Here is a 72089-nt window from a genome sequence, read left to right as displayed (position 1 = left end):
TGTACGAGAATCGCATGGATCTTCTAAGAGCAGTAATCGTAGGCGCCGCGGGTACTCCATACCACAATGGACTCTACTTCTTCGACTTCTATTTCCCACCAAATTACCCGACCCGACCGCCCCATGTTTACTACCACTCTCGCGGGTTAAAACTTAACCCGAATCTGTACTCTGATGGAAGAGTCTGTTTGTCACTGCTTAACACGTGGCCTGGAAAGAAGTTCGAGGTGTGGAACCCAAATAAGTCCACCGTGTTACAAATCTTGGTCTCGATCCAAGCTTTGGTTCTAAACGAAAAACCGTATTTTAACGAACCGAGTCATGGGATATTTGGTCGGGCTATATGGGAAAACAGGTCGAAAGCTTATAACGAGGATGTTTTTTTGTTGTCGTGTAAGACAGTGTTGCTTTTGCTTCGAAGGCCACCGAAGAATTTCGAGGTTTTTGTGAGAAACCATTTTCGAGATCGAGCTGATTCGATATTGAGAGCTTGTATTGCTTACATGGATGGGTCTGTGCGAGTTGGGTACCATGGGAATAACAATGAGAATGATGGGTCATCATCATCATCATCATCGAGTGTGGAAGTGTCTGAGAAATTTAAAGCGTCGATGGAGAAGTTATATTTGGAGCTTTTGGTTGCGTTTCAGAAGAGTGGAGCTTCAGTGGGGAATTTCGTCGAACGGTTGAAGGTCGAGAAGAAAACGACGCCGTCAAGGTTTCAAGTGGTCGTGAAAAAGAACAACAAGCCTGGGATTTCGAAGAAAGTCTTTTCGAAATTAAAGAAGGTTTTGACCTTTTTGGGATTCGGAAAAGGCAAAGCGGATGTGAGATCAAATGGGATAGAGGGGACTTAATTGAGATTTAATTTTCTTTGTTGTGTGTGTGTACATATATCTATATAGGACTTTTTTTTTTTTTTTTTTTTTTTTTTTTTTTGAGAATCAAGATCGTGGAATTATTAAGATACTAAGGTCCGAAACTACAAACGGATATACGTCTGGTGAAACATGCTCCATCCAAACTAATAAAGGAAAAGAAAATCTTGCTCTCTTGGCCAAAGCATGAGCTACACAGTTTCTCTGCCGCCTAATGTGAGAGAAAGAAAAGGTTCGAAGCGAACCAGCAATAGACATAATGTCTTTTACAAACTGTCCAATTGAAGACTGACCCACATCTCCTGCTTTCAAAGCCTTATACACTATCTCTGAATCCCCCTCAAAGATTGTCTGAGTTATTCCCAGTTCCAAAATAAATTGTACTGCCCTACGTGCAGCTAGGACCTCCACCAAAACCACCGAGCCTGGATAAGGTATTTTCTCGGATAAAGCAACTAACACTTCTCCCTTATTATTACACATAATGACTCCAATTCCAGCCTCTTCCGAATCTGCAAATATGGCCCTATCATAATTGGTTTTGTACATCTCGTCCAAGGGAGGGCTCCATTTTGCTCTGACCGAAGGAATATTACTCTCCTTTGCTGGGAATTTCAGCTGGTAATCCAAGAGGTAACGCCTTGCTACACTGAAAATCTTGTCTCGATCCAAACTCCACTCCTTAAGCCATAGTTGATTTCTTCGATTCCACACGAACCACGCCACAACCGCGAACAACTCCAATCTCTGTTTCTGCATCTCGATCAGATTAATTAATTCTTGGGTCTCTGTAATGTTCGAGTACTCTGTTTTAACCCAGCTGAAACAGGGGAACAACCAGATTTGCTCTAATTCTTCGCAACTCCAGATTGCATGGAAGGTGGTTTCGTGTGCTAAGAGGCAGATACAGCACCGATTGTCTTCAAGAACTTTCCTCTTCTTTAAGTTGACTTTTGTAGGTAATGCTTTCGAGCAGACCCGCCAAAGGAAAGTTTTAACTTATATGGAATCTGGATCTTCCAAATGCGCTTCCAAAAGGATTGTTGGAGCGAGCCATCAGACGCCGAAGCCGTAGCTCTGTTTTCATCTTCACACAACAGTTTGCAACCTGTTTTGACCGTGTATTCTCCATTTGGGCAGTGTGGCCATATTAAAACATCCCTCTGTTGTGTCATACACAGTGGGATTGCCATAATTCTTTGCGCTTCAAAATGAATGAAATGTTGTCGTAAAATATTCTGGTCCCAAGTACCTGTATCCGCAGATATGAGGGTCGAGACTTTTGCCCCCTCTATTTCTGGTGCCCGTGGAGATATAATTTTTGGAGTCCCTTCACCCGGTAACCAATTATCATCGTATATATTAATGCTCTTCCCATCTCCGATCCTCCATTTCATTCCCTTAAGAATCACCTTCCTTGCTTTCAAAATACTGTGCCATGCAAAAGACCCAGATGCTCTTGAAGCTTCCATCACCGAACCCCTTGGAAAGTACTTAGCTTTGAAAACCCGGAAGAAGAGAGAATTATGATCCCTTAGCAGCCTCCACACCTGTTTGGCCAACACCACATCATTGAATTTCTCTAAATCTATATAGAACTTTTACTTGACACTTTCATTAATGGTTTTTCTTTAGGTTTTGGATGATGATTATGCAACATAATTTACTGACAAGAACAAAATTTGATGCATTAATAAAGGATTAAAACACTTTATTATATTTGGATTACATTTAACTCAGTTAGTAAAATCTCTAATGGTTAAATAAAAAATCTAGGGTTCAATTTCCATTTACATCAAAAACTAATTGATGTAAGAGTTATTAATAGGCGCAAATGTTATAGGTTAAAACTATTTCAAGAAATAAATAAATAAACACTTTATTATATGGATGGTACAATGTTTCTTTCTCTCCCCTTTTTTTTTTTTTTTTTGGTTTGAGTATGATAAATATGTGCTTATGTTAATGTTTTACTTGAAAGTTTTTTCATCATTACTCTAGAATCTCTATGTATAAATTTCGATTGTTTTTTTCACTTTGAAAAATGTTGAGTTTTATAAACTCAAATTTTTAATGAAATATTAGCATTATAAGTAATTGATAAGTGATAAGACGTAAATAATATAATAAATAAAATTTTGAATTGTTTTTTGTTTTATATTTAAAAGTTGGCATATCATTTTAAAAAGTTTATATAGTAAAATTTGTGGTATCATTGTTTTTCTTTTGACTTCATTGGATGATTTCATACATTTTTACTTGAGATAATTACAATAAATCCATTTGTGGTTAGACAATATTCACTTTGCCTACCTATAATTTAAAAATGTCGCTATACTCACTGAAGTTTAGTTCCGTTTGTATCTCGTGATTTATCTCTGTTCAAAATATAAATAAATATGTATTTTTGCTCTTTTTTTGAGTCTCTTTCCTCCTAAAAAAATACATAATTATAAATATATAAAAAAAAAAAACAAAAAAAAAACAAAACAAGAGAGCACAAGATCAAAAGTTCTACGGGTAAAATAATTTATGCAAATCTTATAACGTGACTCAAAGAACTTCAATGAAACACAAGAACAGAAGATTCAAACCCAGGAAAATACTGACCCAAATCCCTTGACTCAAAGTCAAAAAACCACATACATAACCAAAAGCCCTCTCATTTTTCAAACTCAAACCGTAATCAACAAGTATTAGAACCCAATTACAGATCAAACAGAAAATAGAAACAAACCAAAGAGAGGAACTTTCAATCACAAGCATGGGTGATTGCATATGTGTACCAGAAAGAAAAAAAATTTAAACCTCACTGAATAATTATATAGAGCCCAAACTTCTCTTTGCATGTGTACCACACCCGGGAGCATTTGATTTAATGTTGTGGTCTCGGTTCCTATTTGATTTAGAAAATGGGTGCTCATTGGCAAGTAGCATTGGCCCTTAATTTGTTCTAAGTTATTTATTTGACTTTTTCATTTTTGTTTTCGGTGCCTAGTGTTATAAGAATATTTTTTGAAATGGTCATTCACTTCTTTTTTTTAACATAAATAATCATTTACTTGTGAATTAATTGGAGTATACTTGCCTTTCCATACATTATAGTATAATATTTAAGTAGCTTTGTACAACTATTTTTGACTATATAAAAAATCCTTCATATTTGTAAATAATTAGCCTCCCTTGTATCTTCTATCTATATTATCTCAAAAAAAAAAAAAAAAAAAAAAAAAAATTGTCAATGAACGGATAAAAGAATGTGACATAACTTTTTCTTTAGTAGTATCTTCAGTTTTTTTTTTTTTTTTTTTTTAATAGCTTTTTTCTCTTTTTTTTTTTTTTATCATGATTAGTAACCATAAAATATTTAATAAGAATTAAAATTTTTCATGGACTAGGCAAAGGGTGTGATGATTCAGATCCAAATCATAAGCTTTTGTATGTAAATCCATTCTAAAAATTTTCTAAGTGTTAAGAGGTAGTCCAACTGCTTCCCTAATGGATGACCTTCATACCCACGAATGGTCTCCCAACGGTCGATGACCTTCCTATGTTAGGTTAACCTTCTTGGCCCTGGACGACTCTATGGACGAACTGGAGATGGTCCGACTTTTAGTTCACCATCAAAAGTTATTTATAACATTTTGTGAATTATTAAAAAGAATATAAATTTTGGAAATTATTCTTTTAGTTTTAAACAAACTCTCTCAAAACTTATTTTTTCTGCCCTACAATCCAAAACACCAAAAAACGTAACTAAAAAAATTAATTAAACTTAACAATGATTAATTGGACCAATTAGAAAAATAATTTGTTGTTGATAATCTATTAAGATTATTTTCTTTGCAAAAATTGTAATTTCATCCACCCAAAACATATGATCAAATAAATAATTATTTGCAAAATCTAAGAATTAAATTTCTATCTATGCATTGTTATAAAATAATAATTAAAATAAAATTGCAAAAACTAAAATTTGTCACCCATCCGATTTTTCGTTTGGCTAACCTTTGTTTTTTCTAAATAAATGGCATTATAGAGTACTTCTAATACAACTATTAAGAGTACTTTATCCACCACAAAGGTTTAAAAAATAAAAAATTAGTAAAGTCTCATAGTTTAACATCTAAATTGATCACTATAAAAAATCATGCTATGTAATAGAATAAATACCAAATTATACAAATCATGCTATGTAATAGAATAATATTATATGCTATATTTAATTTTTTATAACGCAATAAGATAACATTTAACAATTAAAGAGAACAAAAAAATAATAATAATAACAACAACAATTTAAAAAACAAAACTAAATTGGATTAACCCAAAGTAGAGTTCTAAAGAACATAAAAAATAATCAACCTAAAGCAGAGATGCAAGAAAAATAAAAAATCCACCAAAAAATTGAGAGTGAGAGAGAGAGAGAGAGAACCTTTTTTGTGAAGGAAAAATATTCATAGAATGGAAGATATAGTGACAAATTTATAATAAGAGGGTGTGAATAAGAAGAGACAAAAATAAAGGTAGAATGATATTAATGTAGAGGGTAGTAGAGAGATGAAAATGTAAGGAAAGGAGAAAAGTTGGAGTAGTGAAAAGTAAGGGAGGAGGAAGCCAAAAATAAAGGAGAAGATGGAGAGAGAAAACGCTCTCACTCTCTCTAGCGAAGAAAAAAATGAACTCATCCGTAGCAATAAGAAAGTTAAAGATAACCATCACAATATCCCTGAGCGGATCGGCATCGAGACCCAGGCTATTGATAATAGCTTAATTTTACATATTTATATCATTATTAGAAAGTATTATCATACTTATTTTGAGTTAACTCATGCATTTTATAGTTGGTTTTGGAATAATGCTAAATAATCAATTTTGTGCTTAATTGAATTTTAATGCATGAATTTGTCTTTTGTAGGATAATGAAATTAAATAAGTGAATTTATGCAAAGAAGAAAGCTAATGGACTTTAATTTTACAATGGGTATGATGAAGTCAAAGAAGGCCAACCCAATTAAATTCAAGTCCAATTGGAGCAAGGAATCAAAGGAAATTTGCACCTAATCCAAGTCCAATTCGAATTAGGATTCCAGCCTGTGCACCAGTTAGTATTTGGAGCATAACTTTTGGCTCCGATGTCCAATCGAGATGATTCAAGTTGGGCAGGAAATATAACTCAAAGGACTATAACTTTGTAGTTTACAAAAAGTCCAAATTCTAAAGTTAAATGGGCCAAAAACGTCGGTTAATTGAAGCCTAAAAACATGGGATTTTCTCCAAATAGGAATTCAACTTGTAATAGGATTCCTTGACCTATTTACAAGCTCTTTAGGGCAAAATTCAGGGAGGAGCTGCTGTAGAACATAATTTAGGTTTTCTTAAAGTTTCTTTACAGTTTTTAGAGGTTTATTTGTGTTATGTCTTGCTAGAAGCCTTGCTAAGGTAAAGGGTGAAACCCAACCGTTTATTGGTATGTTCTTAACAATTATTTATTGGTTTTAATGCTTATGTTTTTATGTTTTTGATTGTTTTACTCATCTAGAAAAGTGTTTAGTTCTGTATAATTATTTGATTTATCATAGACTTAGGGCACCTTAAATTCCCTGCAAACTAATTCACTAGTTTTGTTTTGCCAAAAATCATTCAATTGCATGAAACTACCTTAGACAATTAATTCTTGAGTTTTTATTGTTAAATCATCCAACTAAAATCGTCCTTCATATGAATTTTAGTTGAGTTATAAAATAAATATTGTTAAGACTACTAATAGACGTGTTGTGTGTGGATCCCTAAACCTTAGCACCTTAATATATTGTTATTTTCACTCAATTTAAATTACCTTTACCAAACTACCAAAAATCTCTTTAGTTAAACTTTATTATTTTAGTTTTATTCTCTTGTAGTTTGCTAATCAATTCTCTTTTCCTTGTGGATTCGACTTCGGACTTTCTGAGTTATTACTTCACGACAATCCTGCACTTGGGAGCATTATTTAAGTCACAGTAAGTTTTTGGCACTGTTGCCGAGGACTTAAATAATGCTCCCAAGTACAGGATTGTCACGAAGTAATAACTGGGAAAGTCCAAGGTCAAATCCACAAGGAAAAGGGAATTGATTAGCAAACCACGAGAGAATAAAACTAAAATAATAAAGTTAAACTAAAGAGATTTTTGGTAGTTTGGTAAAGGTAATTTAAATTGAGTGAAAATAACAATATATTAAGGTGCTAAGGTTTAGGGATCCACACACAACACATCTATTAGTAGTCTTAACAATATTTATTTTATAACTCAACTAAAATTCATATGAATGATGATTTTAGTCGGATGATTTAACAATAAAAACTCAAGAATTAATTGTCTAAGGTAGTTTTATGCAATTGATTGATTTTTGGCAAAACAAAACTAGTGAATTAGTTCGCAGGGAATACTAAGCATTTAACATGCCCAGAGTTTACGATAAATCAAATAATTATATAGAACTAAACCTTTTCTAGATGAGTAAAATAATCAAAAACATAAGCATTAAAACTAATAAATAATTGTTAAAAACATACTAATAAACGGTTGGGTTTCACCCCTTGCCTTAGCAAGGCTTCCAACAAGCCATAACACAAATAAAACTCTAAAAACTGTAAAGAAACTTCAAGAAAACCTAAATTATGTTCTACAGCAGTTCCTCCCTGAATTTTGCCCTAAAGAGCCTATAAATAGGTCAAGGAATCCTATTACAAGTTGAATTCCCATTTGGAGGAAATCCCAGGTTTTTAGGCTTCACTTAACCGATGTTTTTGGCCCATTTAACTTCAAAATTCGGACTTTTCGTAAACTATAAAGTCGTAGTCTTTTAAGTTATATTTCCATCCAACTTGAATCATCTTGATTGGACATCGGAGTTGAAAGTTATGCTCCAAATACTAACTGGTGCATAGGCTAGAATCCTAATCCGAATTGGACTTGGATTAGATGCAAATTTCCTTTGATTCCTTGCTCCAATTGGACTTGAATTTAATTGGATTGGCTTTCTTTGACTTCATCATAGCCCTTGTAAAATTAAAGTTCATTAGCTTTCTTCTTTGCACAAATCCACTTATTTAATTTCATTATCCTACAAAAGATAAATTCACTCATTAAAATTCAATTAAGCAAAAAATTGATTATTTGGCATTATTCCAAAACTAACTATAAATTGCATGAATTAACTCAAAATAAGTATGATAATGCTTTCTAATAATGATATAAATGTACAAAATTAAACTATTATCACACTCTCTAACCAGCTCATTGCTAGTCCCTAGCAATTTAAGCGACTCGAGACAAAGACACAAAATAACAAAAAAATTATTACTTTAGTAGAAACAGTTAATCAAAGGTCAAAACACTAACAATCACCAAAGATATTCCACATGCCATCAATACTTAGTGTGTGAATAGTTTAGCCAACACAAACACAACCTTAGTCTTAAGATAAAATATGGCTTGAATTTCTATCCAAAGTTATGCTTCAACTCAAATCTCATAGTTGTTAACACTTAACAAATAAAATCATTTCGAAAAGGGTGTAACACTCTCAAACATATGTGAGCAAAATAATATAAAACAAAGACTAATATCTCACATATAAATAAGATGAAGTACGGCGAAGAAAAATAAAGGATATTTATAGTCTCATGAAAGGATGCCAAACACTAAGAATATTACACCACACACATTGATTAGTCAAGTCAAGATCCAAACCATACCTTCCTTAAGATCAAATAGGGCTTTCATTGGTACATAATGTAGGGTAAAGAGGAGGAATTTAGAACAAAAGGTATAGGTAAAAATAAAAAGTGTTCCCAAGAATAATTGGAGAGACAACTTCTTTTGAATATATGACAATTAATTTATTCTCTCAAGTTTCTTGAATATTGCACTTTCACTTTTTTTTTTCTTTTTTTCTTCAAAATTTCATCAACAAACTCATTCTCTATTTCTACCTCTTTTACATTCCCTTTTTTTTCAACATTTTTCCTTTTCTGTTTATGACTCTTTTATTTTTTATTTTTTGAGTGATCCTCCTTTTCTTCCAACTTTTTCACCACAAATTTATCGTAATCAAACAATTTGATTGCATTCATTCTTAGAACACCTTAGGAAAGCGTTTGAGAAAGAACGGCTAAAATAATAGGCTCAAATGGGTGACTAACGGTAATGTATTAAGAAAGAAAATAATAAAGGCTCAAAATTAACAAAGATGGCCTAAAATCATCTCTTAAGGATTGGGATAGTTCTTCCAAATCCATGACTTTAACATATATAGGTGTTGCATAAAATTTGATGAATTCTTAGCATTCAACCAAATCAAAGAATAATGAGACTATGCAACAACAAAGTTATGTGCTTCCAAATGAAAAATAAGGTCAAAAGAAAATAACCCTCTAAAAAAATGAATGGCTCAAGAACTCACTTGGGTTATAGTCTTTACATTTTATTTTCAAGATTTTCAAAGTCATCTCTATCTCTCAACCAAGAAACATGTTCATACTAGTTGAGCATGAAAAACAGTGGAATTGTTTAGATAGAAGTAGCATAAAGAACTTTGACTTAAAACTCTTGCTAAAATGGCTATTACTGATTTCGTGAACTTGAAGTTGTCTTTCAAGGATAAACTTATAGGTGAGATTCTAGGAGCTTTCACACAAGTTTTTGATCTGAGGGATAAAAAGGAGACTGAAATGGCACCAAGTTCCATCAAAACGGACAATGAAAGCGATGAGGTAAGGGAACTCAAGGAAGGTCTTGTTGCAGCAAAAATTTCCCAGGGTTTAAAGCAACGTATTTGTGCACCATGGTCCAAGGCTCTGATTGTGAAGGTATATTGGAGAACGGTGGGTTACAACTTTATTCATGGAAAAATCCTATCCTTATGGAATCCAGTAGGAAGGACAGACTGCACTGATCTAGGGAAAGATTTCTTTCTCGTCCGTTTCTCAGTCAAGGAGGATCCTGATGCTTGCTCAAGAACAGGCCTTGGTTCATAGGAGAAAACTTCCTATCTATAAGACCTTGGGAGCCAAACTTCAAGCCAGCTACAATGATGGTATCTTCAATAGCCGTATGGGTTAGACTTAACGAACTTCCTATCGAGTATTATGATTCTGAGGCCCTCCTCATCATTGGTCAAGCCATTGGGAATGTCCTGAGAATAGACACCCATACTGTAATCAGAACAAGGGGTAGATACGCCAAGCTTTGCATCCAGGTGGATATTGAGAAACCCCTTGCAAATGATGTGCTAGTTAATAACCTTGAACAACCTATCACCTATGAAGGGCTGCATAGGTTCTGCTTTTCTTGCGAACATATCGGTCACTGGAGAGAGGAATGTAACTTTACGATAAAGAAACCTTCACCAGAAACGCGATCTGCGCTGAAAGGATGAGAAATCTTTACCATGAAGGATAACAATGCTAAGGAACTCAGGCCACACGCAACGCATGAAATGGACCCAAAGGATGATACCTATGGTCCTTGGATGGTAGTGAGCCGCAAGAAGTCCAGCAATAGGAAGGACAAAAGGCACGATTCTGCAGCCACTGACCCTATGCATACAACATGGCATGAAGGACCTGATAAGCGAGTAGGCCTAGGAGAAGCGACTAAGCTGACACCTGGCATGATTTTAAAAATTAACGAAGGGAAAAGAAGAGCAAATGGTGAGCTAGCGGTGTTTGGAGAGTCACCTAAAGAACTATCAAGCTTTAAAGGAAAACGTATAAGCTTGGATAGCCCAAATAAATTGGGCCTTCCTAACCAAGGAACAATCAAAGCGCACGAAGGCCCATCATCCATTAAGGGTAAAAAAGTCTTGGCAAGACTTAGGGCAACTCCAGCAAACGCTAGAAGCACCGGTTTTAGAGAAGGAAATAGATCAAGCAAGATTCCTAAGACAATTTGGACTCCCACCAACGACTCCTCTCAACTAGACAACGATGGAAAATTTCAGTTACTCAGCAAATCAAGAAATGACTTGGGCGATATACGTGAAGGGAAAGATAGTGTAAATTCCAACAATAGTGATCGACGAGATCAGCGCGAATCCCACCCACAAAATAGGGCGGTTCAACCCCGATCCGAAAAGAGGCATTAAGATGGATTTTTCCATTAACACCTCTGAGTGCAAAGTTGGGCAAGCTTCTGCTCTCAAACCCAGCATGGGGAGCGATGAAGAATCCATGGTGGTCCATATAACCAATGTGCCAAAGACAAAGGAGGAGAGAAAATTGGTTTGGGAAAGCATCCCTCAAATATCCCCAACTCTGATACTGTTTGTTGCAAAACTGGGGATGAGTCTCTCGGCAAGAAGAATGTTGGAGGATCAGCCTATTGCAACCAGCTTCATGGGCAATCAGTATGCCGTGAAGATCATTCAAGTGTTTCAGCCAACCACAATCTTCAACTTGCATGTTGTCATGACCCAAATCCATGGAACATGAATTTAGATACATAACTAACTTGCTGAACTTATATAGCTTACTAAACATAATTAATCCAAAATAAATTAAAACTCCAAATAAACAATACTCTTAAAAACCTCTTACAAAAATCCAAACTCCACAAATTTAGAATAATCTCTAAAATACAGTGAAATCTAAAGTGGAATAAAAAAAATAACTAATAATCTTTTAAGACTTCAAGTATTGTTGACTTCGCCTAAAACTCCCACACTCTATCTTGCATCTTACGAAGCAATCCAAAGGTTTTGTTCCCCAACTAAACTTTAATCTGAAAATTGTAATTGATGGGATGAGCCACACATCCAGTAAGTAATTATATAGAATATACAACGGAATAAAGTCAAGCAAAGCATGAGTATGTTGATTTTTCACAAACTCATTCAATGATATCAAAAATAATTATTCCAAAACATATAATGAATCACTTAGTACATATGTAATCGCATCTTAAAGTCATTTGAAATCACATACATAAAATTGATCAGAGCACAGTGTCACATATACACATCACATATTCTCACATACAATCCTGTGAGCGGATTTACACATATATTTGATCAATTCTAAAAACACTTATTTTGAGTCACATATCACAAAACAAAGTTTATACAAAATATAATAATTTACTTGATATTAACAATTTCTTTTCAAATAAAGAGGCATATCAAAGATCACAATATCAAATAGAACATAAATCAAAGGATGCTTGACTCTCTTAGGGAATAAATAAGAACTGAAGAGTTTATATAACTATATTACAATTCTTGAGTAAATCTGAAAATTCAATTTGCTAAAAGAAAAATTTTAAAAACCATTTGGAGAGTAGGAATATGACTTTGAAATCACTTGGTTTAACAAATTTAAAGAACTAAAACCTTTTAGAAAATTTACATTGAAACTCAATTATTTTCAGAAAATAGTTTAGTTTAGAAATCATCTTTTAAATGAGATTTGGACATTCAAAACGTTATTTAAAATTTGAAGTATCTCTTAAAAACATTATTTAATAGTCGAAATTTCTCTTTCAATGATGCAAAAATACTTTTGACGAACTTTAGAAAATATAAGTTTGAAATACAAAACTTTTGAAAACTTTTAACTTCTAAGAACCTAATGGACAAAACTTGTGCATATTATGCATAATTACTTACTGTACTTGAATCACTCTGAAAGTCTAGGTGAAACACTCCCCAAATAGTCTCAAAACACTCTTAAATAGAACCTATAATCAATCATGAAAATATACTTAATATCTTCTACAAAAATATAAACTTTATAGAACTATACAAATAGACTCACTAGGATTATATTTTGCTAAACTAATAACACTTTTAACACTAAGTTAAAGTTTCTCTAATCCAATGATGCTCTAACCAATAATATTCTCTTATATTAATCAAAACTCATATTACCATGAGGAAGGCAATAGCCAAAAATATCATTGACCTAAGATTCAATATAAAACCCCAATGAAAATGTAAAAGCCATATACCTGAATAGACATTTGTAATCCATGGCTTGTTCTAGAGACACACAGTGGCCAACCTAGGATTTAATTATATAACTCCGATGAAAAACGTGAAGGCCATGTTCATTAATAATATTTTTGATTCATGTCTATTTTCATGGGTACACACGGTGGCAAGATCATTGACTTCAAATATATTATATATGTACATGTCTGTAGGAAGACATATGCCATAACCATAGATCCTTGAAATTCAGCGGCTCAACTTTTGGATTTTATATATATATATATATATATATATATATATATTTATATTTATATCCCAATGAAACAACGTTATAGGCTTAAAGCCATCCTAACATTAAAGCCGTCCAATATAATATATATATATATATATATATATATATATATATATATGTTAACCACAGTTGAAGCTTTACAGCCATATTCTTGAATTAGGAATTGAAATTCCATGAATCTATTCAAGAACCCACATACTGGACAGCGGTCTAACCAAGGTTTAATAGTGTAAACCACAATTGTGAAAAAAAAAAAAAAAAAAAAAAAAAAAAAGCCCCTTTTTATTTTTAACAATCTACACATTACTAAAGTTTTCCATGATAAAATTCTAACTCCTTAACTCTTTGTTTCTAACGGTGAGATGTCATACCTTGAAAAATCTTATTGCCTCTTCACTGGTATGCGCTCTAGACTCCAAGGAAAACACCTCTTTGCCTCTTTGATAAAACCCTTACTATGAAAACCCTAATTTATCTTTTCCTCCACCTTATATTTTAACACATCAAAGATGTGGGCTTGGTGGGGTAGTGGGCTGGAGTTTAAAATCCACTTGAGCTTATCTCTTTAGTCTCCAAAAAGCCCATAAAACATCTTTATCTTTTATTTATTTATTTATTAGTTTAATTGCCGCACTAAATTGTATGCACTAAAACTTTAATTTTTCTCACCTATTTGTAGCACCACAAAATTGTCTACTCCCATCTTACTGTGCACACACATATAATACCTCAACTCTATATTAAAAATGATAAGGTGCAGTGATAATCATAAAAAACAAAATTGGGGTATTACACATGTTGTGACAGAGGAGAAGAAGATGGGGTTATAAGAGCACTACATAATGATGATGCCTAGAATAGGGTAGACAATGGAACTAGTGAAGAAGACAGGATGGAATTTGATGGAGGAGGCGAGGCTTCTACCTCCCTTCGATGAATGCCCCACCCCTAGTCGCCAATTAGTTATAAATATCATCGTGTGGAATTGTAGGGGTGCTCTGAAGCCCGAATTTCAAAATCATGTGAGGGAGTTGGTTCAAAATCATAACCCAGCCATGTTAATTGAAATGGAAACTCACATAGGTGGAGACAGAGCCAAGGAGATCACGGATAGACTTCCATTTGATGAGGCCATCCACACGGAAACTATAGGCTATGCAGGTGGGTTGTGGTTTCTGTGGAACTCGGATAGGGTTGTAGTGACTCCACTAGCCACCACTGAGCAAAAGATTCATGTCTCGATCAATGTGAGACCCTCTGACTCTCAATGCTTACTAACCGCTGTTTATGCCAGTCCCAAATTTAATGGAAGATGTGTTTTGTGGAATAATCTTGTTAATGTGGCTAGTTTGCATAGTAGTCCCTAGAATATTGCAGGGGATTTTAACAAAGTTCTAGCAAAAAATGATAAATTTGGGGGCAAGGCAATTAATGCCAAATTGCCAAATTGGTCCCTTTTATTTAAGGATTGCTTGGATTCCTGCAATATGGTGGATTTGAACTTCTTAGGACATAGGTTCACCTAGTATAATTGCAAGGGAGTTAGAAGCCTCATCCAAGAAAGATTGGATAGATTCTTTGTGAATCCGGATTGATGCACCTTGTATCCGAATGCTAGAGTGTCTCATTTAAAACGTGTTCACTCAGACCATTGCCCAGTCCTTTTAGACTTTGAACCAGGTGCTAACATCAGACTTAACAGGCCATTTAATTTCCAAAGTTTCTGGCTCAACGACCTGCCTTTTCTAAGTATAGTAAGGGATGCTTGGGGTCGAACAAATCGGCTTGATGAAGTAGTGGAGAAGTTCACTAGGGATGCTACTGAATGGAACCGAAATCACTTCGATAACATCTTTGTAAAAAAAAAAAAGACGTGTTATGGCCAAATTAGATGGTGCTCAGAAAGCTCTAGCAGAAAGGCCGTCAGAATTCTTGGTGGAGTTAGAAAAAGATCTCCAAAGAGAGCTTAATGAGGTGCTAAATCAAGAGCAGGAGCTGTGGGCCCTTAAATCTAGATTGAATTGGATGGTTCTTAGTGATAGAAACACGTCCTTTTTTCACGTATCCACCATTGTCCAAAGAATGAGAAATCAAATTTCTTGCTTCAAGAATAATGTGGGAGAATGGATTTAAGAGGAGACGCAGATCATGAGTTTTATTTGAGAAGCTTTTGTTAAGTTATACACCACAAGCCATTTTAAAGCAAAGCTCCAACTGGGTCCCATCTCCCCTTGGCAAGCAACCCTTTCTGATTTGGAGAGAGACAGCTTATTGGAACCTATTACAGTGGAAGAAATTAAATCAGCTCTCTAGTCTATGAAGGCTTTCAAAGCTTCGAGACTAAACGGCCTTCATGCTGGGTTCTTCTAGCATTTCTAGATGATAGTCAGCAGATCAATTGTGGGGGAGATAAAGAAATGCTTTGAGACAAAAAAAAAATTCATGAATTCCTCAATAAAACTAACGTGGCTCTTATCCCCAAAATCCAAGGCCCTAAAACCATTGGCAATTTCTGACCCACCAACCTCTACAATATGGTGTATAAGATTATTACAAAAATCATAGTTGTAAGATTTAGGCCGATGTTGGACAAGCTAGTATCTCTTGTTCAATCGGCTTTTGTGCTAGGGAGGAAAGGGGTCGACAATGTAATCATAATGCAAGAGATCATCCACACAATTAGTAAAAAGAAAGGAAGAGTGGGGTACATGACAGTTAAAGTGGATCTTGAAAAGGCCTACGACAAGCTCAAATGGAGCTTTATTCGAGAAACGCTTCTAAAAGCAAACCTACCCAAGACTCAATAGATCTCATAATGAATTGTGTCTTCCACCACCACATATGTGCTTTTCAATGGGGGTAACCTTGAACCATTTCGGCCTTCTCAAGGCATTCGGTAAGGGGACCCACTGTCCCCCTATATTTTTATTCTTTGCATGGAAGTCTTGGGCCATTTAATTGAAGAAAAATGCAAAGAGAAAAAATGGACTCCTGTTAAAGTGTCCAGGAGTGGTATTGCCTTTTCCCACCTCTTCTTTGCAGATTACCTTGTGTTATTCGCTAAGGCAAATGGCAGCAAATATTCAGCTATTAGAGATACGTTGGACGAGTTTTGCATTAGGTCTAGTCAATCAATTAGTAAACCAAATCCAAAGTTTTCTTCTCTCCAAATGTTGATAAAGACACTAGGGAATCCTTGTGTGATATTCTGGGGTTTTCTTCAACACCTAATCTTGGCAAATACTTGGGATTTCCTATTAAGCACCATAGGTCAAGCAACCAAGACTTCAACTTTGTCCTTGAGAGAGTTAAGCAAAAACTTGCAGGTTGGAAGGCCAACCTCCTTTCCTTTACAGGCAAAACAATCCTTGTCCAAGCTACTTCTTCTACCATTCCAGCATATGTTATGCAATGCAATGCCCTCCTGAGTAAGCTCTTAGATAACATTGATAAAGTTAATAGGAATTTCCTGTGGGCTCTTCGGAGTCAGTGAGGAAAATGCATTGGGTGGGTTGGCTAAAAATCACTCGGTCTAAAAGTGAAGGTGGGCTAGGCCTTCATACAGCAAAGGGCAAAAACCTCTCTCTTCTTGCTAAGCTTAATTGGTGTTTTCATTCCGAAAAGGATGCGCTATGGAGTAAGGTCTTAGGAAGTAAATATTGCACTAGACAAAGACTGAATGCCATAAATCCCACAAAGCTGCCTTGTTCCAGAGTGTGGTCTGCAATGAAAAAAGGTGAAGATATTTTTCATAAAGGAATAAGATAGGTCGTGGGCAGAGATAGTGACTTGAGCTTCTAGCATGATAATTGGTGTAGTGTTGGGCCTATCAGGAGTTTGGTGCAAGGTCCACTATCTATAAAATAGGAGAATCTTAGAGTAAAAGAAGTGGTTTTAGTTGATGGATGGGATTGGTCAAAAATCTCCATTCCTATTTCGGACAGTGTCAGCAATATGCTAAAAGCCACCCCTGTCTCCCTTGCTGCCAAAGGACAGGACAGACTAGCTTGGTGTATGTCCACTCATGGCAGCTTTGAGCTTAAAAGTATGTATCAAATTGCTATTGGAAGTGAAGAAGGGGCTTCTTCGTTCTCAGGCCAATGGGTGTGGAAAGCTAACATTCTCCCTTGTATACAAACCTTTGTGTGGATGTGTTTACACAATAGTATTGGTGTTAAGGAGTGCCCCACTAAAAGGGGGGTACCAGTGGATCCTACATGCCCGTTATGCCTCTTTGAATCTAAGTCCATAATTCACGCGCTAAGGAATTTCAGAATGGTAAGAAACGTTTGGACTCAGCTGGGAGCCGAGGAGATTAACTCCTCTTTCTTTAGTGGTAATTTGCAACACTGGATTACCACTAATGGAAAGACTAATACGAAAAAGCACAGGGATCACCCCACATGGAAAACCTCCTTCCTTTTCGCAATTTGGCGCATTTGGTAGCATAGGACCAATGTTGTATTCCACAACAAAACCATCCAACAAAACTTAGGTCATGAGATATTCCAAGAAGCTATGAAGTACAAGCATTATGTGAAGCTTCCTAGAATAATTCTTGAACAGGCGGTTAAGAGGATTAGGTGGGAAAAGCCAGAAGTGGGTTGGTTTAGACTTGATTCAGATGGATCCTTATCGGGCAACCCAAGTCTAGCTGGAAGTGGAGGACTCATTTGAAACGGTGTGGGAGATTGGGTCTGTGGTTATGCTAAGAAGATTGGTATCACAATGAGCTTTGTAATAGAGCTCTAAGGCCTTAAAGATGGACTTCTTCAATGTTTAAATCTCCATTTTCCTGCAATTGAGATTGAAATTGACACTAAATCTATAATTGACCTGCTAAATAATCCCAGGGCTGCTAATAATGTTGTTTCTCCTTTGGTGAATGATTGTAGGTACCTAATCTCTCAACTCCCACAGGTTCATATTAAGCACTGCTTCAGAGAGGCTAATAGATGTGTTGATGCCTTGGCAAGACTGGGCTCCAACCAAGCAAATGATTTTTGTGTTTTTAGTAGTCCACTTGTGGACATTATTGATTTTCTAAAGACTGATGCTGATGGTTTGTAATTAAACAGACTCTGTTTTGAGCCTATTTTGGTTGTTTAGTTTTAGTAATATATCCCTTGTTTATCCAAAAAAAAAAGAAGGTAAGGGAGGGAAAAAGGTTAGAGAAGTGTAAATGTTAAAAACAATTATAGGAAAATTGGAAAGAAAAAAAGATAATGACATAGACGCTAATGTGACTCAACTGTGTGTAGCAATAATAAATGGTGCGTTTCAGCTTGAACTTTAGATATAATATATATATATATATAGATTACACGAAACTATAAGATTTAAAGCTCAAGCATTACTTTATATAGATTACACAAAACTATAAACCACCATAAACCACGCCTTGATTTTATTTATAAGAGATTTTACGTCTACAATATTTTTACAACATTTCTACAACAAATCACAAGTGGTTAGTTGTTATTGGTTCAAATTTGAAACTAACACTAAGATTACTTTTTGCCCTAACAATAACAACCAGTAACAACCTACCACTTAGAATTTATTGTAAAAATGTTGTAGAAATGTTATAGACATATAATTTCTCTTCATATATAGCACTCAGAAACCAACAGTTGCTTTATAAGAGCATTATTATTGGTAGTGGCATACGAAATCTAAGAAATATTCGGTAAGTTTTACAACTTACTTGCTTTTGATATATCACCTTTTAGGTTAAAATATATACTATATAGGATATAAAAAATAAAAAATAAAAAAAATTTCGGAGAATTCATTTCTACTGAGAAATCTTGCTTGAGCAAGAATGACCGGTGCACCGCCCAGTTGTGCCGATCACTATCATCCTACGTATCAGTTTTGGTCCTCAAGAAATGGGGCCGAGAGTATCAAATTTGAGCGTATTTTTATAACAATATGATTCTTTAAATTTTCCTATATATCTTTTTATTATAAAAAAATAATATAATTCTTTGAATAATTCAGTTATGGAATTATACAGCTCAAAATCAGTCCTTGCAATTAAAAATGAATGGCTTATTTTTATTACATGATGTTGATTTTTTTTTTTTTTTTTTTTTTTGAGTTTCTCTTATCATTAGACCATGACATCAAAAAACTCTTGATGATAGCTCTTATCATCAAATCGGATCTTTTATTTAACTATTAAAAACTTTACCAGTTGAGTTATCTGAAACCCACATTACATAATGTTGATTCATTTATAAAATAGTAAAAAATTTTAGTTAATCTACTGCAATTCTAGATTGGGACCAACTTTGAACAAAATATATGACACTAAATACAAACACATGTCATAAAAATTTAAATTAATATATACTAAAATAAAAATAACAAATGTGCGTTTGTGTTATTATTATTATTATTATTATTTTTTCAGTTTTTTTTTTCTTTTTTTTTTTTTTTTTTTTTGAGAATAAAGACATCAATATCATTAAATCAGAGATGCCAAATCAGCCTAAACTACATGAATGATACTTGGTGGCACATCATTCATCCAAACAAGTAAATTGGGTGTAGGATTACCCTTCTAGCAAGAGAATGTGCTACAATATTCCCTTGACGGTGAACATGAAAAAAAAAATCTAATACGCAAGAATTGAGATGTTAGAAGTTTTGCATTTGAAATTATATGGCCATGCAATGCTAACAATAGTTCAGAGTTTATGAGGTCTTTAATAATAATCTTTGAATCACCCTCAACGATTGCTTTTCTGATACCCACTTCTATAAGGGAACTCAAATATTGTTCTTCTTGTTGCCATCGCTAGCTTCAACATGTGCTACCATACCTGGGAAATGGATTTGTTGAGTTCGAGAGGCAATTACTAGGCCCTCATAATTGCGAATCACTACCCCTATCCCTGCTCTATTCTCCTAGGAAAAAATTGCTCATCGAATTTGACCTTGAAGTAGTTTAGGTCTAGCGGTTTCCAGTGAATGCGTGTGTTATATGTTAATAACGCGAAAAAATTTTAGAACATGATTATTATATTAAGCTCAATTGAAAAGTTAGTGCAAATATAAGGAAAATGGAAAAAAATGAACAAACTTTGGAACTCTGTGATCAAAAATGACAATTCACTTATTAAGAATTTTGCATTCACTAATATTAATAGTCTGTTCTTTTTTACAAAAAGAATTTGGGTTCAAATTTATCTCTTTTGTTATTGTAACTATCAATCTATCCATAAACAAAATACAAAAAGTGACCTTCTTAAGAAGAAAAGTTGGCGTGAGTAAGATAGATAAATATATTAGGGTCAAATTAAAGTTTTGTAATTCAACTTTTAATGCCTTATCTTTGATTTTGACACGGAGATATAACTCAATTAAATTTTAGTAAAACAAATTAGATGTAAAAATAGCATTTTTTTTTTAAATTTATATTTAACATTTTACAGCAAACAAAAATAATGACATTGATGAAAGATTTTTTGTATTAGCTTTATTTCCAAGTAATTGGTGAACATGACATATGAGCTCATCGTGATAATCTTAATACACAGACACACACCGTAGTGATAATTTTTTTGAAAAACAAGACTGACAATTTCATTAAGAAATAGCATATTTTCTCGTACTCCGGTAAAGTAAAGTGATTATTTTTAAGGGGTTTTTAACAGATTATTTAGTTTATTTTTTAATTGCCTATTTTTAAAAAAAATAAATTAATATCGATTTTACGGAAAATATAAAAAAAAAATTTAAAAATTCAATTTTTTTTAAAAAAAAAATACTGGTTTAGGAGTTGACTTTTTTTCTATTTTTAATTCACTAGTGTAAACAACCATTCTTGTTTTTGAAATGGGCCCAGAACCCCCTGCCTCCAAAAGATTAAAGGAGAATATTCTGAGCCCAGTTAGAGCTAACCAATAAAGAGTGCGAGACTATCGTGTGGGTCCCAAATCCTCCCAATTGGCTCATTTGTTCAAGGTTAGTTAAGTCAGTTTGACGACAAAGAAACGGTTTTTCTCACGGCGTGGTCGGTTTTAACGGCCGGGTATTTTATGGTACCCTTTAATACAACATTAGGCTCTTTTTCTTTCTTTCTTTTTTCGTTTTTTTTTTTTAATGTTAATAATTTAAATCAATTATAATTTGAGATTACTATATTTTTCAATCACAAAAAAAATATAGGGGTGTGATGAGCATTATGTTTTTTGGGTGAAATAATTTTTTCATCACACCATTAGTTTTTCTTTTTTTAATTAGAAAATGTAGTAATCTCAAATTATAATTGATGCAAATTATTAACATTTATAAAAAAAATAGAAGAGTTTCTGAGCATACGCTATTTTACTAGTAGCTCAATGAGTTAAAATTTCACCATCCCCAACTATTAAATAGTATTAATTTTTTTTTATAAGAGAGACTCTTTGTTGAGGTCTAAAATATCACGAGTAACGTGTCAAGGTTCAAAGTATTACAAATTTAAGAAAAAGAACCCATTTGGGCCTTCAAAGAAGGGACAAGGCCCAAATCCATCAATCAAGGCCCACTCAAAATAAGTGAGAGGAGATCCAAACTCATAGATAGGCAAGTTTTGGGCCTTAGAAAATAAAGAAAAAAGGAAAAAATGAAGTCCAGCCTAGCCCTTGTGAAGAAAACTTGCTGGGGAGCCCAGAAAGGGACCAGACCAAGATACCTGGAGATTTCCAGAAGCCCGAGATCCTTGAGATATGTAGAAAGAAGTCAGTTGGAATTAAGACAATGTCCCATCAACCACCCATGGTTCAGAAATAGGCTGATGGCTTAGAAATCAGCACTCCAAAAGAAAAAGCCTAGTACCTCGGGGAATGCAAGAAGGTGAACCATGAAAGAAGGTCGTCGAAGATCTTTTAGCCTGACAAAGAAGAATATGTCCATTTAGAGAAAATGACAAAAGGTGAAGCAGTCCAAAAGGTGGATCTAAAAAGTAATATCTAAGAGCCTTAGAAAAGGGGGATTAAAAGTCAACCCCTAAGACCTCTCAAAATGGGAAGGTCAGCTAGGGACTTTTGGGAGGGAAACCTCAAAAGGGGAAATAATGAGAAAAGAAGGAAGAGAGCAGCCACTAATGTTGCTAACACAACATTGGTTCTAGTACCCAAAGCAACAAATGGAGGGAATCAATGGTACCCCCAAAAAACCTAGAAGTACTATAAAAAGGAATGGAGTCAACAACAAAAATTAGTTAGCAATAGTTAATCAGAGTGAAAAGATCCTTTAAAAATACTCCTTTAGAATTCAAAAAAGGGAAAATAGGAAAAATTCCATGAGGGATCCTAAGACAGACACTAGAGGATACACTTAGATTCAAACAGATTCAAACCTCACAAGTCTTAGAAGCCAAAAAGAGCAATCTAAGTCTATGACTTTTGAACTTATTTGAAACTTATAACACATCCCAGTGGAGAGAGGACCCAATGTATTTGAAAACTCAAGAAATAATGAAGAATTATTCATCATTCTGAGGATCCCTAACATCTTTTAATTACCTTTTACTATTCCTTTACTGTTCTTTACTGTACAATACGTATATATTTTGTATGCATGGATGTGTATGTATTATAAGATCCTTGTTTTGTGCACAACTTGGTTCATAATTAGTTCAATATAGTTGTGGTGAACCAACCCTAGTCCACCAAACCATAAGTATAAGACCCAGGATCCTTATCTCTACTTTGGCTTGGGTACTATAAAAAAAAAAAAAAAAGAACCCATACTCTCATGTTATGATTTTTTTTTTTTTTTTTAAGTAATGGGAGTTATGAAGTTATTTTTAAAATGACGAATTTAACTATAAAATTGGTTATAGTCTTAGGCTGTCTTAGGTTATAACCTTATTCAATATCTTTTTATTGAAAGTGAATTTTCACAAATCTACCATTGGATTATATCTTCTTCTTATATCCTCAATAGTTGTAAAATTTTAGAAAATTAAAGATCAATAGCTATGCATGGTTTTTAAACCCGAACCAGACCATATGATCCGAGCCAGTTAACCATGAACCTCTCATCATTGCAGTTCTTTTAACCTTAAGAACCCCTCTATACGAAAAAAGCATAGAACTACTCGAACTGCGATCAGACCATATGGTTCGAAGAACCATGGCTAGTTTTCACAGTTCGTACGGTTCCTTTCTTTTCAACAAAGTTTCGGCCAATATCGGCCAAAATTTCAGTAGTACATTGGGTTTTTTTAGGAACCAAATGAAAGGGGAAAAAAACAGAGAAGAAGAAGCAAAGGAAGAAGAAGACCAACGAAGAAGAAGAAGAAAGCACAAATGAAGAACTCAACCCTCACAGCAGGCTGCCTTCTTCTTCTTCTTCTTCTTCTTCTTCACCTCCACTTCTCTTTTGTTTTTTTTTTTTTTTTTTGGGGACTGATTTTTAGTTTTATGAACCCAAGCATATGTCTAGCATTGAAAATGACAAAGGATAGTGGAACATTCTTCTTCTTCTTCTTCTTCGTTTCGTCCTCACCTCCACTTCTCTTTTGTTTTTTTTTTTTTTTTTTTTTTTTTTGCGTACTGATTTTTAGTTTTATGAACCCAAGCGTATGTCTAGCATTGAAAATGACAAAGGATAGTGGAAAATTCGTTTCGTCCTCACCTCCACTTCTCTTTTGTTTTGTTTTTTTTTTTTTTTTTTTTTTTTGGGTACTGATTTTTAGTTTTATGAACCCAAGCATATGTCTAGCATTGAAAATGACAAAGGATAGTGGAAAATTGAAGGTGGGAGTTGAAAGTGTCAAACTATAAATGTCATTTCACTTTTGAATCTCTCCCCACGTGATAAGTGTGTATATTATATTCTCTCTTTTTCTTTTTGTTGCTCTTTTTCTTTTCTTTTCTTTTTTTATTATTTTTAGGTTCGTATTATAATTATAATATTCTAAAAAATGTAGTTGTTATTATTATTATTATTGAGTAGAGATTTGGGTTTGATGTTGATATATTAGTTGAAATATTTTAAAAAAATTATATGGATTTTGACTAATAATATATAAATAAATATATGTCTCTATATTTAATTGGATTATTTTAGTTAATTTTTCTATTTTTATTAATTTAATATATTTATTTATATTTTAAATTAATTATGACGTCATCACGGTTCAATTTCGGTTCGATCTCGATCCAACTTCAAAACCTTGAACCCTTCCTTTTTACGGTTCATTGAAAGGTTCGGGTCTGAAAATCATGTAGCTATGTCATCAATAAGTTGTTTAAATTGCAAATTTGTTTAGTTTAAAATTATACTTAAAATATAAATTTATAGATCATATAGTAAATAATATTCAATTAATATAAAATTTGACATGTGTATTAAGAATATAAAAAACATATAATTCAATGATTAGATTTTCAAAATGTATAATAATATTTATTTTATTAAGCAAGATTGTAACCTAAGGCTACAACCAATTTTGTAGATAAACTTTTGTCATTTTTTAAATTGTATTAAACTTTTTTAAACACCATGAATACCGTTTGAAAAGTCCACCTATTCTCAAAGTTAAAATCAAGTCACATAATTTTTTATTTTTTGTATTTTGGTCTTCTTCTTCTTTTTTTTTAAATCCTAGGCCCAGAAGTTTTTTTTTTTTTTTTTTTTTTTAAATTGGCACAATTTTAATACAAAATTTTCAATTGCCTAAAAAAAATTTAAAAGTATTAATTTTTAAAACACCAGGAATGCCGTTTGAGAAGGCCACCTATTGTCAAAGTTTAATATCAAGCCACATAATTTTTTTTTTTTTGGGTGCATCTATTTTCTTTGAACCCAAGCCCTAAGTAAGTTAAATTAAAAAATATATATATGGCACAATTCTAGTACAAAAGTTTCAAATGCCTAAAAAGAAAAAAGAAATTAAATAGTATTAATTTTTTTATATGGGAAAGGCTCACGATTGTGAAGTTTTTTTTAAATGAGAGTTATCAAGGTTTTTTTAATCCTAAAATGTAGCCATTTAGTACACATCCATAACAAAAGTTTGAAATATCTTTAAAAAATATATATATAAAATAAATTATTATTATTATTATTATTATTGGGGAAAGTCTCTCACATTGTCAAGTTTTAGTATACATCCATAATAAAAGTTTCAAATGCACACCAAAAGAAAGTATGGGAAAGGTTCATGATTGTAAATTATTTTTTTTAAAGAGACTTATCAAGTTATTTTTAATCCTAAAAGGTAGCCACTTAGTCCTAAAATGTAGCCATTAAATACACATCCATAACAAAAGTTTCAAATGCTTAAAAAGCAAAATAAATAAATAAATAGTTTTAATTTCTTTTATGGGAAAGGCTCGCACATGAGCAATAATATTTTTTTAATTTTAAAAATACATTTTCTTGTAAAAAATGAAAAGAAGTTTGTAGTGAAATGCACAACAATTGTTAGGGATAATTAATTTCATATGGAAGAGATGTGATTGAGAAAAATAAAGTTAAACTGTAGAAGTTTCAATTAATGATGATATATATATATATATATATATATATATTATTTTTTGAGAATGAATTAATGATGATATGTACATTAGTATTCCAAAAAACAGTAAATTGAATCCAATGTAGAATTACACAAATTGATAAATATAGACATATTGACATAGGTAGGATAAATTTTTTTATACAAAAAAAGGTCTTAAACAACCACTTAATAGATGACTACCACTTTATATGAGCCTTGAATCATACAATATTTTTGCAAAGTCTCTCACTCGAACTCATCCAATATGCCCGGTATGTAATCCAACAAAATTGTTGATATGTGACCCTAAAAAAGAGAGACCAAAAAAAAAAAAAAAAAAGAGTAAGGATTAAAAATAAGAAAAACAACAAACATTACATAGGAGGCAACATTGGAATTGCACCATTGTTACTTCGTAATTAAGTACAATATTCAATCTCATTAATCACTATTTCTCAAAAAAAAAAAATCTCATTAATCAGTGGTTTTTTGTTTAAGGTTCCAATACCATCTAAGTAACTAACTTCGGCAAACTACCACTCGAAAATTGAGCAAAATTTTTAGTGATTTAAAGTTTGTAAAAGACTATGAGAGTTTTAAACTATGAGAGTTTTAACTTCAAAGTCCAGAAGAATAGGATTATGATCGTGTTTTCATAAAACTTATGTGATAAGATAATATTTTAATTGTATTAAGTTTAAAGAACTATTAATATATATATATATATATATATATATATATCTCTTGTCACTGTCTATATGACACATCAAAAACTCCATAAACTAATAGTGTGGTGAATAAGACTCGGGAGTTGGGACCTATAAACTCATGGCACATCCCTTAATTTATTGAGTCCACCACTTGAATATCTTCGAATGGATAAAATTAAGAAACTGTTAATAACTAATATATATGCCTTTACACTAAGTACCTTTGTAAATGATTCGTTTGTATATAATATTACATACAACTATACAAATAATATTCATAAGCATGATTTTCTTAGTATTCTTCTTCTTCTTTTTTTCTTTTTTGTGTGTGCATTGACCATGGCCTTTCTCTTAGTTGACAAGAAACCTCAAAATATCATTACCTAGCCTAGCTACGATAAACTTGACTAAAGACTATTAGTATCCTTAATTCTTAGGATAATATTTTTAAGTTTGGGTCGGTGGCTTTATCTCTCAGTGCAGGGTCACAAAGTCACAACAGAACTCTCCTAAATTAAGTAACCTTACCTGATAAGCGTCTTACCTTCCACCTCAATGAAATAGTCATCACAAATTGTGAGGTGATGTGATTAATTTTTGAGTCTATGGAACTGTTCACATTTGAATAAATTGAAATGAATCGATTTCAAGTTAAGTGTCTTTGGGTGCTCTATATATTAGAACCAAATAATGACTGTATTTTGTGACTGGTAGTTTTTTATGTTGTATTCTAGATCAATCCATAATCTAATTAGCTCAACTTCTCATTTTGACCACCCAGTTACAAATTGGGTTACTTCTATATTATTTATTCGAATTCATCCCTCACATATTAGCATATTTTGATAGCATTAATTACCCTTATTAAAATAATTTTTAATAAGGTTCTCAAAAACAAAATAAATAATAATAAGCTTAATGTTTAGTTGATTATACCTTTCTAATCGATGTGTGATGCAATAGAGTAAATTTTCAGACAATCTATGTGACCAATTCTCCCATTGTGCCTGAAAAACAAGAGGGCAAATTTGTGCATGACCGATATTACTTGTAAGGAACCCTGCCGCTCCGGTCTCATGAGTGTCAATGTATATTTACTATACATACACGCCTAGCCCATTGAATTCATGCCCAATTTACTATACTTATTGTGTGCATCTAATACTTGTAGACTACTTTCTCATGCCTATTTATCAAGGCCCTCTATTGTATAGACACACAAATATACAGATTATTCCTATATTCTCAGTTGGAAGCAGCATTAATGTTAAAGATGAAAGTTTGTACACTAACCTTTGTGCAAATAATAGCATTATCTGTTGTAGTTTGTACCATGTACAAGTGCAATTCATGAACATGTCCTGCATAAATAGTTGAACAGAAGTTGGCTGTTGGTACAGCCCGGCCATATGTATGGTGCTATGTGTTTATTAGGGAAGGTGGCTGCCCTACAATGTGTCACACAATGGAACTAATATGCCCAAATGAAAGTAATTATCTCAAATTGCACTCACCCCATGAACTGATTTTTCACATCTTGTAAGCCCCACACACAAGGTAGTATCTAGTACTATTTCAGTTGCATGTAACGAAAACATTATATACTTTTTCTTTGACGGACATTTGAGGTGATACCCCTCCTCGGATGGATATTATTATTATTATTATTATTTTTTCTGATGAAAAGATGAGTAACTTTATTCAGAGAAGATCCTACTTAAATGGATATTGTTAACAATATTAGTATCTAGGCTTCCCAATGATATAAAAATCCTAGACCAATTCAAAGAAGAATTATAGCTGCTATCCAATTTCATCAGGCCCTTTCCATTGGCCATACCAAGAGATTAACATAGTCTCTATTCAAGCCCAAATTCCCCAAAACAAAGTTTTTTTTTTTTCTTTTTTGGGTAATAGCTAAGCACACTATCTGTGAATAAGATCAATGGAAATGAAACCTTAATAGTTTTCAGGTTCCTAGATGATTAAAAAACTGATTGACAAGACCACGGGCCCAGTGTCACAATTTTTTTTGTCTATATCAAACATGAAAACTCTATAACATGGCTACCAATTGGAATGAGAACAGCGTCCAAGAAAACCGGCCATGAGAAATAAATCAACCCTGCAAGACATATGGGCTACTCGACCAATGTCCCAAAAGCTTTAGCATGTGATTGACAAATTTGCTACCCAGAATGTGATCAAGGTGCCCCATTGCTTTCAAGGTGGCATTGGCGTTGCATGCGTTGTGGGGGAACCAAGCAGTAAAGTTGATTGTGCCATAACTCCAATCATGCATGATGGTGATTTATTTCGGTTCCCATGTCCCTTAAAGTGCAACACCTTGACTGCACTGCAAGGAAACTGTTATGGCAATCTCTGTCATTTTGCTCCATAGTCCGTGCTATAAGGCTAAGGGTCGGGTTTTTTATTTATTTATTATTGTTTTTATGAATGAGGTGTTGAAATTTTTAAGCTATATATTAAGGTTTAGGGCTGAAAGCACGATTAGTGTAGAAACACTATAATTTGTTTAGACCCTCAATTTTAAATTACGGTTTAATTACTTTTATTCTAATTTATCTAAGTGCGGAACAAGAATAAATAAAACGTAATAAACCGGAGCCACTCTAGTGCATGAACATAAGCAATAAACAATGAATGTAAAGCACAAAGAGTAAGAGAAAAAAAATGCAAACACAAGATAATACGACAATATGTTATCGAAGAGAAAACCAAAGAACTCGATGAAAAACCTCTCCGCAACCTTCTAAGTCGAAATTGATCTACCAATGAATAATTTGGAGTACACGAATATCAAAAAGACCCTTCAAGCTTAATCTACCCAATGTACTTGAGCCCTCCAAATTTCAACTACCAACGGACTTCTCGGAGCCTTATCTTCACTAGTTATCCAGATCCCGTAATACAGCCCGATTGCATCCACTAAGCCTCATCGGCTTCTTTTCGCAAATCCCAAATGCTTCCCAAACTCCAAAACACTCTCTACACTTTGAATATGTGTGAGTTGTGTTTAGGTACAAATCTCTTCTCAAGGTATAACAAAGGGAGAAGGGAAGAAGAAGAGACTATAAAAGAATTCTCACTTGAGGATGAGAAGCTCTCTCTCTAAAAGGTAGGTGTGTTGTAGAAACCTCTCTAAGGTTTTCTTCTAAATAGCCTTCTTTGCTCCTTACACTTTTGTGGGTAATGAGGGTATATATAGTAGGGTAAAAGATATAAAAGTCACACTTAAAATCATTCAGGCAGTGAGTTTTGCAGGTCACTCACAACTTGGACTGAGTCGCGAAGTGACTTGTGAAATACAGCCTGACACTTGACTCTTCAGCTTCTAATATGTGCTCCTCATGTGACCTTTCGCGGGTTGCATCACTCGCAGCCGAGTCGCGAGATCAACTTCTTGAGCAATCTTCACCAATTTAGTACTAAACTCAATACAATAAATCCCATAAAATACAAAGAAATAAATTATTACAATTGCAACACTTTTTGTCATGAAATAAAACCAACACAAATGTTATCTGAAAAACCATAACTTAACAAGGGCAGTTTGTAAATTGTGTCTAACTTACTATATCAGTTGTTTTTCATCTATATATGTGTACGAACATGCGAGCAATAGGTCTTACGGAAGGGTTTAATATAAAACACTAGGTGTTATATATATATATATATATATATATATATATAGATATTAATATGAGAGGAAAATCAGAAGTTTCTTCACAATACATATAAAATCCCAACTTATCCCTTTAAAAGAAACCACTCATAGTATCAGTAACACTTTTTTTTCCTTCAACTTTTTTTTTTTTTTTTTTTTGGGTATTATAATTTATGTTCATAAATAAAAGCCACATCAGCATGGGTTCTACGGATGACATATCACAAAATAAATATATGTCAGTATTAAGGGGTAACAAGTGGAATTGTCTTGATGGTAAAATTGGATAGAGATAAATTGTTCAAATGTCGCCAAGAACTTGCAAATCATAGAAGTAGATTACAAGAAGAAATGAGAATATATACGCAGATCATTTGAATCAACATCTTAGGTTGTATCTTTAGAAGCAGTCTGCCCTTAGCCTGAAGAGTACTGTAAGGTAGTTAACAATTGTAATTGGTTGATCAAGCAAGGATTCTTGTCGAGTATTATATTATCCAACTTATATTGATGCAAGTAAGTTTTTCATTATGTAAAGTGTGAAAGCGGCAGAAAATATCATAAAATTATAAACCCATTAAAACCAAAACTCATAAAATTTGGTAAACCGGCAGAAAATATCAATTATACTTTAACCATGATGCAAATAGCCATGTACTCCATTTCAGGTTTAGAGGTGGTGCCAGAATCCCAATGGTTCAAGCCATCATATATATAGTTGTTAACTTCTGATAATATAAAAGACGTTATGAAAAAACCATTTTTAGATATACACGTATGAGTAGAAGTCTCAAATAGATGAAAATATTTAAACTAGTAACATAGCATAATAGGGCATAAATTCATACACACAATTTTTGAGTTAGGTGATGTACTTTTATGTTCTATTAGAGCCTCAATTGAAATATGAATCACTTAGCTAGGCTTTCTAATTATTTGCTTTGAAATGTAGAGGTCTCTTTTAAGGTGAAAGTTTAATATTGACTAAAATACATTATTAGTCTCTAAAGTTTACACAATGAGTGATTTTAGTCCTTATGTTTCAAATGAGTGATAAGTCACTAAAGTTTTAAAAACGAGCTTCATTGATCCTTTTGTTTAGTTTCATTAACTTTCTTGTGTATGTGGCTAATAGAGTAATGTTACTTTTTTTTAATGACATGCCATCTACTTGGCCGGCATCTAATTTTGTCTACCTTTTCTTCTCTCTCTTTGTGTTACTTGGTCAACTTTGACGCCGTAACAACTAACAAGTATGATATCATCCAAAACTACAAGGTTCTTTAGGAAGTCTCTAACTAAGGTCTTTTTTTTTTTTTTTTTAATTGTTTCTTTTTTCCATTTGTTTATTGTAAATTTGGATATTTTACTTTTTTTGACTTCATCCTTATCTATTAGATGTATCATTTTTCAGAATTAGAGTTTCTTTAAATTTTTGTTTTACATAGTTTAGAGTTTTTTTTTTTTTTTTTTTTTTTTTAGAGTTCCAACCTATAGCGTCTACTTCTGACAATAACTCTTTATCATCAGACCAGATACCAATCAGTTTTTGGTGTAAGCGAGGATTGAACCCCAAATCTCTTATTCAACCATGAGAGACTTTATCAGTGGAGCTAACTGGAACCTATGATAATTTGGAGTTCATGCAATGGATTGTATTGCAATTTCATCAATGGAGTCATTTTGCATAAGTAATTTTAATTTCAACTCTCTATTTTAAACCTCTTAAATGTTGTTTGAATTTAAAGACACCATGATGAAAAACCTTTTAGTTATGAATCATCTTGTACTTGTTCTAGATGCTATTTTTTTTTTTTTTAATTCAATAGTTACAACATTAGAAATGAGGGATTCAAAATGTAGTTCACCTTATAAGGAGAACAGACAACTATTGAGCTATAAAGGTTCTTGTGTTATTAGTGTCAAAGTTAATCATGGAAGGCAAAGAGAGGGAAGAAAAGACGGAACATTTAACACTATGTGTAATTTTTTAATAAAAAGTTAGATATCATGTCATTAAAAGTAAACCACAATGCTTTGTTAGTCATGTACACAAAATGACTAATAGAGCATGTTCTTGAAACTTATTATGGATTAAAAACACTCATTTGGAAATTAGGGAACTAAAAGTGTTTAACATGTAAGCTTTAGGAATAAATATTTGATAAATCTAAATATAAATGATGTCACACAATTCAAAAATAATTATCATTCCTGGTATGTTGGAAATAGATTTAAAATAATGTATCACTATGCATGTCTTTGAATTGGTAAAATATTACATTTTCATATCATTATAAAATAAAGCCTCCCCCCATTTCAAAGTAAATGGATGAGATTATTTTCCTTCAAAGGTGGCATGATGATATCATCGTAGAGCATGCTCCTCCTCCTATACGATTACATATAATATAGTTGGAAATTTAAGAATTAGTGATCCACTCGAAACCTTTGAATCGCTAAGGTTGACTTTCATCCATATTTTAAGATGAATATTGCAATCAAACCTCCCTCTTTGCCTTTATACTAATCACCTAATCTCCATTTGGTCTGAAAAAACCTTTAAAACCCATTTGTACTACCTCAGGCAGGCAATAACTTCAAGGGCAATGAACATGCAGCGAAAACGACATTAACCCGAATCAGAAATGTTTCTGGCCTAACTTCCATGAAAGCTAAATCATTCACATTATAGCTCCAATGAGCTTGCTGCAGCCTTTAGCTAGAGAAAATCAATCCGCCCAATTCCATCTCAAAAATCTTCCATGCCTAACTTCCACCTTTCAGCCTGCCCATCAAAGCTAAATCTTGCCTTCTTCTTCTTCCATCAATTTGCCAATTGCCAAGTACTCTACATTTTAATTCATCAAAGAAGATTACAAATGCAGACAAAGAATAGTGGCATAGTTGCACTAGGAAAATTATCTTATAGAACTGCTTTATACAATGGTCTCTCACAACATGTGGATCTCATGACCCACATCTATGTAAGTGTCGTTACACATCACATATAACCATTACATAAAATAAAAATTCAATGGATAGAGTCTAATCTAATGCCTACCAAATGTGAGAAAATGGTTTACACACCAATTTTATGAGTCTTACATACAATGAGAAAACAAAAGTATATACCTTTTTTTTTTTTAATATAAGAAAATGGTCTCTTGATTTTTGGTCAAACAATTCTATTTGTTGCCCATTAGATAATTCGAAAAACCCTTTTATATATATATATATATGGTGTAATGGATTGAACTTAGAATTTGGACTTATGTCATGCTCCAAATCAATGAGCTTACCATCTCGAATGAAATTAAGCAAGAATATGCATACGCTCAATGAGACCCACCTTGTTCGTAGTACAAAACAGAAACAACAAAAATAATTCCAAAACAAAGAAAAAAAAAAAGTGGCTATTAGAAAATGTGAAATCTCAAAAAAAGAAAAGAAAAGAAAAATGAAAGAGAGAGAGAGAGGGAGAGATGGGAAAAAACAAAAACAAAAAAACCAACTTGCATTATTGAAAAAATAACAAGACCCTACACAACAAAAAGGGTTTCTCGCTTTCTTTCTCTTCCCCCACACCATTTTTTCTCTCCCCCACAAAGAGAATGAGCGTTTCCCTCCCCTGTTCCTCTACCACCGAACACAACCATCCCCCAATCTCCCTCTGCTAACGTGCGCACCCCCCTCCCACTACTTTATAAAACCTAGGGTTTCCTTTTCCCTCTCCTCTCTCTCTCTCTCTCTCTCTCTCTCTCTGTCAAACTTGGAGAACCACTTCGATTCCGATTCCGATTCCGATTTTGAATTCAAAGAAGAAGAAGAAGATTGAAGAAGGTTCTGAAGTTCGAGTTGGGGTTAGGGTTTTTGAGAGATGTGGGATGCTTCAGGCATTGATGAATCTGCTCTCTCTGTGCTGGAGGCCATTCGGGCAGCACGACGGTGAGAGACTCGATCAAATCGGTGTGATCGGAGCAACCAATTTCGTCGGAAGAGATGGATTGCTTTGGTACCGCGATATCGGAAAGTACGCCACGGGAGATTTCTCCCTGGCCGTCGTCCAAGCCAACCTCATCCTCGAAGACCATTTCCAGATCGAGTCCGGTCAATTCGGTACCTTCGTCGGCGTCTACGACGGTCACGGTGGCCCCGAGGCCGCTCGCTACGTCTGCGATAACATGTTCAATCATTTCCAAGGTTCGTGATTTCGAAGCCCTATATAGAAACTCTCTGTTTTAGGGTTTTGTGGTTTCCAATTCGCCACGTCTTAAACCTATATCCATGTGATTAAGAAAGGGAAAGAGAGAGAGAGGAATGTTCAATTTTGTGTGATTTCGTGGTTTTGAACTGTTTGTTATTAGTGAATTCTGTGTGTGTGTGATCAATTTGCTTTTTCGTGAGCTTTTGATAAAGTTGTGTTTTTTTTTTTTTTTTAATGGGGAGCTTTTGAAATTTTAGATTGCGAAATGGGAAGTATCTATCTCATACAGTTGAAAAGAGAACTTTTACTGTACAAATGTGTGGTTCTCTTTGATTATTGTGTGTTTTAGGAAGTACTTTTCCTTCTTTAAAAGTTAGTGGAAGAATGTTTTAAGAATTTAACCTGTCTAAACTCTACAGCCCCAGAATTTGTTTATTGGGTTTATGCCTTTTTTAAAAAATTAAAAACGAATATTCTGTTTGTTTAGTTTTCGCTTGATATGTTTGGTCATGTTGGGAGTGGTTCATACACAGCTCTAAAAAATGAGCAATTTGATTTAAGTTAAGGAAGTGAAAAAAAAAAAATTTGTAGAGAAGGCCAAAAATAACATTGATAGGAGTAGTAAAATGTTACATGTCAATTAAGGCAGTAATAAAGAGTATGACTTTATTGGGGATCAATAGTCGATCTCAAAAATTTTGGGACTAAGGCTTGGTGGTTGTTTTTGTTTATTCAGTTTTTGATAGAGAGGGAGACTCTTTCTTATGTTGGCTATCTTAGGCTTTGTGTTTATGCAGCAACATTAGCTGAGGCGAGGGGAGTTGTGACAGCTGATACCATCCAGAGAGCTTTCCTCCAAACGGAGGAAGGGTTTACTGCTCGTGTATCGGAGTTATGGAGTACTCAACCCAATATGGCAACTGTTGGGTCATGCTGTCTGGTTGGAGTTATATTTCAGCGGACTCTTTTTGTGGCAAACCTTGGAGATTCCCGCGTTGTGTTGGGCAAGAAAGTTGGCAACACTGGTGGAATTGCTGCCATACAGTTATCAACAGAGCACAATGCAAACTTTGAGGATATCAGGCAGGAGCTTAAGGAGTTACACCCTGATGATCCTCAAATCGTTGTCCTTAAGCATGGAGTTTGGAGAGTAAAAGGCATTATTCAGGTTATGCTGGATTTTGTAATATCCATTTAAGAACCTATTGTATTAGAGTGTGCATAAGGGTTGCTTGTAATCTCCAGTGTATCATTTGGTTTATAGAATTTAGTTTTAGTTGTGCAGAAAATCCAGAACGGTTTTATAATTTTTTTATTCTGCATTAGTATCAATTCTTGGAAACAACTGTGTTTTTTATCGTTATTTTTCGCAAGTTCTAGCAACTATTCTAATTTGTATAATTTGACCATTATCGCTCTTCAAGTTTTAGCAACACTTGTCACTGACTTTACTGTTGTGCTTGATGCAGGTTTCAAGATCTATAGGCGATGTATATATGAAACATGCCCAGTATAACAGAGAACCAATTAATGCAAAATTTAGACTTCCTGAGCCAATGGACATGCCAATCATGTCTGCCACCCCAACTATTATTTCGCATCAACTCCAACCAAATGATTCTTTCCTTATATTTGCATCAGATGGTCTATGGGAACACTTGAGCAATGAAAAAGCTGTGGATATTGTCCACAGTCATCCACGAGCAGTAAGAGTTTGTCCTGTATAATCTAATATTTTTGTTTAATTCTGTATTTGGTGCTAGTTTGATTGTTGACTGATTGGGATATTCTTAATCAAGCTAGAGGTCTACTGGAAATAAGTATTGGAATCATCATGATCACATGCTCTCATGATGTATGTGCCAATATTATTTTTGGTTGACAATTTAAATTTTACTTCAGTCTCTCTCTGCTTGATTGCAATTTCATATGCTCATTCATATGTGATCTTGTAGTATTCTGTTAACTATGTTTTCTGATGCCCAGGTTCATAATTAATCTTCCTTTAACTTGATTTCTTGCTACATTCAGCATGCTGTCAACACATGTGAGTGTATGAGCTGTTTTGACCATTATAATATTTTTTTTGGTTTACATGCTTCTTGTGAATCATTTAGTCATTGATGATTGAGCTGACTGATTTCTTCTGTGCATTTTATTAATGCTATGAACCTGCAGTTATTATAAATCCCCCTACTTCTTGAAAGATGAAAATATAGTTGTTGTATTGATAAGCTAGCTTCCAATTTGTATTGCCATTAGAGCCTATTGCGGGGGTTTTGGGTGAATGTTTAGCCATGCTTTAATGCTGTGCTGTTAATATTAACCATGGAAATGCTGCTGCATGATTTTTTTTTTCTTTTTTTTTTGCCCCACTTGCAAACGAACGAGTGGGGGATGGAGGATTTGAACTTAGGTTCTCCTTGTGGGAAGATCCAGGCAATTCCACTAAGCTACAATAGAAAAGCTTGATTCAATTTTACTCATTTGCTAATGTTTATTTCCATATGTCATATGAGATTGTTGGGGTAGTTATGCTTGTCTTGAATCCTATTGTGCTCATTAGCTTCTTGAATGCAGGGAAGTGCTAAAAGGCTTGTCAAGGCTGCCCTACAAGAAGCAGCAAGAAAACGAGAAATGAGATATTCAGATCTTCGCAAAATTGATAAGAAGGTTCGACGCCATTTTCATGACGATATAACTGTTATTGTTTTGTTCCTAAACGACGACCTTATATCCAGAGGGATGGTGCTAGAACCCCCACTCTCAATCCGAAGCGTTCATGATCACTGATGATTTATGAAAGCAAAACATATTTCTGCTTCCTCTGATTTTGGCTGACATCCATAAAACAGCACTACCATCACAGATATGCTTTGATGCATGGCTTGAGAGCAGCACTGACAAAGCAGTTGCACTTCTGGTATAATTATACTAAGATTACTTATCTGAAGAGGCTTAAAATTTGTATAATGTTGTGAGAAATAACTTTGATTATTACAATTTCATGTAATACACTGATATAGTTTTATTTCATTGCATGTTCCTTGTTTTCAAATTACTAAACCCATTTTTAGGCAGTTTTAGCTTGTCCATTTGTATTATTAACATTTTGTTAACATTATGGTTAATATATCTGCCACTGGACGTGCAGAAATATATGGTGTATTCAAGAAAACTTAGATAGGATTATCATCCATACGCACTGTGACTCGCAGTCCGCTGATTCCAATATAGTGAGCCAGTGAGGTCAGCCCAAGATGGGTTCCTGGAGACGATTCAGTCACTTAAACAAGTCCCACCATTTTTTGTTGAGACAATCGTATATCCAAATTCGTAACATTCTGCCCATGTTGTTGCAAGTTAGAGACACTTGGTTACATGATAGATTTCATAACTGATGCAATTATGAGTGGTGAATACTTTCTGCTCAGTCGGATCCGTCACTTTTTTTGACCATTCACAATCACATAAGTCAGCAAGGTGTGACATTGGCTAATGGTGAAAATATGGTTGTTGTTGAGAATTGGAATGACCTAGTTTTGAATTTAATGAACATTCCAGAATTTGATCGAAGTTGTAACGAGCCCAACATTGGAAATTAGAAACCCGTGTACTACTACAAGTACGAGTTGTAGTATGCTAGACTGCTAGTAGTCCAAGCTCCAACAATTAACATTATCTATTTATCACTATTTGAAGGCAACAAACCTAAGATCAAGACTAAAGAGTTTTGTGGTATTGACTATTGATTGGTCTCTTTATCTTAAGTTATAACTTGGGTTTTTCAAGCTACTTCTCTACTAGGAATGACTGGTTGGAAAAAACTGAGTCTCATTTTATACACGTTGTTCCTAACTGAAGTGATAGCTAATGGAACAAAACAAATATTGCTTGTTCTACCCATAATAAATTTATATTTTTTAATAAATATTTAAAATTATATATAATTTAAATTATTTTATACAATTTTTTTAAACCCATATTTCTAATTTAGTTTTATGTATGCTATTATCATTCTAAAATACTCTCTCTTTCTTAGAATTTTTGCAAGAGTTGTATTAGAAAAATAACAATATTTCACTTTATTTTTACAAAAAATAATAATAATAATACTGGCGAGTCTAAGTTTAATATTTTATTATTTTATTTTAACCAATGTGACCTAGATGGTTTGAAAATTCTTCTAAATAAAAAAAATGGTATGAAAAACGTTCTTAGTGTCTACTATTTTACTCACCCTCTTTTCTCTTTATCTTATCAAAACCATGTCTTGTCAAAAATCACAAAATACTTTTCCCTCAAGTCTATCCTGCAGCAGGAGGTTTTCCCGCCCCAAAACAGGGACAGACACCCTTGATTTGATCCATCTCGGCGGTTAGATTTCTATCTCCACTTGTAAGATGAGAAGAGAGACCAAAATTAATAAAAAAAATTTAAAATTTTAAAAAAAGCCTGACTATATTAGCATCTTAACGGGATCGGCCCAGTGAGGAAAAGGTACAGGGTAGCCCAACCCAGCATGTAATAAAATAGTAGAGTAATTGTAATCCTGTAATTATTCAGACAAGCAAGGGTATTTTTGAGAAGAAATTCACATTCACTGACTCTCCAATGGACTCTGAGAGAGAGAGAGAGGGGCCTGACTGTGACTGTCCCCAACGGGTAACCTAAGCTCAATAACCCCCCCGACTGTGCTCGACTGAACAAGATCAATATCAATCCAACATTTTATTCATTTTCAGCTTTTTTATACATATATGTCAAAGACCAACACTCCAATCGCATAACAAGATTCGAGCTAATTTTCTCTCTTACACAGTCATGGCTCTGAGATGGAGCTCAATTCTAATGGTGGCTCTGAATCTACTTCTAATTATCAATCAGTCAGAATCGGCACCGCAAGCTTTTCGTCGAGACCCTGGGCACCCTCAGTGGCACCACGGTGCCTTCCACGACGTCAGAGATACCATCCGATCCGAAGTCCGTCGCCTGCTCCACACTCGCGCTGAGGTATCACTCCGCGCCTTTTATTTTCTCGCTTAGATTTTAGGTTTATACAGAAAATCAAGCCAATTATTCATCATATTGATTTTTCTTTTTCTTTTTCTTTTTCTTTTTCAATCGAATGGTAACGAGAGAAATACAATTATATCTACGGCTTGAAGTTTCGTAAAATTTCTCAGAGATTTAAAATGAGTTATTCAATCACTGTTAACCGGTGTTGTAAACTAAGAGCTCGATCTGACCGAATGAGCTGTCTGGAAATGTAGACGTTTCTATGCTCCATTTTGTTCTTCTCTCACACACACATATATATGTATGCATGTATGTGTAAATATATGTTTTTGTGTGTGTAAGTTTCTATGGTCCGTTTGGCTCTTCACATACATACATATGTATATGTGTGTATAAGAGTATATTGATCCATTTTGCTCTTCCAATAGATACATCATACATGCATACATATATCCATATAATTATTTTTGTGTATATGTGTGTGTATTTATATATTATTGGATGTTAATTTTGAAAATTTAACCGTTGGATTGCATGCTCTTTATGTTCTTAACACACGTGTCAAATTTTGTTTAAATTGGATGTTATTTACTATTCAATCAATAAACTTACTTTTTATGCATAAATTTAGATCACAAAAACTTGAAATTTAAACATTTGTTTGATGATATAGCTATTGAGCTTTGATTTTCTTGAAATTTTGCAAGCATAAAGGATATAACAAGAACATACAATCCAACAGCTAGATTTTCAAAATTCACATCAAATAAAAAAGATATCGGCTAGTTTGGAGAGAAACCTTTTCCATATGAATAGTCTTGGTCTATTTATTTGAAATAGCTTTGAGATCGTCGTTGTTTTAACTGATGTGCTTGATTTAGAAGTCGAATTGCTTGTGTTTGTGCTTTGAATGTTTTGCTCATGTAAATGAGTGTGGTGCAGGTCCCATTCCATGTTCCGCTCGAAGTAAACGTAGTCCTCATTGGTTTCCAAGGCGATGGAGGCTATAGGTACACTGTAGATTCGCAAAAATTGGAAGAGTTTCTCAGGGTCAGCTTCCCAACCCACAGGCCGTTGTGCCAGGAGACAGGCGAGCATCTCGATATTGAGCATAACATTGTTTATAACACATTTCATGTAAGCTTCACAAAATTTATCATCTCAAAAGAATCATATTTTGCACGACTTCTATTGTTCAATTTCATTATCTTTTTTCTTCCTCACCACAGGCTGGACAGGCAGAATTTATAGTGCTTGAGAAATCACTGAAAGAGGCCATGGTTCTAGCTGGAACTGCACGAGAGGTGACCACTGTAGTGTTTATTAATTACCGGTGCTCATAATTGTTGTGGAAAAGATAATATAATTATTTTTCTTTGATTATGTTCTAAAATATATTTAAACTGTTAGGCTGATTATGGAAGGGAGCTTCCATTGTTCGAGGTAGAAGCAACAGTTGTCGAACCCATATTTCATACCCTGTATTCCTTCCTTTTTGACGTGGACAATGTTCGATATTCTGCTGGGGATATGGATAGACCTATGCCTACTGTGATATTTATTGTCAACTTTGATAAGGTATACTGTGCAGTCCTTATTCTTTAGTTGTGTTCCTCGTGGCTGTGTGATTGATGCGAGTTGATATTCTTTGCAGGTAAGAATGGATCCTAGGAATAAGGAAATTGATCACGACAGTTTGATGTATGGAAAAATTACCCAGCTAACAGAGGAGGATATGAAAAAACAAGAGAGTGAATACATATATCGTTATCGATATAATGGAGGAGGAGCATCTCAAGTTTGGCTTGGCTTTGGCAGGTATGATTGACAGAATATAATGAGTGGAAAAACACGGTCTTGAAATTGATCCAGTTAGGCTTCTGTATCTTTTTTCTGCACTATTTTGATTTATTTTCTGAATTCATTCAATGCTGTCAAATACATTTCAGTTAGCACAGACCATAGAGCAATTCCATCATATCTCACAAAGCTTTTGTGAAGCTCAGGCCTAACCCAATGAAGATGAATACCACTTTGTTAATGATGACTTTACATGTTGGGTTTTGAAATGAATACCTATGTCATGAACTGTGTTTTGAAATTCATTTAATCTGACATAGATTGAACCCAGGACATAAGATGTATTGTAAGATGGACTTATAATATTTATGTTGTTTGAAATTTTGGTAACAGTGGTGGAGTGCTGCTGCTACAATCACTGACAATTCTGTTGTAATGATAGAGTGAATACTTCATTTAATTACAAACTTATCTCCTGCATTATTCATCTCCAATACTGTCAAGTCATTCAATAGTGGTTCATTGATAGTTGCTCATCATTGTTGTCACCAACCTTTCTTTCTCTGGGAGTAATATCTTCATTCACAGAACCAGAGGAGTATAGGAAATGATATTTGAAACTGTCCTAGAATTTCATAAAATATTCTATTGAATTAGATAATTTATGTGTTGAGTTCTGTGTTTTCACTGTATTTGAGGGCAATACAAACTTGCTCCTTCCCATTTCTCTCACTCTGTATGTGTGTGTGTATCTGGGTCTAACTGTCTGCCTACACTATCCAGATTTGCTGTGATCGACCTTTCAGCAGGCCCATGTACATATGGGAAGATTGAGACTGAGGAGGGGAGTGTCAGTTCTAGAACACTGCCACGGTTACAGCATATGATATTTCCAGGTGGTTATGGTCCAGTTACTGGTCATTCTACCTCTGATATTTTCATTGGACAGCTAGCCTCTTTGATATCAACCACAATTGAGCATGTTATAGCTCCAGATGTTAGGTACTTCATCCATATCTTGATGTTTCCAAGTGCACATATCACTTTTTTTGCTGAATTTTTACTTTCTTTTACTCATGAACTATATTCACACATGCACTGTTGGGTCATTGTTTGAATATCTGAAATGCAGTTGTCTAAGTATCTCAATTCTGGTCTAATCCAATCATATGTTTTTCATTTGTGGACTCAGGTTTGAAATTGTTGACCAGACAACACGGTTGCTTGTACCTATAATCGTCCTGCAAAATCATAATCGATATAATATTTTGGAGAAAGGTCACAATTACAGTATTAATATTGAAGCAATTGAGGCAGAGGTGAGTTTTACCTTATGCTTGCTCATGACTTATGTGTTGAAAATGTTGTTGTTCTTTGGGTAATTATTAGACAATTAACTTTGGTTAGAGCTATAGAAACAGGAAGTATCTCTACATTCCTGTAGCTAGCCTGAAGTGCTTGGATATAGGCTGGTGGTTGAGTTGAGTGATCTAGGGATTCCAAAAATTGTTTCATTTGCACAATGTCTCTGGTCAATGGTCATGCTTCAACAGGCAACAGAAAATTCAGTGTATTTTTTTAGTGACTAAATACAGAATAAAATCCAATTTCTTCCAAAGTGGAGGTTTATGCAGTCTTTTACTACATAGATGTTGTTCTTGAAAAGTGATATAGATTTTATGACTCGTCTGATTTTTGAGGTTGAATGACTCTGACAAAAATTTTCCTGAATAATTTCACCATTACTCATTTTTCTTTTTGATTAAGTAAACCAATAAACACATTGTAAGTTTGTGTTGTCTGGTATTCTCTGTCTCAGCTTAAGAAGATGGTTCATGATGGACATGAAGTAGTTATGGTTGGGGGCTCACATTCATTACACCGACATGAGAAGTTGTCTATTGCTGTTTCAAAGGCAATGCGAGGCCATTCCCTGCAAGAAACAAAGAATGATGGGCGTTTCCATGTTCATACCAGGACATTTCTGGATGGCGCCATTCTTAAAGAAGTGGGTATTTTCTTTTAGTAGCCATTATCTTTTTGACATCATGACAATGCTTGCAGTTCCTTTGCTGAATGAAAACTATTATTTATACATTCTTCCTCACATTTTTACTTGAAAATACTTATTGCAGGAGATGGAAAGATCTGCTGATGTGCTTGCTGCTGGTTTGCTTGAGGTGGCTGATCCATCTCTCTCAAGTAAATATTTCCTCCGCCAGGTTAGTGGGAAGTTTCTAGATTTTGTTTAATGTGTGGAATGTCAGGAGTGATTTACATTTGGCCTTTCTTATGGACTTTCTTTGCATAAAGACCATATTATATTCTGTGCCTTTGTTCCCTCCTCTTATTGACCTGAAATGTGTTCTGTTTCCCACAGCACTGGATGGATGACTCCGAGGGTTCGACTGACTCCATACTAAAGCATAAACCCCTCTGGGCTAGTTATGATTCAAAACGAGGCAAGAAGAAAAAGAAAATAGAAAAGAAACAGGGGGATCTGACCCGTACTTACGGAACAAGAGTAATTCCTGTGTAAGCATGCCTCCTTGTCTTGCACTGTGTTATACCATTTTTTGCATTGGTGCTTTACACATGCACCCGATGGGTCATGAACCAAAGACCTCACACTCCGTCTAGGACTTATAAGGAGAGGAAGTGCCAGTTGAGCTAAAGCTCATTGGCACAATTTTTATACCATTTTCACACTAAGTATATCTTCATTATAGTTATATCATCTTAATTCTATTGAGTATGCCTTGCTCATTTTTCTTGCTGCATTTTGAGATGACTGTACAAAATTAGCATAACAGTAATCCATTTATTTGTGATATACTATTCCATCTTATGTAATTACTTTAGAAAGACATTATTTTGGGATCCATAGCCAACCCCAAAATTTTGGGACGAAGGCTTTATTTGTTGTTTGTTTGTTAGTAGAAAGCAATGATACCTAATAGCTGTCAGGGAACTGATTTCCTTGTGGTTCCTATGGTTTTCACTGTAGACTAGATTCATCATAATTAATTTGCATATTTGAAATGACATTTTCAGGCTCTTTGTAACTGCCACACCCAACAATAGTGTTTACCTTTATCTTGTAGTTGACACTATGGTGGTGGTTAATGATGTAGAATTGTTTCTGTTCCCCTTAATCATTCTTTTTTTTGATAGGTAATATAAGAATTATTATTGATGAAAATGGAAAAAGAAACATACAATGTGTTCATGAGAATGAACACAGCAGAGCACAAAACAGAACACCACAGAAAAACAATCAAGAGACTAAACTAAGAGAAGAAAAAAACTGAACAATAGAAGAACATTCTGTAAAACCCCAACACCGAGACCAATCAAAAAGACTTCTCTGGCATAGGCCTATTAACTCAACCAAAGACTTCTCAGAATCTTCAAAGGACCGACGATTATGCTCCATCCATACAGTCCACATCAAACATCCTAGAATTAAATTCCAAATATTTGAATCATGTTTCCCAAGCCAATAATTCCAACAAAATAATAATTCCCCTTAATCATTCTTTGACTTTCTATAAAGTCTAAGGTTTAAAAGCTCTAGAATTGGTTAGCCATGTTGCTGCAGAACTTCGTAAGGCTCAACTCATAATGTGTTGTGAAATTTAGCTTCAATAAATTGTAGGTCAAATTTGTAGGCAAGGGCTTGGTATTAATCACATCAGACTAATTAGACTTTTATTTGCACTGATGACCATATGTTTGTATAACTCTGTATTGATGATTGTAGATGCTTTATAATTTTTTATTTCATGTAAGAGCAATTGCTCATATTTTTAAATGTGATGAGCTCGTTTCCTGCAGCTTTGTGTTATCATTGGCTGATGTGGATGCTCAGCTTATGATGGAAGATGGAAGTCTTGTATGGACGAGCAATGATGTTGTCATTGTACTTGAGCATCAAAGTGAAAAGATACCTCTTAGGTGAGTGGCTACTGCTTGTTTCTGGCTATCAGCTTCACAGCTTTGTTGAATATATCCTGTACAGTCCTTTTTTTTATAGATATATTCTGCATAAACATTTATCAAAAATATTTTTTTAAATTCCATAAACTCATCCCACCTCGGGCCACGTGGATAGTTAAATAGTTATATTCTTTTTATGGTGAGCTACTCTGTATGTTACCCTTATTCTGTTTGGGGATGTGTATAATCCATTGATTTATAACGAGGTGAATGCTTTTTCGGTAACTCAACAGAGCCCTTTTTTTCTCTTTCTTTGTAGGACCTATAACTTTTATGCAGTTCCAGTCCCTACTAAATCCCAACCCCCTAATTACCTGAAGCTGCTTGTGCAAAACCTTTTCAGTCTAGTATTTTTTCTTGCTAGTAACTCATTCAAAGATCCACAGTTGAGCTACACTCTTAATGGATGTATTGCACATTTGCCACTGGAACTTTGGACTAGAAAACACGCTTGACCTTCTAACCTGTAAATATACTTTTTCCATCAGTTCGATAGATATACATTGATCAAGCTGTATCATATAATTTAAGCTCTATTGCTATTCATCTTTCCTTAGTTCTTTGAGTTTTAACTTTTAACTTTTCTGCATCACTATCACTGTGGGTCAACTAAGATTTTAATAATGGCCACATTCAGGTATTTATTTGTCATCCATGTGGCTATTCTGCTAATGACGTTGTAGGTCTATCTTGTGCACATCCTTGAGAATGTAAACATGCAGCCTTTCATTCATTGCACAATGCAAAAATGTTACTTTGTCAGCATTGCATTATGATCTCAGATTGATTAAGCTAATATGTATGGCTTTACTTAGAGTGGGTTTTTCTAAATATTTGATTGTCTTGTTTGACAGTTATGTTTCAGAAACAGAAAGAAGGCATGTTGTTCCATCACAGGCACAGCGCCACATATTGGCAGGGCTTGCTTCTGTTGTGGGTGGATTGAGTGCACCATATGAGAAGGCTTCTCATGTACATGAGAGGCCAGTTGTGAATTGGCTTTGGGCTACTGGTTGTCATCCATTTGGACCATTTTCCAATACTTCTCAAATCAGTCAAATACTTCAAGATGTGGCATTGGTAAGGCCAACTTATCACACCAAAGTATTCATAAATATCACCTGACTTAGTTTATTGATGCTTTATTATTATAGTGAATAGAAAGTTTTGGTCTTTTTCTTTTGACGTTACTGGAAAGGAAAATAGATATCTTTTGTAGGACTATGGCCCTATGGGTACCTGAACTTTATATTCTTGTTTGCAGAGGAACACAATATATGCACGTGTAGATTCTGCGCTTCACAGAATTCGTGAAACATCAGAGGTGAGTTAATCTCAATTCAATCATATTTAACTTGTATACTTACTTATTTAGATATTCAGCAACGACAAAAAAAAGTTTATTTAGATGCTTAAATAAAGTCCTGTCCATTCTGTACAGGCTGTCGAAGCTTTTGCTGCAGAACATCTCAAAACCCCACTTGGTGAACCAGTAAAGGGCAAGAAAAACAAAACAACCACTGAGCTCTGGTTGGAGAAGTTCTACAAAAAAACAACCAACCTGCCTGAACCTTTTCCCCATGAATTAGTTGAACGTTTAGAGAAATACTTGGATGTAAGTCAGTTATAAGCCAAACTCAAGTTCTGTTTAAACTGTTTCACTTTTAATATGTTTCTTTTTTGTGACTAAATACACAGAGCCTTGAGGAGCAGCTTGTAGACTTGTCTTCCTTGTTATATGATCACCGGTTACGAGATGCAAATTATAACAGTTCAGCAATTCTACAGAGCTCCATATTTACCCAGCAGTAAGTTATCCTGCAATATAGTTTCTGTAATCAATCTGATTCCATGTTTTCATCTGTTTCTTCTGTATGAATTTTCTAGAGTAACCGCTTGAGTTTCATCTTTCTGAATTTTAATGATATTACTCTGGGAATTTTGTTCTGCAGGTATGTAGATCATGTCTTGTCTAATGAGAGGGAAAAGATGAGATGCTGCGAAATTGTTTACAAATATCCTGTGCAATCTTCCCAAACTTACATCTATGGAGGCATTCTTCTTGCTGGATTCTTTGTATACTTTCTTGTCATATTTTTTTCAAATCCCGTGCACTGACCTTAAACAGTAATCCCTGGACTAATACATCAATTTTCCAAAGCTTTTAGATGCTCTTAATGTAGAAGAAATGCATATTTCAACTCATACCAAATCCAAAAAGATAAAAAGATTTTGATTATACCATCGTTATATAGTTCCTTTATAGTACAGACAGTAAGTAGCAAATGGGGCAGTCAACCTATCAAAAACTATTGTCTGGGAACTGTTATCAGTAGATTAGATTGACTGTGACCTTCCATAATGAATGTCAGCTAGTCCATGACTGTGGCTACACCTGCACTTACACTATAGTGTGCTCTCTTCAGGTGTATCCTTTTATGCTTTATAAGCAGTTGTCATTGTTTCATGGATGGAAGAGAAATTAAGGTTGTAATTTCTAGATTCTACCAATCTAACATGGCAACAAAATTGAAATCTTCTAAGGAAGCTTTTTTACCCTAGCAGTATACACGGTAACTTAAGGCAAAACAGATAATATTATTCTAATACTATTTGTTATTTAAATTAGCATGGTTTTAAAGTTATTTGGAACTATAGTCTTTTTTTTTTTTTTTTTACGTGTTTCCAAAATATGATTTCAACATTCTATTTGAAATGTTAAAGTCGTGTCTTCACTTATAAAATCAAGGCATTTTAAGTTAAATCACTAAATAACTTTAAAACATTGTCAATTCAAATAGTAATTATTAAAATAATAGTATTTTTCAAAATAAACCACTTCTTTCAATAACTCAATATTAGATATTTCAAGATTAGATTTGTAATATCTAACCTTGAAATCAGCATTTCTAATCTCTTTAAAAAACCAGTATGTATAAATGAAACTTTCATTACTATAGGATTTATCAAATAGAACAATTTTCTGGTGGCATTTTTATTTATTTAAATAAGGTATGTAATTATCCATGAAATATCCATCGCTATAAGATTTATAAAATAGTATTTTTCTTGTGGCATACAATTAATCAAGTTATTGAAGGGCCTATGCTGTAGAACAGTATCACGAAATGATGCCAAGGATAGAGACTATTTGGTATGAGTTTCCAACATCTTCTTCTATGACGTAACTCAAGAAGCTGTGGCTTGAGGTACATACTGATTGTAAACCCAAAATTCTTTACACCTACAATCTAAAAAACATTGTCAATAGACAATAGCTAAGAACTCTGTATCATAGAATGTTCTTATTTATGAGGAGAATCCTCCCTTACCAACAAAAAGGACAAAGGCAACAAGCTAATTTGCCATAAAAAACGGTTGGGCCAACTGGTAATTAGCAAATACATTGTTAATTTCTGCGACTAGTTTAAGATTATTAACTTTCTCAATCACTTTACTTTTCATAAACTAAAATAAATCTGGTCACAAATCAGCAATGTTGGTCTTTAATATCTACTTCTGGATGCTGATAGCCTGATTCCTCCAGCATTTTCGCAAGAGATGTCCATTAACCTCCCCATATGAAAATTTAGTGCCCTAATTATTGCATTTTATGCTACTTAAATAATTATTGACTGGTTTTAGGGTGATTTTTCTCCAAATACCTCTTCCCATAATCGATATCTACACAAGAATGCTGTCAATATACCATTCCGTATCAAATAAAATATCGGCATGAAATAACTTAAATCACGAGGTTTTTGAATGTTTGGACCGATTTTAATATTTAGGACGGGAAAAAATCAAAAATCAAAGGATTCCCACTTAATTTAGAACGCAATAATCCTTAATCTTTTTTATGCTAGATTAATGTGTTCTAAATTATTGATGCAATAGCAAATTAAGGATTCCCACTTCAAAAAGATTATGCAGCTGCTACACACACCCCTGATTGGCATGCTGCTCCACACCAGCTTCCATTACAACAATTTTAACATTTCATCCATTCAATTTCAACAAATTGAACTAATCCTATTTTCATGAAGGACTAAGAAAAAAAAACTTATAGCCTTGGTCCAAATGGTAGATAAAAATAGCCATTTTTAACTGAACCCAGCACATATTATTCTTTTTTAGCAAAGCCATCTGAAATGCAGATTTCTAGAGTCAACAGTTAAATTTCCAACTTCTTTCAGATTCCAAAACTCTGTTAATCGCCATTGACATGCAAGCTTCCGACCCCAACACAAACTTTTAAATCATATTGTTTTATATCTAGCAATTTTTAAGTTTGTTCGAATTAGGGCTATCTCATTGACACTTTATAAGTTTGAATTAAGATTTTAAGTCCATACATAAAAACACCATTAAAGAGCAATCACAGACCAGAACTTCCATCTACAAAATATGCTTAAACAAAGGAAAAGATCAGATATAGCTTTCTAGGCTGCATTGTCCATCAAAAACAGCTGATATCAACTGCTCAGAGCCCAGTGCATATTCATCATCTCTAAACATAACATAAAGTCATCCTTTCAAAACCAAAACCCACCTCAAAAACTTAAAAAACAACAAAAACAACTTTAAAAGAAGTAAGTCATTCACACGAAGGCATCCTCAGAAAGATTGCTTATAGTTGTCATCAAATTAGACAATCAGGTCTCAAAGATATCATGCCATCATTGGAGGCCACCCCATATTCTAAATTTTCAATACATCAAATTGTAGACCCAAAAAAATTAAAATAAAATACAGCTACAAACAAATCGTATTGTAATACATAATTGGAGAACAGAGAAAAAAGGTATGGACTTGTAAAAATATTAGAAATTTGGCAAGGCGTTATTCACTGCACCTGGTAAAATTACTAAGGCGAAGTGACTCAACTTCCTTGCACAAAAACTATGCCTCCTATTCCACAATAAGATTTATTGGAAACACCCTTTAATCCATATTGATTTTTTAGATCAAAGGAAGCTTATAAGAGGTATTTTTTAAAATCAGAATTAACAAAATTTAAAAACAGGTAAACAAACAAATAGAGAGAGACCCATCAGCCAAAAAAATTTAATTCAAAATAAAATTGAGATTTGAGAGAGAGATATGAAGCTTTGCTATGACCAAAGGGAATGGTGTGGTTTCGTTTATATATATGCTGGGAATATTAGAATTAGGGTTTTGAGTAATGGGTTTGGTGAATTGTTAAAAAGCCCTTCATTATCTGTAAAATTACGAAACTACTACCACTACGGCGAAAAGCCCAATAAGGTTTCTGGGCCTGAGAAAAATGAATATTTAGCTCAATTGGTTTGGGCTCAAAGACTCGCCAGTGACCCAATTTGGCGAGCTTCACAAATGCCGATTAATTGATCGTAAAACGACAAACCGTTTTCGTATTTAAAGTCAACGACAGACGGTGTGGCAATCGTTCTCAAAAAAATGAAATGAAATGCTTTTCTGTGTCTGTGTGATGAAGGTGCATGCATCTATCTTTATCAGCACTATTTTCTAGTTCTTAATTTCAAAGAACAATCCTGTTAATGGTTATGATTCCAAGAATATTACATATAGATTATTAATTGCAATGAATTTTTTATTTTATAGAAAAGGGAAAGTACAAAAAAATCTTATTATTGTTTTATCATTAGAAATTTAGAGCTCTTTAAACCCCAGACTTTTAAATGAAATACCTTAGAGCATTTGTAACAGTATAGTTATATTGCTATAATACTAAATTTTAGCTCCACAAACATTAAAATGATGCTCCAGCAGTAAAGCTAAATCTATTTTTTTTAGCTCCACTACTACAGTGCACATCTATAAATAGATGTGCACTGTTCATGAGAGCTAAAATATATATATATATATTATTTTATTCAACCGGTAATTAAAATAATAAAAGCCTCTCTCTCTCTTAGTCACTCCGTCACCGGCCCAACGTCATCGGCCCAAGCCAACCCAAGCCCTAAGCCTCTGACCCACACCTCCGTCGACCTCAACGTCACCGACCCAAGCCGACGCTAACACACAATCCACGTCTCCGATCCACTGGCCCACGCCTCCCAAGCCTCCAATCCACCACTGCCGCCCATCTCTCTATTCTCTTTGCTATGATTGAGTTTTTTTTTTTTTTTTTTAAATGTATTTTCATATGGGTTTGGTGGCTGTGGTGGTGGTGGTTGATTTTGGCTATGGTAGTGGTGGTGGATGATTTTGACAGTGGATTTCTGGATTTTGGTTGTGGTGGTGGTGGTGAATGATTTTAGCTTTGGCAGTAGGTTTTGTAGATTTTGGCTATGAGTTTTGTGGTTTATGGTTGTAGTTGTAGTTGAGGTTGTGGCAGTGGCAGTGGGTTTTGATTGTGGTTGTCATGGCTGGTGGTTTGTGGTGACTGGTGGTGATGGGGTTGTGATTGTGGTTGTGGTTTTTTTTTTTTTTTTTTTTTTTTTCTATGTTGTGTTGTGGTTGCCAAAATAGAGTGGTGGTTGTGGCCGGTGGTGGTGGTGGTGGTGGTTGGGTTGTGGGTGTGGCTGATGGTAGAGGTGGTTGTGGTTGGTGCTATGGGTGTTTTTTTGGTAGTGGGATATATTATTTTATTGTAGAGGATATATTATTATATTGTGATGTTTATATTATTTTATTGTATTGAAAGGTAAAATAGATCCACTGCTGCAACATGTGTATAGGTAAAATAGATAAATTAACTTTTGGTGGAGCTAAAAAACTAAATTTTTAACTCCACTACTGTGGATGCTCTTAAACCTCATACTTTCGTGAATCTATATTTTATATGCAAGGTTGTGGTTTGTTTGGGGTTTTAAAATACATTTATAAAAGTCTACGGTGTAAGGTATCTCATTTAAAAATTAAAAATATAACGTATAATGTGTCACAATGTTATAGTCATAAAATTAGGGAGGGTTGGGGGTTCATAATTCCACCCCCCCCCCCCCCCCCCCCAACAAAAAAAAAAAATAGTTGATGATCCATTGGAGAGCTTGCTCTCAGATTTGTGTATATTTGGAATTTAAAAATGCATTAATCTTAATTTATGCTCTCAAGGAAATTCATTGTCAAAATCCTTTTAAAAATATTCTCTAGAGTGCTCTCGAAAATAACTTGTGCATAACTTGGTTTAACTCTAACAATCGAGATTCGAGAATAGGATGCCCTTGTTCAGCGTTTGTAACTTTGTTATTACATGATTGAGAATAGGATGCCTTTGGCATCTGTAGTTGCATTCCATTGGAGCATAGTGGCGAATTTGATACAGCTCAAAATAGGGTCGTTTTGCTCTTGTGTCAGTGTCTCTACCTAGTTCTGTTGTGAAAATTTATTTTGTCTAGTCAATTGAATAAGAGAAGCAAATTACTACATGATTGGCTTGAATCCTACACCACATGTTGTTACGTCTCATAGAAAAAAATATTAAATTAAAAAAAAAATTGTACATAAATCAATCATATTAGATAGAAGTAAACGTGCATTTGGATATAGTTTTTATTGAAAAATTATTTGTTTATTTGCTGAAATTTGGTTAAAGTATAGTTGTTCTAAAAAAAATTATATATACATAACTAAGTTTAATAAAAAAAAAATACGAAAATGCGAACTACACTCCTAAAATTTGAGGTGATTAAATTTTACCTTTTGAAGTTCAAGAATTTAAATTTTATCCACTGAAATTATTTTATATTTGCATCAACACCACTCATCCATATTTTCTATTAAGTATCATATAAGTTTGACGCATGTTTAGTTTGATCAATAAAATAATGTCACATCATATTTAATTATTTAAATTTGTTTAGGCTACAAAAATGACCTGATATCGATCATTTTGTTAGACAATGACGGACTCAGGTGGGGGTCCCTGGCCCAAAATTTTTTTTTTATTACTTTTATATATTTCATTTTTATAGTTGAGCCCCCTTTTAAAACTTTAGGCCCCTTTCCTCCGTAATCAGTCTAACTAGCCTAACCCAACTATAATATATCAAACTAAAAAATTTAACAAAAATAATAAAAACATTCACAATGGTGATTGTATTTTAGCAAAAAACTATTTTACTACCAAAGAACCAAAAAATCATGTGTTATTGGAGAGGTTAAAACTAAATTTTTTGCAACTACAGTAAACTAGTATAAATACTAGTTGACAGTAACAAGTTGTTAAAAATGAAATACTATATTCTATTAAGATTATGTTTCTTCTTTTAATTAAAAAATTCAAATCTTCTCCAGTTCTTTATTATTTTAATAAGTTGTTTATATTATTTCAAATGAAGTGATAAAAAAAATAGAACATTTGATATTGGGTTTATTGTAAAGTGGAGTAGTAAAATAGATAAATTAACTTTTTGAGGTGCTAAAAACTAAATTTTTTAGCACCATTATTGTGAATGCTCTAACTTCAACAAAAAAAAAAAAAAAATCCTAGTTGGCCTAGTATTAAAAAAAACATTATTTTATTTTTGTCTTTGTCTTTGCTGATAGATGATTGCATCTTAAGAAACAATAATTTTATATATTTATAATTTGTTAATACTATATGAATGACTATTTAGAGTTTTTTTTTTTCCCTTATACTCTGCCCTCTCTAGCTTAAAGTCTTGAGTCCGTCCTTGTTATTAGATTAACTAAACACATATAACAAATTTATGTGATACTTAATGAAAAATATGGATAAAAGAGATGTAAATACAAACATGATACAACAATTTTATATATTTATAATTTGTTAATACTATTGAATGACTATTTAGAGTTTTTTTTTTTTTCCTTATACTCTGCCCTTTCTAGCTTAAAATCTTGAATTCGTCCTTGTTATTAGATTAACTAAACACATATAACAAATTTATGTGATACTTAATAAAAAATATGGATAAAAGAGATGTTAATACATACATGATATAATTTTATGTGATAAAATTTAAATTCCCAAACTTTATGTTCTAAAATTCAAACACCTCATTATTTAGAGGGGTAGTTTACACTTTAACCAAAGAAATAAGTATGGTGAAAAAGACAGTTGACAGTGTGATTAAGACAGGATCTTCCATGAGTCAATATTACAAAGCTTTTCCTTTTTAACAGACGATATTTACAATGATTCAATCATTCAATGAAGAATATTCATAAGAGGCGGCCCACAACGAGTTGTCCCATTAACCAAATTTTGAACGAAAATTCCATGCTTTGTGATTGTGTGAAGCTAAAGCATGTTACTTATTGGCCATAAGTAATAAATTATTTTCCATTTTAGAAAGTTTGGAACCCCATGTTTTTCAATACTTAGATATTAGAAAAGAAAATTATTATAATGTTTGACCTAATAAAGTAATAATATGCTATAATCACTGCGAAAATGATGCGAAATGAGAATGGAATGTCTGGTCCATGAGCCTTCACAGAAAATTTTATACTGATTGTAAGGTGTACAGTGTACCTTCAATTGAACTTAAGGACCATATAATTCTTCTTCTTTTTTTCTTTTTCTTTTTTTTTAAATTTGATATAACAACAAAATCAAAGGTTTAAATTCCGAATGTTTTGGAAAGATCAAAAAATGCCAATTAATTGAATTACAAGACTCTTAATTAAATAATTTTTTTTTTACCAATAAAACACAATCATATTTTTTATTAACCAATATAATAAATGATATATGTCACTTATTGACCAATAAATGTATATTTTTGAATAATGACAGATTTTCAAAAAGGTATGGTTTGATTAAGAATCTAAATTATAGTAATGAAGGAATTAAATCTAAGTTTAAGGTATAATTACAATTTACAAGCTTCAAGAACATATGATTGATTAGGATTCAACTAATAGTACAACAATAATGATATCTATTCAAATGGCCCATATTTTTTATGTTTCAGTAATTATAATAACTAGCTGATATCTCGTGTGATGAGCGGTGCAATTTGATAAATTTTGTAAGAAATTATTTTTGATCCATTGATTTCATGAATACTATTATTATTAGTCATACTTAATCTATGAGGTTTTCTACTAAAACTAAATTCAAACTAAATATACTGGGGGGGAAATTCTTCTAATTCATGCAACCAAGAAATGTCACTAGATCATAGTGAAATTGTCACCTGCAAACCTGTTGGTTCCTAGGTGTCTTTCTTATATTATTTATGTTTTATATATCAATTGACTATAAAAACCTCTAGACTTTCATGATACAACAATAGAAAATATTAATGCCATGGTGATGCAATAATATCACAATTTAACCTCCAAATTTTAATTGAACTAAAAGTAGCCAAAAATAGATCCTTACCAAGTATACGCATCATACAGAAAACCAAAAATATAAATTGGCACATAATATGAAAAAATAAGCCTAAATAAATTACAATGCTACATAAGTAAAACCGTATACATAAAATCTAAACAAAATATTTAAGACGAACGTAATATTTTGAAAATTAACATACCACTCAGAAAGAAAAACAAAAATATTGTGAGGAAATTATGGAAGTTTAATTTTTAAGTCCAATGGAAATGGGGATTTATATTGGACAAATTTGGAGACAAATAATATTTTCCCAATTCATTGAATTTGTCTTTTGTAATTCTGCATTGAAGTTAGTCTTATGCAGAAAATTGAAAAGTTTTTTTGATTCCTACATTTCATATAACTTTTTAGATCCATCCGTATCAATTCAAAGCATGTAAAGTTATAAATGTATACAAATTCTTTGAATTTTATTCCTACATTTTCCATGAATTTTTAAATCCATCCGTATCAATTCAAAGTATGTAAAATTATAAATTTATACAAATTCTTTGAATTTTATTAATACATTGAAATAAATGCATTTGTCATTATTTAATAATTTAACATAAATGCTAAATTTAGATGAGGTGGACTAAATAAGAAAGATGTCATATAATGTGCCACTTGGCAGAGCCTCATACTTTCCCACATGAGGTCTCTCATCTATATATATAAATATATATATATATACACCAATAATATTTTTCCAATTTATTGAATTCGACTCTTGCAATTATGCATTGGAGTTGGTCTTATTTAGAAAATTGAAAATTATTTTTGATTCCTACCTTTCCCATGACTTTTTAGATCCATCCGTATCAATTCAAAGCATGTAAAATTTTAAATGTATACAAATTCTTTGAATTCTATTCCTACATTTCCCATAACTTTTTAAATCCATCCGTATCAATTCAAAGCATGTAAGGTCATAAATGTATACAAATTCTTTGAATTTTATTAATACATTGAAATAAATGCATTTGCCATTACATAATAGTTTGAAATAAAAACTAAATTTAGATGAGGTAGAAGCCTAAATGAGAAGAATGTCATACAATGTGCCACTTGACAAAACCTTATACTTTTCCACATGAGGTTTCTACTTATATATATATATATATATATATATATATATTGATTGATGTGGAACAAATAATATTTGTCCAATTCATTGAATTCGACTCCTGCAATTATGCATTGAAGTTAGTCTTATGTAGAAAATTGAAAACTTTTTTTGATTTCTACCTTTCCCATGACTTTTTAGATCCATCCGTATCAATTCAAAGCATGTAAAGTTATAAATGTATATAAATTCTTTGAATTTTATTCCTACATTTCCCATGACTTTTTAAATCTATCTGTATCAATTCAAAGCTTGTAAAGTTATAAATTTATACAAATGTTTTGAATTTTATTAATACATTGAAATAAATGCATTTGTCATTACTTAATAGTTTGACATAAATGCTAAATTTAGATGATGTGAAAGCCTAAATGAGAAGAATGTCATACAATGTGCCACTTTGCAGAATCTCATACTTTCCTACATAAGGTATATATATATATATATATATATATATATTGATGTGGAACAAATAATATTTGTCCAATTCATTAAATTCGACTCTTGCAATTCTACGTTGAAGTTAGTCTTATGCAGAAAATTGAAAAGTTTTTTTGATTCCTACCTTTCCCATGACTTTTTAGATCCATCCGTTTCAATTCAAAGCATGTAAAGTTATAAATGTACACAAATTCTTTGAATTTTATTCCTACATTTCTCATGACTTTTTGAATCCATCCTTATCAATTCAAAGTATGTAAAGTTAAAAATATATACAGATTCTTTGAATTTTATTAATACATTTGAATAAATGCATTTTTCATTACATAATAGTTTGACATAAATGCTAAATTTAGATGAGGTGGAAGCCTAAATGAGAAGGACGTCATACAATATGCTACTTGGCAGAACCTCATGTTTTCCCACACGAGGTCTCTACTTATATATATATATATATATATATATATTAATATTGATTGATGTGGAACAAATAATATTTGTCAAATTCATTGAATTCGACTTTTGCAATTCTGCATTGAAGTTAGTCTTATGCAGAAAATTGAAAAGTTTTTTTGATTCCTACCTTTCCCATAACTTTTTAGATACATCCATTTCAATTTAAAACATGTAAAGTTATAAATTTATATATATTGATGAGATAGAGAGGGGATTTAAATCTTGAATATCTATGTTAAAAACATATGTAGAAGCTAGTTGAGCTACAAATAACTTAATGTAATGGCCCATATATTTTGTGTGATGACCCATGTTAGTTGTTCACTTCAAATCCCACATCCTCCTCTCTTTTTTTTTTTTTTTTTTCCTCTTTAGAGAACAATCATCCTCATCTCCTAATACTACACCTTAGAAGTAATTATGCATAAGTATTACTGTCCTACATTTCTATTCTACTTATCCTAATTTTGTTTCTTAGCAGGGTAATTATAGATTTATCTTGTGCTGACTCCGAAACAAACAAAAAGGTAAGGAGAAGGGGAAAATAAAAACACCAGACAAAGTTACTCTCTCGCTCAATCACAAATTATAAAAAGCATCTCTATAGGGATGGGAATATCCAACGTGATCACAATAAGAAAGAAAACAAACCTACCATTCCACAACCACCACACACAATTGACACTTGTGTTTTTTAACCTGACAGCCCACACGCCACAAACGCTCAAAAAATCTTCACAACACAAACAAACGAAGACCGACCGCTAGCCTTATATTTTATTTTATTTTTCTAAATTAAAAAAAAAAAAAAAAATTTCTGATGTAGAGTCATTGGAACCTCGATGGGGTTATCCTTATTCACACAATACGAGTCTAGATAAGGTATTGCAAAACGGTGTTGATGTTTTAAGTTTAAAATCAGTGTTTGCAAAAAAAAATTAATGAAAATTTGCTACTACGAAACGGAATTTTGGGTTTTAGCCTAATCAAATGGACCCAATATCACATATATAGAAGGTATTCATTAAAAAAAAAAAATTTTATTTTATATCAAATAATACCACGTCATTAAAATTAAAATCTAATGAATAAGAAACATGTGTATAAAAATAACTATTCACCAATATATGTCTTTCATTTGTTAATGAAGTAATTATTTTTTATTAACATATCTCATATTTATTATTATTATTATTTTTTATAGAAATATTTGTTGAATTTTAATACCACTAGTATCATTTCATACCAAATTCCTTTTAATATCAGTGACATAATAAGTTGGTGTATCGTTGAAGCCATTTGAACCACTCAAGGAGGACTCCAAGTCGCCGTGGTAACCGCCAGCCTTATTAAAGACTCACAGAGTCATAAGTCGTCACCACCTACGTATCAACAGCCCCATTTCTTAGAACTTGTCCCCCAAGCCTAACACGTGGGCACATAAACCTTGGAGCCCAACTCTATATATATATACACATGCATATAACACAACTCCTAACAACCCTTCATTTCTAAACCTCTATATTACTTTCGTAGCATAAACCACTAGTTACGTTTCTAGCTTTTCTTTCACAAAAACAAACAAACAGACAGCAATAATAATGTGTCCTTCTGGTACGACTTTACGAGCTGCAACCACCGCCGTGGGTTCAGATTTGAGGCCAGCGTTTAACGTGCTTGATGTTGATCACGATGGCAAGATTAGCCGTGAAGATCTCCGCAAGTTTTATTCTGGCTTTTCAAGCGGTGGTGCTGACGAAGAGGCTATAAAGACAATGATGTCTGTGGCGGATTTGAACAAAGATGGGTTCGTTGAGTACTACGAGTTTGAACGTGTTTTGGGGTCTCAGAAAAGGTCTTCTTCAAGAAACGGTGGGGTTATGGAAGACGTGTTTAGGGTTATGGACAAGGATGGAGATGGGAAATTGAGCCACGAAGATTTGAAGAGTTACATGGAATGGGCTGGGTTCTCTGCTAACGATGAAGATATTAGAGCTATGATTAGATTGGGCGCTGGTGATGAAAAAGATGGTGTGTCCTATGATGGTTTGCTTAAGATTTTGGCTATTGATTTTGTCGGCGAATCTTCTCGATCGTGTTAAATTTTTGAGTTTTTTTTTTTTCTTTTTTTGGGGGGGGGGGGGGGGGGGGGGGGGGGGTTTCATTTCCATTATATTAGTGAATGGATCAAAAGGCTACTTTTCAAACCTTTTTTTGGGCAAAAGTGACAATTTTTGAGAATGTGAGCTTGACTAGAATGTTATGAACCATGCCAGGTTAGGCCAGGTCGATTTGGGCTTTGACTGTCCGCTGTGTGTACCTTAATCCTTAATAATTTGCACTCTATTCGGTATCTTATTTTTGTTAAGAATATTTGTTTCCTTTTTTATTTCTTTTATTTTCCAGATTCTTCGGAGATTGTTGTGTGGGTTATAGAGTTTTACTTTTTTTTTAGTGTACCGTTAGTTTTGAAGGTGTGAAACATTGTTTTGGCTTTAAAATAACATTCATTAAAAAGCTACAAGGAATTACATTTGCAAAATGAAATTTTGAGCTTTAAAAACGCCATTTTAGTTAGACTTTCAGATCGCCTAACCAAACGGACTGTACATCTAATTAATCTAATTAAAGATGGCAATAAGATAGGATTAAATCACGGGTGCTTTGTATTATTTTGAGCCACCGTGTGGGACGAAAGCAAGATAGGTTATGAATGGGGTGGGCTTAAAATATTATGTCATCCCAGCAATTGAGATACTTGTGACTCGAATCTTGAGATCGTCAAGAGATAGAAGTGTTATTACAGCTAGTTGTTAGTTGTTACTATTAAAATTTCAGATACTCCTCCCTCATATACTACGTAGAATTTATCGGGCAATCTTGTAAAATCTAAACCGAGTTGTACAACCATACAACAACAGCAAATATTTGACAATCTGTACGAGTCTGGCTATAGTAATTAACAATTTCTTAAGGAAATCAACATACAAGATGAATGATTTGATTAATGAATTTATTTAAAGTGCAGCCATAGAATACATACAGAGAGGATGGCAAGCCAAGCACACATTAAACTTGCCAGAGTTTTTGTAATTTTGTTTTGGAGTGCTTAACCACGAAAATCCAGAATTAGGCCTCTACATTCTCCAGCTTTTGGAACTAAGTTAACCTCATAATGAATGTCATAAAGCTAAATGATGTTTGCCCACACCATCAAACCGCCATGACATTCATATGGTTGAATGATGAACAAGTTCAGATTACAATTGCATTAATGTTACTTTTCTTCCTTAGCAGCTTATTATTCTGAACTTAAAACAAACAAGTGAGTAGCTGATTCTCAGACCAAATCAATATCCCCTTCTTGTACACGCTCCCTGATTGACTTGTAATGTATTATACATAGTTCATCAGGCTTCATCTCCAGGAGTTCATCACTGCCAAAAGGGGAGAACTAGTTTGGTTAGCAAACAGATGAAACATTTCTAGCAGCACAAACTAGTAAAATGCAAGAAATAGTAGATTGCCTGCCATCAAGCTGAAAAGGTCCCAGAAATCTTCTGCTTTTACAGACAACGAATGAGTCCAATTGCGGCTCTGGGACTGAAAATGGCAGAGGTATAACATAATCGTCAATTTTCAAGGTGCATATTCTTGGTGCCTGTCTCTCAAGAATTTAGAACACAAGCAAGCCAAATCTAGATGCAAGTCAACCTGAGTCAAATGCTCAAAAACTTGGCTCAAGCATATTACAAAGCATAAGTAGTGTCTCCAGATTTATTTAATTTTAATCATAAAATATCTCATCAGTACAACCTGAAAATTAGATGTGGATCACTTCTAATCATATACATAGTTTCCAAGAGTCATGACAAATTCTGTCAATTTTGTAGAAGAATATAAAGTAATGATTGAAACAAAAAAGTGAATTGGAAAATTGCGCATTGCGCCAAGTGACTAGGGAAGCAATAAACTTTAGCCAAGGGAGAAAAGCGATGCATGGAGTCATCTTTGCATAGAAATATAGCATTAGCCAAATTGCCATGACTGTGACTAATGACAATAATAAAAAGCTTATAACACAAACCAAAGACCACAGTGCAGATTAACAGAACAAATAGCTAACACCCAGCACACATGAGATAACATGCAGCAAGTAAATATCAAGTACAAAATGAGACATGGAACTTTTGGAGATGGGATGAGGAGGTATGCGTGCATTCCTAGTCATCCCTAATACTAGCAATATGCCTTATAATGGATAAGGCTATACATGGCCACACCTGCACACTGCTTAAATGAATGACCAAACAAAGGACATAGAGACTGGTGGTGGTTGATCTGGCCCATCATAGTATCACACAGAGCAGGGAGAAGACACTAGTAGATTTATAAGTAAGCATTTCAACCACTATCTGCAAAATCAGCATCTTTAGTCATTGACTAAAACCATGAGAATCCTGCAGGGCACCCAATGAAAAGGTGCAAAATTCTCAGTCCTTCCTGTCACCAAAAATTCTCACACCAACCAGGTAAAAGAAAAAAGCAGAAAGAGTAGCCAATGTCATTAAAAGTGGGGAGGAAAAAAAAAGGCTGTAAGAAATGAGTTTGTTGGGCATAGTTATTACAACCATGAAGAGATAGTGGCAAGAGTATAAGCTAAACTTTACTTCCTGGCTTGTCAGGAAATGATTTAGTAAAATTGATGAATGCGTTGAGCAGCCAAAACCAGTGAAACCCAAATAATGTTCAGATTGTCATGCCTTTTTGAAAACTTAAAATTAAGGCTCAGTCCAACAACTTTTTACAGCTCATAATGTTAACAAACATCAGTGAAGTGCATAAAAATATAATTGTTCTACACTGCAATATATATCTTCTCATAAACAATCAATAATTCAGACCACAAAGAAGACTCAATCAACAGTTTGAGCATCCAATATAATACTTTACAAGATGCCCAATTTAGAAGTTCATAATATAGGTGCCAAAGGCCTTGTAACTGAATTGACACCTCCCCATGCACAAAGTGCCTGGGGATTTAGGGGAAAAGGGTTCGAGCTGTAAGGTTAACAACATATTGTAATTATCTCTCAAAAAAAAAAAAAAAAAAGAGTTCATAATATAAGCATACAAAATTGATTCTAAAACTACAAAAGCTGGTGTATAAGTTATTCCAAGCATATTTCACAGTATCACAGAAGGTCAATGTTCCAATTTCATACTACAGCAACACTTAAGTCATCAGAATAAGGGATTTGAGGCATCCAGAGATTTCCATGGGCACACACGAAAGTTGAGGAGGCGGGGGGGGGGGGGGGGGAGGGGGGTGTGGTGGGGTGGTGGGGTGTGTTGAAAGGAAAATAAAAGAAAACCAAGTGACTTGTAAGGATGATGCATACTCATGTCGCTCTCTTCACTTATTATAGACTGCTTTACTATGTCCTGATAATTATCAGGCAATTTCGACAATACACTCTCTTCAAGATGTCTCTCCATATCATCAGCACACCTGCAACCAATATGTCAACTTCAACAACAGTGCGAAGAAAAACTTCAATCTTCCATGACAGAAATGAGACCAACATGAAAACTTAATGCCTTTACCTTCTGGCAAACCCTTTCTCTTGTTCAGAAAGCCGGCTCTGAACTTCAGGGTTCTTTGAGATATGGAACATGTATTTTTCAATCTGCAATAGAAACTTACTTAGGAGATAACAATGTAATATAATTCTGATACCATGACACCTGAGGCATGAGAATTTAATTCAAAACACATTATTCTTTTATCTTTTATTTTTATTTTTATTTTTTTGGGGGGGTGGGGGGGCATATCAACAGCTTTTAGAATGACTTATCTTTTCTTCACCAATTAGTAAGGGTCCTTATTCTATTACTGCTACACTTTATATATCAATCCTTTCGAATGATATAAAATACAAAGATTGACTTAATTCCACTAAACATACATGGATACACTAACAAAGGTTTAACAAAAGAGCCAGATAGCCACCTTTTGGAGGCGAATCCGAAGATACGATCTAAATAAATACTGAGTCCTATCCAAGTCCATCTGGTAGAGTGATACTGTGAGCGGATCGATGCCACTACCAGCAAATTCCTCAATGTTTTCTTCCTGTAAACATGCATCAAACCACCTTTGGTGTCAACAAGAAGATGTACACAAATGACATGGCACCGGGTCAACCTAAAATAAACATTTTAAAGTATTCAAAATGACAGCACCATGAAATATTGCCACAATGACACTAGAATATAGGTCCACAAGGATCCCATTCTCTATTCAGAAATATTAGTGAGGGATCTGTTTTTTGTGGAATATGAGTCACAAAAGCAAGGACATTTCTAGTGGTTCTATATCAACTCCACTACTCGTAAATTCCTCAATAGTTTCTTCCTGTAAACATGCACCAAAATTCTGGCATCAACAAGAATATGCGCACAAATGACGTAGCACCAGGTCCACCTAGTACAAACATTTTGAATTATTTGAAACGATACCACAAAACAAGCTCATAATGCCGGATTTACTTTTTTTGTGGTAGATGACTCAATAATATAAACAATTCCAATTCCAATTATTTAATGTCCAATCTTTCATGAATCTCATATGTAAGTAGGGTAAAATACTATTTTGGTACCTAAACTTTATCAAAAGCTTGTTTTTTGTCCCTAAACTTTATAAAGTTCTTTTTTTCATCCTTAAACTTTATAAAGAGTTTTTTAATAGTTTGGAGACAAAAATAGAAATGAAAAAAAAAACTTTTTTCAATAGTTTAGGAACAAACATATGCACAAACATCATCTTTACATAAAAAGGCCTGGAGTTTATAACTTATTTCAAATTAGGTCCCAAAATTTTAAGATTGTCAATTAAAGTTCCAAATCTATGCAATCCTTTCAATTTTAAGCCTTTGTTCATCTCTGTTATTAATTTATTTTCAGAGTCACCTACGTGAAACATAAAGTTTTATCAACAATTTTCCATTTTTTTTTTTCTGCTCCATTATTGCCTAGAATAACGGAAATAAATAACAGAGATAGGTAAGGACTTCAAATTGAAACGATTTCATAAGTTTGGGATTTTAATTGACAAAATCAAAGACCTGTGACTACATGTATATGCTAGCGTAGAAGTTAAAGTTGCTCCTCATTAGCTAAACGTAAAACTCTACCCAAAAATAAAAAACTATGACGAGACAGTGATAATAAAATTGAAACTTGATTAGCTTCTGAGAAATGCGTAACACTAAATAATTAAAAAAAATAGTTTTAGTTGAATATAATTTTCTCGGGAAGCAAACAAGGAGCTTAGGGTTGCGAAAAGGAAATACCATTAACTGGATCTGGCCTCTGATTCTTTGAATCAAAGAGGTCTCGAATCGAAGAATCTCCGGTGCGGCTTTCTCGTTACGCCAAGCCTTCTTGAGAAGCTCCACGTCGGTCGTTGAGATCAGCGTCTCGTAATCGTCCATCCCAGCCGTTGATCCCTCTCCTGCCTCCGAAGCCATCTGATCTGATTACTAAAAAAAAAATAACACAAACAGAATATTTTATCTCCTTCTTTCTTTCTTTATTTTTTTTCTTATCCCAAACAAACAGAATGAAATGTTCTTGTCTTGTATTTGAATAGGAGGGGGGAAAAAAAGGAAAATTAGTGAAATAGAAATTGGAATTGGCGCCAAAAGCAAAATCAGTGTTTCTGTTTTTTTTTTTTAATGTTTAATAGAAAATGGAGTGAGGTGTTGCAGAGGAGACAAATCAAGAGTTTGTGCGTGAATCTAACACCATCGGATGGTATGGCATGATTAAAAATGAACGGCTGTGATGGGGTCGGATTCACGCACAAACTTGAGATAGGTCCCATCTCTCTTATTAATACATAAAAGAGGAGAGAGAGAGAGAGAGAGAGAGTACGGGGGGGAAGAAGCAAAAAGAAAAGGCAGGGAATTGATGGGTTTGGGCGTTGCCTTTTATAGAGGAGAGAGGATAGAGAATCGTTGAGTAAATCCGCAACTGACGTTACAACTTACAATTCCCATATTGCACATCTGTCTTCGTCAGATTGCCCCGTGGGATGAGTGTTTTTTAAGCGTGTTGTAAGTTTTTTAGAGATTGTGAAGGCGGAGCTCTCACTTTTTTTCCTTTTTTTAATTCCTATTAACAATATTAAAAAATTCCTAAATTATCTGTCATTGATAATAAACTAGCATCTACCCCGTGCATACGCACGGAAACATTTGAACATTATTGATAAAAAGGGAAAAAATGAACATTATTGATAAAAAGGGAAAAAAAAAACATTAAAGAATTTTATCAATTATCTCTATGTCATCATCAACTTCAAAAATTCTTACAAAAAATGTTCACTAAGTGATTTCATGATAACACATCTTCGTCTTTTTACACATTTATCTCTATATCATCATCAACTTCAATATGGAAATTTTCACACCTCAGCATAATCGCCTAAATGTACAACATGCGCTCAATATGAAAGATTTAAATATTAATAAATAAAAAACAACGACAAACAAACAGAAAATAGTGTCAAGGTTTTCTTGTGAGAGAGAGATTATGATGGTTTTATTGTTCTAAAATGCTCTGAAACTCGTATGAAATAAAAGTATATTTGCGATGCAATCCTCCATTATATTTAGCATTCTAGCTATCCAAAACAATTCCATTAAAATTTTATGAATAGGAATAAAATGGATAGTCCATCAATTAATCCAATTCAAAACACACGCTAATATCTCAGTGACTTAGTATCCCCTATTTCTGGTAGTTTCAATATTATGACACCAATAATTTGAGTCACCGACCACCCTTTTACCACTGCAGTACCAAATCCCACACACAAATATTATATTACCTCAATATAAATAAAACTAAAGCATTGAAGTTGCAAAGATCATTAATTGACACAAACCCATCACTATTTCAAATAAGGGATTGAAAACTAAATGGGAAATTGAGAGAGATATGAACCTTAGTGACAAAAATATTGAAAAAAACCCACCCATGCTTTTGAACCTCCAATCGCTGTTGGTGCATGGAATTTTCAATAGGAAAAAAAAAAAAAAAAAACTTTAGTTTGTAATTGTATGGCAGGTCAATGGTCAATGGGTAAGATGATGGACCATTTGAGTGAGGAAAAGAAAAAACCTCCTTTGAGTATGTATTGTATGGCCAATCAACAAACTCTATCTATCTCTGTTTTTAAAGTCCCTAATAAGGGTAACAAATAGTAGAGAGAGGGGAGTTACACTTACATGATGGACTATCGAAGTTTGTCTGAGGATGTATCTCTCTATTCTTTGAATAGAATGTTGTTAGAGGATGGTTAGTCAAGTCATTCCTAGCATCTTTGGAAGCGAAATTTGGTGTTTGAGAGACTTGGAATAAACGAATATTGCATAAGAGATTTAGTTTGAAATCAAAATTGAGAGAGAGAGAGAGAGGAGTACCAGTGGAGTCACTATGGAAGCCATAGAGGCCTAGTGAGATCTTTGTTATCTTCCTTTCACAAATCACATGGTTGAGCCTATAACACCAGAAAATCAACTATCAACAATAAAATACAAATTCAACGAAGCCCACAAAACAAAGAGACATAGATTGAGATTGTGTGAGAGAACTGATAAAGGGGAGGAAACGTTTAAGAGAGCAAAGAGCATGAGACTCTATTTTGAGTCCACCAATAAAAGTGTGCATAGAAGTGTGCAAGTGAGATGTTCTTGCCTAGGTGAATGAACTTGATTATTGATGTCTTTTTGGCTTTCATGTTTGGTTTTAATGCATCATTATAACCACTTAGATTTAGACAAATGGAGCAAAATTGGACTCCAATTTTAGATTTGAATTGAACAATTGGAAGGATAATTATGATGTGATCCCCACATAAATCTAAACACATGACACAAAATTAGAACTCTAATTTGAAAGTAATTTGAGTTTCTCTCTGCTTCACCTATTATTATATACATAGATTATACTTACCGACCCTCCTGAGATTTTGAGAAAGTAATTTTTTTTTTGTTTTTTTAGGAACAAGACCTCGAAAATTTATTCAAAAATCAGCCATAATCGGCTAGAAGTACGTGATGAAGTTGTGGAGGAACATCATTCATCCACACTGTGAAACTACTAATATATCTTGCATGTTTAGCTAGGTTATGAGCTAACGAATTCTTTGACCTCTGAATCTCCCTCAACTATAATAGAAGGTAAATTGAGGTCAATAACAAAAGAAATTGCTTTAACAGTAGCCATCGCCTCAACATCATCCGAAGAAGAAGGTAGCCTGACCTTTTCTGACAGGGAGGTTGTCATTGTCCCTAGATGGTCTCGAACAACCACCCCCAACTCACTTCTATTAGGCATCTCTCTTGTATATACGTAATTGGGTACAAGTGTGTGTGTGCGCCAGTACAGGGGAATGTATGTACAGATGCAAGAGGTGCGTGTACTAATGATGTGGTGTGCATATGTTGTTGCGAGGCTATGCGTGTGAGTGTGCATTGTATACCTAAGTGTAGTTAGTTAGTTGTGGCAGTTGGGTATAGTTGGTTAGTTAGTTAGGGACTTGTTGTATAAGATGAAGAGGATTGGTTACAGATTGATTCATTGAATAATATTCCTAGATTTGGTTATCTCTCTCTCTCTCTCTCTCTCTAGTTCTTTACAATTCTTCTTATGCCCTGTTCTTGGAGGCCTAGATCCCCTCAAAGAGATCTACCATTCAATTCCCCATTCTGATTCTTAACATTGGTATCAAAGCCTGGTTGAATCCAATTCACCACCATGATTGAAACACGATCCAATTCCCAAAACACTAAGAAAATCACCACGATGTCTAAGGTTCTGGACTGCCATGAACAGACCTTACATGAAATTCAGAAAGCAATTGCAAACCCTCAATTCGTTTATGCAGAGAATAGCTAAGAATGAAGAAAAGCATCTTGATTCTCCCATCAATGGATCTCGAGCTCTTCAAATTGGGAATGCCACCAACCTAGAATCTTCTTCAATGTGTACCATCAAGAACTTAAAGCTGGACTTACCTCGGTTTCATGGTCAAGATCCAACTTGTTGGATTTACAAAACCAATTAGTTCTTTTCATTCCATGGTACTCCAAAACATCAGAAAGTACTCATGGCTTCTTATCATCTTGACGGAGAAGCTCTCATCTGGTTTCAAGCTCTCATCTGGTTTCAAGCTGCTGAACAAGCAAGTGGCTTTGCTAGTTGGGAGGTCTTTATCAGAGCCTTGCAAACTCATTTTGGTACCTTAGCCTATGATGATCCAATGGAAGCACTCACTAGGCTGAAGCAGACTACCTCTGTGGTTTCCTATAAAGGTAACTTTGAAATTCTTTCTAATAGAATTAAAGTGCTGTCTAAATCTCACAAACTTAGTTGTTTTTTTAGTGGTCTAAAAGATGAGATTAGATTGCCTATGAGGATGTTAGTTCCTAAGTCCCTTAATGATGCATTTGGGCTAGCTAAGATTCAAGAAGAGTTCTTAATCAGTAATAGGAAGTCTTTTAAACCTGTAACAGATGTTAGTAAACCTTCTATCTTAGGGTTACCTAGGTTGGAGGGCAGGAATGATTCTAAGGTTAAGCTTCCGTTGCAAAAGTTAACTAATGCTCAAATGGAGGAGAGAAGGAAACAGGGCTTGTGTTATAATGTGATGAGAAATGGCATTTAGGACATAAGTGTAAAGAGGCAAAGCTGTTTTTGTTGGAAGGCTGTGATGTGGATGTTGAGCATTGTTCTGGTGCTTAATTAGTAGAGTTGGAAGAAGATGGGTGGTGTTGGGACCTTAAGAGCATGTGCAAGTAGATGACAATGTACCTGCTAAGATTACTTTGTATGCTTTAGTGGGTAATCCATCTGCTCAGACTATGAGGGTGAAGGGAAGAATCAAGAATCGTGAGGTTGTGTCTCTCATTGATTCTGAGAGCACACACAATTTTTTGGATGCTGGTGAGTTGCTTACTCTGAATTTACCATTAGATACTTCCCAAATTTTAGAAGTTAAAATGGTTGATGGCAATACTATCAAGAATTTAGGGGTTTGTCTTGGAGTGACAATTATTATCCAAGGGTTTACATTTGTAGTGAATTTCAATGTGTTGCATTTAGGGGGGTGTGCAATGATCCTTGGCACTTAATGGCTGAGCACATTGGGTGCTAGTGAATGGGATTTTAAGCTTTTGACCATGAGGTTTTGCTATTTGGATAAAGAGGTGTTCTTGCAAGGTCTGCATCTGTCACCTTCAAGCTTTTCAGAGGCAAACAACTTGTTTTCTCGTGGAGAAAATAAGGGCTTGGTTCTCCACATTGCTACTGTCACTTCTAAGGATAAGCCCTTGCTGCCTGCTACCTTGTTAGATCTTTTGGCTCAATTTTCTAAGGTGTTTGAAGTTCCTACAGGATTACCTCCAATCCGTGGGCATGAGCATCAAATTGTGTTAAAAGATGGCACCCCACCAGTCTATGAAAGACCCTACAAGTATCCCTATTTCTAAAAGTCTGAAATTGAGAAAGTTGTAAATGAATTGTTAGAACTTGGGTCAATACAACCTAGCCAAGGTCTTTTTTCCTTACCTGTTTTACTTGTTAGAAAGGTTGATGGTAGTTGGAGGATGTGCATTGATTATAGAGCACTCAATAAGGCCACCATTAAAGATAAATTTCCAATTCCTGTGATGGATGAGTTGCTAGATGAACTTGCAGGTTCTACCATATTTTCTAAGTTGGATTTGAGGTCAGGGTATCACCAAATCCGTATGAAACCTGAGGATGTTCCTAAAACAGCCTTTAGGACTCATAAGGATCACTATGAGTTCCTTGTAATGCCTTTTGGACTAACAAATTCTCTTTCAACATTTCAGGCTCTCATGAATGCTATTTTTAGGCCTTATCTAAGGAAATTTGTACTGGTTTTCTTTGATGATATTCTGGTTTTCAGTTCCAATTTTTCTGATTATCTTTCTCACTTAAAGATTGTGTTAGAGGTCTTGCAATCTTATCAGATATATGCTAAGCAATCTAAATGTGTGTTTGGGTGTGCTGAGGTTGAGTATTTGGGCCATATCATCTCTGGCAATGGGGTGAAAGCTGATCCTAAGAAGACTTTAGCTATGTAATAGAGGCCGGTTCCTCAAAATGCTAAGGCTTTGAAAGGGTTTCTAGGTCTTACAGGTTACTACATAAAATTTTTCGGAAATTATGGAGCTATTGCCTAGCCTTTAACTGATCTTCTCAAGAAGGATGAGTTTCATTGAATAGACAAAGCTCTTCTTACTTTCAATGAGCTCAAGGCTACAGTAGCTCAGCCTCCATTGTTGGCTCTTCCAGATTTTTCAAAGCCCTTCATTATTGAGTGTGATGCCTCAGGGTATGGGTTAGGGGATGTTTTGATGCAAGAGCATAGGCCTATTGCTTATCACAGTCAAGCCTTGAAGCGAAAACATCTTCATCTGTCTGCTTATGAGACTGAATTGCTTGCCTTGCCCACTACAGTCAAGAAATGGAGACCTTACCTATTGGGCAGGCCTTACATTGTGAGAGCTGATCATTAGAGTTTGAAGTTCTTATTGGAACAGAGAATTGCCACACCAGCTCAGCAGAAGTGGTTGGCTAAATCGCTGGGGTATGCCTTCATAGTTGAATACAAAAAAAGGGTTGAAAACAAGGTGGCAGATGCCCTTTCAAGAAGGTCTGATTACATCTCTATGTTTGGTTAGCATGAGGAGTTTTCTAAAGCTAGCTGTCTACTGCTTCTTTCAGTTCTTGATCCTACTTGGTTGTATATTCTTAGAGATAGTTATTCTCAATATCAGTTTATGCAACAACTTATTCCATCCATTCAAGCTGGTTCAACTACTAATGGATTCACTTGGCAAAATAATATTGTTGTCTATAAGGGCAGATTTTTCTTAGGTCCTCAATGCCCTTTGAAATCTCAAGTGTTACAGCTGGTTCATAGCAGCCCTATGGCTAGTCACTCAGGATTCCTTAAGTCTTATCAAAGGGCTAAAAGGGAGTTTTTTTGGCATGGGATGAAGGCAGATATTAAAGCTTCTGAAAGGGAGTGTGATGTGTGCTAAAGAATCAAGTCTAAGACTTCTGCTCCAGCAGGTTTGCTTCAACCTTTGGAAATTCCTACCACTCATTGGACAGATGTAAGCTTGGATTTTGTTGAGGGTCTACCTAAGTCCCAAAGGTATGAGGTAATTCTTGTTGTGGTTGATAGACTGACCAAGTATTCCCATTTTATACCTATTTCTCATCCCTATTCTGCAGCCAAGTTAGCTTCCCTGTACATGCATTATGTCTTCAAATTGCATGGTCTGCTAGTATCCATTGTAAGTGACAAGGATGCCACATCCACTTCATTGTTTTGGTTTGAACTCTTTAGGCTGCAAGGGACTAATTTGGCCATGTCCACTGCTTACCATCCTTAAAGTGATGGTCAAACAGAAATTGTGAATAGGAGTTTTGAGCAATACCTAAGGGCCTTCACTAGTGACAGTCCACATAGATGGGCTGAATGGTTGCCCTTAGCTTAATTTTGGTTTAATTCCAACTTTTATACCAAGTTGAAGCTAACCCCTTTTGAAGCTCTATATGGTTTTCCTCCCTCTACCTTGCAATCCTA

The 72089-nt window shown here is 34.0% G+C and overlaps 5 protein-coding genes and 2 non-coding genes across 9 annotated transcripts in view; 4 read left to right on the top strand and 3 right to left on the bottom strand.

Moving 5' to 3' along the window:
* LOC126690233 (putative ubiquitin-conjugating enzyme E2 38) overlaps window positions 1-860 on the top strand; it is a 1131-nt gene extending 271 nt beyond the window's left edge. The window contains exon 1 of the mRNA XM_050385355.1: window positions 1-860. This exon is cut by the window's left edge and continues 271 nt beyond it. Coding sequence (XP_050241312.1) covers window positions 1-857 — 857 coding nt within the window. The 3' untranslated portion in view covers window positions 858-860.
* Window positions 861-33596: 32736 nt separating this feature from the next.
* On the top strand, window positions 33597-37333 carry LOC126688894 (probable protein phosphatase 2C 42). 2 transcript variants are annotated; one of them, XM_050383797.1, is made up of 5 exons: window positions 33597-34249; window positions 35051-35421; window positions 35723-35959; window positions 36240-36300; window positions 36834-36981. In XM_050383797.1, the coding sequence occupies exons 1-4, from the start codon at window positions 33934-33936 to the stop codon at window positions 36249-36251; spliced, it is 936 nt and encodes a 311-aa protein (XP_050239754.1). In that variant the 5' UTR covers window positions 33597-33933; the 3' UTR covers window positions 36252-36300; window positions 36834-36981. The 2 variants fall into 2 exon arrangements, with proteins under 2 accessions (XP_050239754.1, XP_050239753.1); XM_050383796.1 differs by lacking the exon at window positions 36240-36300 and having other exon boundaries at window positions 33600-34249; window positions 36834-37333.
* A 1527-nt stretch (window positions 37334-38860) lies between these two features.
* On the top strand, window positions 38861-47310 carry LOC126688893 (uncharacterized). The gene is made up of 16 exons (XM_050383795.1): window positions 38861-39266; window positions 40215-40409; window positions 40502-40576; window positions 40683-40850; window positions 40927-41090; window positions 41856-42074; window positions 42265-42391; window positions 42892-43080; window positions 43208-43294; window positions 43453-43607; window positions 44910-45029; window positions 45926-46151; window positions 46336-46395; window positions 46513-46686; window positions 46770-46879; window positions 47024-47310. The coding sequence occupies exons 1-16, from the start codon at window positions 39078-39080 to the stop codon at window positions 47187-47189; spliced, it is 2424 nt and encodes an 807-aa protein (XP_050239752.1). The 5' UTR covers window positions 38861-39077; the 3' UTR covers window positions 47190-47310.
* A 2186-nt stretch (window positions 47311-49496) lies between these two features.
* On the bottom strand, window positions 49497-49583 carry LOC126690642 (small nucleolar RNA snoR118). The gene has a single exon (XR_007644687.1). It is a non-coding gene; the product is annotated as a small nucleolar RNA snoR118 (small nucleolar RNA).
* Window positions 49584-49684: 101 nt separating this feature from the next.
* On the bottom strand, window positions 49685-49758 carry LOC126690697 (small nucleolar RNA R66). The gene has a single exon (XR_007644733.1). It is a non-coding gene; the product is annotated as a small nucleolar RNA R66 (small nucleolar RNA).
* A 9122-nt stretch (window positions 49759-58880) lies between these two features.
* LOC126688889 (calcium-binding protein CP1) lies at window positions 58881-59747 on the top strand. Its single transcript, XM_050383792.1, has one exon. The coding sequence runs from the start codon at window positions 58996-58998 to the stop codon at window positions 59494-59496; it is 501 nt and encodes a 166-aa protein (XP_050239749.1). The 5' UTR covers window positions 58881-58995; the 3' UTR covers window positions 59497-59747.
* Window positions 59748-60382: 635 nt separating this feature from the next.
* On the bottom strand, window positions 60383-65348 carry LOC126688888 (DNA replication complex GINS protein SLD5). Of its 2 annotated transcripts, XM_050383790.1 has the most exons (6): window positions 64750-65343; window positions 63408-63530; window positions 63002-63084; window positions 62797-62906; window positions 60922-60997; window positions 60383-60831 (listed from the first exon to the last, which is right to left on the bottom strand). In XM_050383790.1, the coding sequence occupies exons 1-6, from the start codon at window positions 64924-64926 to the stop codon at window positions 60735-60737; spliced, it is 666 nt and encodes a 221-aa protein (XP_050239747.1). In that variant the 5' UTR covers window positions 64927-65343; the 3' UTR covers window positions 60383-60734. The 2 variants fall into 2 exon arrangements, with proteins under 2 accessions (XP_050239747.1, XP_050239748.1); XM_050383791.1 differs by lacking the exon at window positions 63408-63530 and having other exon boundaries at window positions 64750-65348.
* Between the last annotated feature and the right edge of the window lie 6741 nt (window positions 65349-72089).

This window comes from Quercus robur, chromosome 6 (assembly GCF_932294415.1).
Source record: "Quercus robur chromosome 6, dhQueRobu3.1, whole genome shotgun sequence".
NCBI lineage: Eukaryota > Viridiplantae > Streptophyta > Magnoliopsida > Fagales > Fagaceae > Quercus > Quercus robur.
This window is presented reverse-complemented; position numbering and strand designations above follow the sequence as displayed.

Bases quoted from the DNA above. Each gene is read 5' to 3' on its own strand.
- LOC126688894 (XM_050383796.1), top strand. From the start codon at position 33,934: ATGCTTCAGGCATTGATGAATCTGCTCTCTCTGTGCTGGAGGCCATTC. The intron at 34,250-35,050 runs GTTCGTGATTTC...GTGTTTATGCAG, and splicing joins CATGTTCAATCATTTCCAAG to CAACATTAGCTGAGGCGAGG. The intron at 35,422-35,722 runs GTTATGCTGGAT...TGCTTGATGCAG, and splicing joins GAGTAAAAGGCATTATTCAG to GTTTCAAGATCTATAGGCGA.
- LOC126688893 (XM_050383795.1), top strand. From the start codon at position 39,078: ATGGCTCTGAGATGGAGCTCAATTCTAATGGTGGCTCTGAATCTACTT. The intron at 42,392-42,891 runs GTGAGTTTTACC...TCTCTGTCTCAG, and splicing joins TTGAAGCAATTGAGGCAGAG to CTTAAGAAGATGGTTCATGA. The intron at 45,030-45,925 runs GTGAGTGGCTAC...CTTGTTTGACAG, and splicing joins AGTGAAAAGATACCTCTTAG to TTATGTTTCAGAAACAGAAA.
- LOC126688889 (XM_050383792.1), top strand. From the start codon at position 58,996: ATGTGTCCTTCTGGTACGACTTTACGAGCTGCAACCACCGCCGTGGGT.
- LOC126688888 (XM_050383790.1), bottom strand. From the start codon at position 64,926: ATGGCTTCGGAGGCAGGAGAGGGATCAACGGCTGGGATGGACGATTAC. The intron at 63,085-63,407 runs GTGGCTATCTGG...TTTCTATTGCAG, and splicing joins TTCGGATTCGCCTCCAAAAG to ATTGAAAAATACATGTTCCA. The intron at 60,832-60,921 runs GCAATCTACTAT...CCCTTTTGGCAG, and splicing joins CCTTTTCAGCTTGATGGCAG to TGATGAACTCCTGGAGATGA.